At 39.8% G+C, this 62,439-nt stretch overlaps 1 protein-coding gene and 1 pseudogene across 1 annotated transcript; one reads left to right on the top strand and one right to left on the bottom strand.

Moving 5' to 3' along the window:
- The first annotated feature begins 13,496 nt into the window (after positions 1 to 13,496).
- Positions 13,497 to 29,748, top strand: C6H5orf47 (chromosome 6 C5orf47 homolog). The gene is made up of 5 exons (XM_050793310.1): positions 13,497 to 14,029; positions 22,886 to 22,971; positions 24,435 to 24,534; positions 25,940 to 25,975; positions 29,331 to 29,748. Exons 1-4 carry the CDS (start codon positions 13,708 to 13,710, stop codon positions 25,957 to 25,959), a joined length of 528 nt encoding a protein of 175 aa, XP_050649267.1. The 5' UTR covers positions 13,497 to 13,707; the 3' UTR covers positions 25,960 to 25,975; positions 29,331 to 29,748.
- Positions 29,749 to 50,021: 20,273 nt separating this feature from the next.
- On the bottom strand, positions 50,022 to 51,159 carry LOC126956362 (mitochondrial transcription rescue factor 1-like; annotated as a pseudogene).
- Between the last annotated feature and the right edge of the window lie 11,280 nt (positions 51,160 to 62,439).

Raw genomic sequence — 62,439 nt, 5'->3', positions numbered from 1 at the left:
CTGGTTCCATATTTTTGCAATTGCAAATTGTATGGCTATAAACATGCATGTGCAAGTGTCTTTTTTTTTTTTTTTTAAATAAAATGACTTCTTTTCTTTTTGGAAAATATACAGTAGTGGGATTGCTGGATCAAATGGTAGATCTACTTTTGATTCTTTAAGAAATCACCACACTGTTTTCCATAGTGGTTGTACTAGTTCACATTCCCATCAGCAATGTAAAACGGTTTCCTTTTCACCACATCCACAGCAACATTATTTATTTTTAAATTATGGCCATTCTTGCAGGACTACAGTGGTATCGCACTGTGGTTTTGATTTGCAGTTCCCTGATCACTAGTGATGTTGAGCATGTTTTCATGTTTGTTGGCCATTTGTGCATCTTCTTTTGACAACTGTTTCTTCATGTCCTTAGTCCACTTTTTGATGGGATTATTTGTTTATTTTTTCTTGCTGAATTGAGTTGCTTGTAGATTCCGGATATTAGTCCTTTGTTTGAAGTATAGATTGTAAAGATTTTCTCCCACTCTGTGGGTTGTCTGTGTACTCTGCTGATTATTTCTTTCTTTTTAGTTTACTTAAGTACCATCTATTTATCTTTGATGCATTTGTTTTAGGGTTCTTGGTCATGAAGTCTTTGCTTAAGCTAATGTCTAGCAAGGTTTTTTCCCAATGTTATCTTCTAGAATATTTATGGTTTCAGGTCTTAGATTTAAGTCCTTGATCCATCTTGAGTTGATTTTTGCATAAGGTGAGAGATGAGCATCCAGTTTCCTTCTTCTACATGTGGCTTGCCAATTATCCCAGCATCATTTGTTGAATAGGGTGTCCTTTCCCCACTTTATGTTTTTGTTTGCTTTGTCAAAGATCAGCTGGGCTGTATTCGACTTTATTTCTGAGTTCTCTATTCTGTTCTGTTGGTCTATGTACCTTTTTTTTTTTTTTACCAGTACCATATTGTTTTGGTGACTATATGCTTATAGTATAGCTTGAAGTTGGGTAATGTGATGCCTCCAGATTTTTTTTTTTTTTTTTTTGGTCCCATATGAATTTTAGGATTGCTTTTTCTAGTTCTGTGAAGAATGATGATGGTATTTTGATGGGAATTGCATTTAATTTGGCAGTATGGTCATTTTCACAATATTGATTCTACTCATCCATGAGCATGTGATGTGTTTCCATTTGTTTGTGCCATCTATGATTTCTTTCAGTAGCATTTTGTAGTTTTCCTCGTAGAGGTCTTTCGCCTCCTTGGTGTATTCCTAAGTATTTTTTACTTATTTTTTACAGCAATTGTAAAAGGGGTTGAGTTCTTGTTCTGATTCTCAGCTTGGTTGCTGTTGGTGTATAGCGGTGCTATTAATTTGTGTACATTGGTTTTATATCCTTAAACTTTACTGAATTCATTTATCAGATCTAGGTTCTTGTCGGATGAGTCTTTAGGGTTTTCTAGGTATATGATCATATCATTGGCGAACAGTGACAATTTGATTTCTTCTTTACCAATTTGTGTGCCCTTTATTTCTTTCTCTTGTCTGATTGCTCTGGCTAGGACTTCTAGTACTATGTTGAATACAAGTGGTGAAAGTGGGCATCCTTGTCTTGTTCCAGGTCTTAGGGGGAATGCTTTCAACTTCCCCCATTCAGTATAATGTTGGCTGTAAGTTTGTCATAGATGGCTTTTATTACCTTAAGGTATGTCCCTTCTATGTCAGTTTTGCTGAGGGTTTTAATCATAAAGTGATGCTGGATTTTGTCAAATGCTTTTTCTGTGTCTATTGAGATGATGGTGTGATTTTTGTTTTTAATTCTGTTTATGTGGTGCATCACATTTATTGACTTGTGTATGTTAAACTATCCCTGCATCCCTGGTATGAAACCCACTTGATCATGGTGGATTATCGTGTTGATATGTTGTTGGATTTGGTTAGCTAGTATTTTGTTCAGGATTTTTGCATCTATGTTTATCAGGAATATTGGTCTGTAGTTTTCTTTTTTTACTATGTCCTTTTCTGGTCTTGGTATTAGGGTAATACTGGCCTCATAGAATGATTTAGGGAGCATTCCCTCTTTCTCTATGTTTTGGAAGTGTCAATAGCATTGGTACCAATTCTTCTTTGAATGTCTGATAGAATTCAGTTGTGAAACTATCTGCTCCTGGACTTTTTGTTGTTGTTCTTGGCCATTTTTAAATTACCATTTCAATTTTTCTGCTTGTTATTAGTCTGTTCAGTTTTTTTTGTTTGTTTGTTTGTTTTAGACAGTCTCACTCTGCCCCCCGGGCTGCAGTGCAGTGATGCCATCTTGGCTCACTGCAACCTCTGCCTCCCAGGTTCAAGTGATTCTCCTGCCTCAGCCTCCCAAGTAGCTAGGATTACATGCACCTGCCACCATGCCTGGCTATTTTTTGTATTTTTAGTAGAGACAGGGTTTAGCCATGTTGGCCAGGCTGGTCTTGAACTCCTGACCTCAAGTGATCCGCCTGACTTGGCCTCTCAAAGTGCAGGGATTACAGGCATGAGCCAGTGTGCCCGGCCTGTTCAGAGTTTTTATTTCCTCCTGGTTTAATCCAGTAGGGTTGTATATTCCAGGAATTTATCCATCTCCTCTAGGTTTTCTAGTTTGTGCATGTAAAGGTGTTCATAGTAGCCTTGAATGATCTTTTGTATTTCTGTGGTATAGGCTGTAATATCATTTGCTTCTTTTGTAATTGAACTTATCTGGATCTTCTCTCTTCTTTGTTAATGTCACTAATGGTCTATCAATTCTGTTTATCTTTTCAAAGAACCAGCTTTTTGTTTCATTTATCGTTTGTATTTTTTTTGTTTCAATTTCATGTAGTTGTGCTCTGATTTTTGTTATTTCTTTTCTTCTGCTGGGTTTGGGTTTAGTTTGTTCTTGTTTCTATAGTTCCTTGAGGTGACCTTAGATTGTCTATTTGTGCCCTTTCAGACTTTTTGATGTAGGCATTTAATGCTAAGAACTTTCGTCTTAGCACCACTTTTGCTGTAGTCCCAGACAATTTCATAGGTTGTGTCACTATTATCATTCAGTGCAAAAAAATGTTTAATTTCTATCTTCATTTGACTGTTGACTCAGTGATCATTCAGGAGCAGATTATTTAATTTCCATGTATTTGCATGGTTTTGAGGGTTCCCTTTGGAGTTTCTAATTTTATTTCACTGTGGTCTGAGAGAGTACTTGATATAATTTTGACTTTCTTAAATTTATTGAGACTCGTTTTGTGGGCAATCATATGGGCTATTCTGAAGAATGTTCCATGTGCTGATGAATATAATATATATTCTGCAGCTGTTGGAAAGAATGTTCTGTAAATATCTGTTAAGTCCATTTGTTCTAGGGTATAGTTTAAGTCTGTTGTTTCTTTGGTGACTTTTTGTCTTGATGACCTGTCTAGTGCTATCAGTGGAGTATTCAAGTCCCCCACTATTGTTGTGTTGCCATCTGTCTCATTTCTTAGGTCTAGTAGTAATTGTTTATAAATTTGGGAGCTCCAGTGTTAGGTGCATATATATCTAGAATTGTGATATTTTCCTTTTGGACTAGTCCTTTTATTAGTATGTAATTTCCCTCTTTGTCTTTTTTAACTGTTTAAGTCTGTTTTGTCTAAAAGAATAGCTACTCCTGCTGACTTTTGGTGTCCATTTGCATGGAATATCTTTTTCCACTCCTTTACCTTAGGTTTATATGAGTCCTTATGTATTAGGTGAGTCTCTTGAAGACAGAAGATACTTGGTTGGTGAATTCTTACCCATTCTGCCATTTTGTATCTTTTAAGTGGAGCATTTAAGCCATTTACATTCAATGTTAATATGGGGGTGTGAGGTACTATTCTATTCATTATGCTAGTTGTTGCCTGAATACCTTGGTTTTTCTTTGTGTTACTGTTTATAGGCCCTGTAAGATTTATGCTTTAAGTAGGTTCTATTTTGGCATATTTTGAGGTTTTGTTTCAAGATTTATAACTCCTTTTTGTATTTCTTGTACTGCTGGCTTGGTAGTAGCAAATTCTCCCTGCATTTGTTTGTCTGAGAAATACTTTTCCTTCATTTATGAAGCTTAGTTTTGCTGGATACAAAATTCTTGGCTGATATTTGTTTTGTTTAAGGAGGCTAAAGATAGGAAGGACCCCAATCCCGTCTAGCTTGTAGGGTTTCTGCTGAGAAATCTGCTGTTAATCCGATAGGCTTCCCTTTGTAGGCTACCTGATGCTTTTTGCCTCACAACACTTAAGATTGTTTCCTTCATCATGACTTTAGATAACCTGATGATTATGTGCCTATGTGATCTTTTTGTGATGAATTTCCCAAGTGTTCTTTAAGCTTCTTGTATTTGGATGTCTAGATCCCTGGCAAGGCCAGGGAAGTTTTCCTTGATTATTCCCTCAAACATGTTTTCCAAACTTTCAGATTACTCTTCTTCCTTGGAACCACCAATTATTCTTAGATTTGGTCATTTAACATCAGCTCAAACTTCTTGGAGGCTTTGTCCATTTTTTAAAAATTCTTTTTTCTTTGTCTTTGTCAGATTGGGTTAATTTGAAAGCCCTGTCTTCAGGTTCTGAAGTTCTTTCTCCTACTTGTTTGATTCTATGTTGAGACTTTCCAGTGGATTTTGCATTTCTCTGTGTCTTTCATTTCCAGAAGTTGTGATTGTTTTTTATTTATGCTGTTTATTTCTCTGGAGTTTTTAAAATCCATGTCCTGTATTATTTATTAAAAAAAAATTTTAAGTTATTTTTCACCTTTCTTTGGTGCCTCCTTGAGTAGCTCAGTAATTGACTTTCTGAATTCTTTTTCTGGCAATTCAGAGATTTCTTCTTGGTTTGGATCCATTGCAGGTGAGTTAGTGTGATCTTTGGGGGGCATTAAAAAACCTTGTTTTGTCATATGACCAGAATTGTTTTTCTGGTTCCTTCTTACTTGGATAGACTATGTCAGAGGAAAGATATGGGGTTCAAGGACTGCTGTTCAGACTCTTTTGTCCCACGGGCCCTTAATGTGGTATTCTCTCCCCTAGGGATGGGGCTTTCCGAGAGCCACACTGCAGTAATTGTTTTTGCTCTTCTGGGTCTAGCCACTCAGCTGAGCTGCCAGGCTCAGTGTCTGCAAAGAGTCCCGTGATGTGATCCGTCTTCAGGTCTCTCAGCTGTGGATACCAGCTCCTGCTCTGGTGAGGGTCCTTGGTGAGGATCCTTAGCTGTAGTTTCGTTTAGTGTGCTAGCCCTCTTGAATGCTGGTTGTATTAGCAGTGAAGTTGTCACATGGACAGACTCAAGACCTCTGGTTATCCAGTATGTTGCAGACAGTAGAATTAGCTGTTGTCTTCTCCCTTCTTGGAGAAGGGTTTTTATGAGTTGCCATAACAGCATGAGTTGCTTGACTACCAGCCAGGAGGTGGCATAGGGGAATGCAAGCTTGCCCTCAAGTCACCTGGATAAGTATTCGGCTTTCTCAGGCAATGGGCGGGGTCAAAGAGATCCCACAAGTTAAGGTCTTTTGTCTTCAGCTACCAGGGTGAGTAGAGAAAGACGATCAGGTGGGGGCAGGGCCTGCGTGTCTGAGCTCTTCTTGGGCAGGGGCTTGCTGTGGCTGCTGTGGGGATTGGGTGTAGGTCTCAGGCCAATGGAGTTATGTTCCCAGGGGGATTATGGCTGCCTCCACTGCATCATCCAGGTTGCCAGGGAAGTCAGGGGAAGCTGGCCATGACAGGCCTCACTCAGCTCCCATGCAGTCAGCAAGGCCAGTGTCACTCCCTGCCTGCCCCACCAACAACACACAAAGTTTATATCCAGGCAGCCAGTGAGCAGGGCTGAGATCTTACCCCAGACTGCAAGCCTCTCTGCTAAGAAAACAAGCAGGGCTTTGAGGCTTTACCCCTCTCTGCTTGCTGCAGCTTCTGTGCTCATATCTGCACTTCCCATTCGCCCTCCTCCTCCCCGCTTGATTCTGCCCTGGAAGATTCATGTTTGGTCGAAAGTATAACAAAGTTCAGCTGGAAGTTTCCTTCTCCCTGTGGTCCTTCCCCAATTCCACTGGCAGCCCTCCCCAAGGACCCCATGAGAGAAAGTCAGAAATGGCTTCCCGGGGAACCAGGAGTACCTTGAGGGCTCTTTCTGCTGCTGCTTCTACTTTTAAGTTTTGCTCAGCTCCCTAAACTCATTCCAGCTCTAGGTAAGGTTATATCCTTTTCCTGAGATCTGGATTTCCAGGTTTCCCGGTGAGGATGTGTGTCTGGAAGTGGACTTTCCCCCTCTCACACGTTGGGCACTCACAGCTTTTCAGCCGTCTCACAGAGTTTGCAGCAGCTAGCGCTTCTTTCAAAGGATCTGTGAATTCTGTTTTCCTGGTATGTTCCTGCAGTAGTTCTTGGAGCAAAAGTTCATGATGTGAGTCTCCACATGCTGCTCTGTTCATCTAAGTGGGAGCTGCAAGTTAGTTCTGCCTCCTACTTGTCATTTTTTCCCCAGTAGGTCTTCTTCTGTGTGTCCCATAATAGTATTGACAATAACTCTGATCAATATATTCTAGAAAATATTCTGAAGGAATTATGAATAAGAAACTCAGCAAAATGGGCCAGGCGCGGTGGCTCATGCCTGTAATCCCAGCACTTTGGGAGGCTGAGGCAGGCAAATCACAAGGTCAGGAGATTGAGACCATCCTGGCTAACACGGTGAAACCCCATCTCTACTAAAAATACAAAAAAATTAGCCGGGCGTGGTGGCGGGTGCCTGTAGTCCCAGCTGTTGGGGAGGCTGAGACAGGAGAATGGCATGAACCCGGGAGGTGGAGCTTGCAGTGAGCTGAGATCGCACCACCGCACTCCAGCCTGGGCGACACAGTGAGACTCTGTCTCAAAAAAAAAAAAAAAAAAAAAAAAAAAAAAACTTAGCAAAATGGAAATGGAAATTCCAGCAGTGGGACATATAACTGAAATTAAGAACTTAGGCTAGGTGTGGTGGCTTACACCTGTAATCCCAGCACTTTGGGAGGCAAAGGCAGGAGACCACTTGAGCCTAGGAGTTCAAACCTGGCAACAAAGTGAAACCCTGTTTCTACAAAAAATCAAAAATTAAGCCAGGTATGGTGGCACATGCCCGTGGTCCCACTATACAGGAGGCAGGATTGGAGGGTTACTTGAGCCCAGGAGTTCAAGGCTGCAGTGAGCCATGATCGTGCCAGCCTAGGCGACAGAGTGAGACCCTGTCTCAAAAACATAACAAAACAAAAGAACTTAATAGAGGGTTTAATAGCAGATTAGATAGTGCTGAAGAGAAGATTAGTGAACTGGTATATAAGTCAGTAGAAAATAATCAGACAGAAGATTAAGAGAAAGAAGTGTGGAAACTACAGAAGAGCAGAAGACATCTATGAAGCAGAGTAAAAATATTTAACGTATGTGTAGTGGAGTCTCAGAAAAGAAGACAAAGAATAGAACAGAGGCAATAGCTGAAGAAAAATGGCCTAGAATTTACCAAAGCTGACAAGTGCTATCAAGTTGCATATTCAAGAAGCACCAATAAGCCCAAACACAGTAGAGACAAAAACTCCACACCTAGTCACTTCATGGTGAAACTGTTGAAAAGCAATGAAAAAAGAAAATCTGAAAAACATGCAGAGGAAAAAAGACACATTACTTTGAAAAGGGCAGTAATATGACTAATAGCTGACTTCTCAAAAGCAATACTAGAAACAAGAAGACAATAGAATATCTTCAAAGTGCTGAAAGAAAATAGTTGGCAACACGAGTTCAATACCCAGCAGAAATATATATATATATATATATGTGTGTGTGTGTATGTATGTATACACACACACACACACACATATACAGTTTAAAATGAATGAAATGAAAAAAAGAATGAAAAGCAATGGAAAGAGTAAATATATCAGTAAACCTAAATGAAGCCTGACCGCATACAACAATAGTAATACTGATGTCTCATGATGCTTAGAATATGCTATAAAATTACCAAAAACTCTATATGAGCTTACATAAAACATAGGAAGGAAGAAAAGTTGAGAGTCGAGTCACCAAAATGGCAGAGTAGAAGCAATCTGGCTTCCCTCTCCCCCACAGAAAACTAAAACCAATATCAGTGCAAAGGTTATCACCAGCAATATCCTAGAACTTAAATATGAAGCAGAAATGATCCCCAAGGCCACAGAGAAGTGAAAAAACCTCCAACTGGAGGGTAAGAGAAATGGACTTCTTTATCCTTGATGACTGTGCCCCAAGCTGCCAGTCACCACACAGAAAATTGCCCTGAGAATCATTTTGCTGTTTTCTCTTTCAGAATTTCTTCAGAATATTTTGTAGAATATGTTGATCAGAGTTATTGTCAATATTATTATAGGACACATAGAAAAACACCTACTGGGGGAAAATGGCAGATAGAAGGCAGGATTAATTTGCAGCTGCCACTCAGATGAACCGAACAGCATGTGGACACTCACATCATGCACTTTTGCTCCACCGGTGACAGTGAAGTAGATGGCAGCTTTCACATTATCCTGGGTTCCTGTGTCAACCCATAGGAAGTGTCATGAGTGCCTGAAGGGAGAAAAACCCTTGAGGGCAGCTTGAGACTAAGAGGGGAGGATGGCAGTTCAGTGGCTCTCCAGCAGCACCACCCTGTGAGAGGCATGCTCCACAGGTCCCTGGGCACGACCCCCTCCCAGCCTTCCCACATGGCTGGGGTGTTTCATTTGGGACCCATCACCCTCCATCCCAGTCTGGCAGCGCTACTAATGCTTGTGAAAGTGAGGCAAACCTGGGCTTAAGGGGCCATCTAGTGTGGAAAAGGAGGCAGTATCCTAGTGGAAACGGGATTCAACAGGTGGACTACAAAGAATCTCTAAGCAAACATACCCTAGAAAGACAAAAACAAGCTGGATGTGAAGACTGGAAAATATAACCTTCATGCAAAGACATGGATGCACATCCACAACAAACAACAGCAAACAGGGAACCATGACCTTCTCAAACAGACAAAGCAAAGTGCCAGTTACCAACCCTAACGAGACAGTGATGTGTGTTTCTGTGAGGTATTTCTTTTTTCTTAGTGAGATTAACATTTAAGCTAGTAGACTTGGAGTAAAGCAGATTACCCTCCATAATATGTGTGAGCCTCATCCAATCATTGGAAGGCCTGTGTATTAGTCCATTCTCATACTGCTCATAAAGACATATCCAAGACTGCGTAATTTGTAAAAGAAAGAGGTTTAATTGACTCACCGTTTGGCACGGTTGGAGAGGCCTCAGAAAACTTACAATCATGGTGGAAGCAGAAGCAAACATGTCCTTCTTCACATTACAGCAGCAAAGAGAAATGCTGAGCAAAAGGTGGAAGAGCACCTGATAAAACCATCAGAATCTTGTGAGAACTCACTCACTATCATGAGAAAAGCAACATGGGGATAACTTCCCCCACAGTTGAATTACTTCCCACTGGGTCTCTCCCACAACGTGGGGATCATGGGAACAACAATTCAAGACGAGACTGGGTGGGGACACAGCCAAACCATATCAGCCTGGAAGAAACAGACTGGGCTCACTTGAAGAGGGGGGAATTCTGCCAGCAGAGGACCTTTAGACTGGAACTGCAGCATCAATTCTTCCCTAGATCTCTTAGTTTGCTGGTGTACCTTGTAGTTTCTCTCTCTCTCTCACACACAGTCTTTTGCTTCTGCTTCTCTGGAAAACCCTAATACGCATATCCATGAGAATAGCTAAAATGAAGACGACAATGCCAAGTGGGGGTGAACAAGTGGAGCAAGTGGAACCCTCATACTTGGCTGGAGGAGTGTAAATTGGTACAACCATTTTGGATACCTGTTTTGTCAGCAGCACCTATAGCTGGATGTATGAACACCCTAAGCAACCCCACACTAACATATATAGCCTATAACCTGTTTCCACAAAAGGTATGTATGAGATTCTTCTTAGCCACACTAATAATGCACCAAACTGGAAACAACTAAATGTCCATCAATAAGTGGAAAGGATAAAAAATGGTGACATAGTCAAATGATATGCAAACTTCTACAGTTGTTAACTAACCAAGTTCATTCTGCCCTCAGGCAGCAAGCCAATCACTGAGGTGATGATGGGTTTTGCAAGGGAGAAAAGATTTCATTTGCAAGGCTACTGTGTGAGAAGACAGGAGAACAAACCTGAAATCCACCTCCCCAAATACAGGGCTTGAGGGTATTTAAGGAATAGAAAGCAGGGTGGTTTAAAGTGTGGGGAAAGATGATTGGTAGGGAGGAAAGGTTAGGTAATTGGGGTTTCTGCAAGAGTGTAATCAAGCTACATCATTCTTCACACGTGTGCAGAAAATGGCTGCATTGGCATGATCTGAGGGTGAGGTTTTTGGGCCTCTGACTTCAAAAGGTCATTCTTCGGGCATCCATGCAGGCCCAGTTGAAGGGCTGGTGGTCTTAACCTACTGGAAATGACCAAGAGCTACCTTCCAGTTCCTGAAAGACAACCTTTAAGTACCTGTTACTATAGCGACCAACATCCAGAGATGTTATCTATAAGGAAGCTTGTAGGAGTTTAGTTATGTATTGTTTGGCTACATGACTTAATAGTGGGATTTTTTTTTTTCTTTCTCATCCATGGACTCAGGTCATAGCTAGCATTAGTTTTTTTTTGTTTTTCTTTTTTTTGGTTGTTGTTGTTCTTTTTTGAGACAGAGTCTTGCTCTGTCTCTCAGGCTGGAGTGCAGTGGCATGATCTTGGCTCACTGCAACTTCTGCCTCCTGGGTTTAAGCAGTTCTCCCACCTTGGCCTTCCGAGTAGCTTGGATTACAGGTGCCCACTACCACGCCGACTAATTTTTGTATTTTTAGTAGAGACAGGGTTTCACCATGTTGGCCAGTCTGATCTTGAACTCCTGACCTCAAGTGATCTGCCCACCTCGTTTTAAGAACAACCAGAAGCAAGCAATGTAAAGCAAGCAAGGCAGGTTAAGTTTTGTGAGTTTATTCAGGTTAGTTCTCGGTTTCACAATAACATGTATCTCACTGACATAACTTGAGTGAAAGAAGTAAATTAGGGCCAGGCGCGGTGGCTCACGGCTGTAATCCCAGCACTTTGGGAGGCTAAGGCAGGCGGATCATGAGGTCAGGAGATAGGGACCATCCTGGCTATCATGGTGAAACCTGTCTCTACTAAAAAATACAAAAAATTAGCCGGGCGTGGTGGCAGGTGCCTACAGTACCAGCTACTCAGGAGGCTGAGGCAGGAGAATGGCATGAACCTGGGAGGCGGAGGTTGCAGTCAGCCGAGATTGCGCCACTGCACTCCAGCTTGTGCGACAGCGAGACTCCGTCTCAAAAAAAAAAAAAAAAAAAAAAAAAAAACAACTAAATGAAATGGATAAACCTGACGACTTTTTTTTTTTTTTTTTTTTTTTTTTTGAGAAAGGGTCTTGCTGCATTGCCCAGGGGGAGTGATGTGGTGTGATCAGGGCTCACTGCAGCCTTGACCTCTATAGCTGAAGCGCCCTCCTCAGCCTCCCAAAGTCCTGGTATTACTGGCATCTGGCCACTGATGACATCTGAAACCAAAAAAAGGAAAAGGATGGTGACTGGGTGAGGACATGAGGTGTTTCTGTGGTGCACCATTTCTTAACCTTGATGGATCTTACACAAGTATATTCACTGTGTAAAGATTCAGCCATCTCCATAGTGATGATTTGTGCAGCTTTCTGCATATAATTCAATAACAAATGTTTGAGAAAGTATGTTTCTGTCACTGCCTGTTACTTTGGGGAAGTAACTTCACATTTTGGAGTCCCAGTTCCTCTGGCATAAAATGGTACATGATTTAAAGAGATGGTCAGGTGGGCGCAGTGGTTCACACCTCTAATCTCAGCATTTTGGGAGGCCAAGGCTGGCAGATTGCTTGAGCCCAGGAGGTCAAGACCAGCTTGACCAACATAGCAAAACCTTATTTCTACTAAAAATACAAAAATTAGCCAAGCCAAAAATTAGCTGGGTGTGGTGGTGCACACCTGCAGTCTCCGGAGGTTGAGGCAGGTGAGTCGCTTAAACATGGGAGGCAGAGATTGCAATGAGCTAAGATTGCATCACTGGACTCCAGCCCTGGCACTGGATTCCAGCCCTGGCGAAAGAGCAAGACTCTGACAAAGGTGGGGGGGGGGGGCGGGAAGAAAGGGTTAGCGGGAAACCTATTTGTAAAGTTTAAATGTAAAGAAATTACAATATGCACCTCACAGGTTATGTCCTGAATGGACAACTATCTCTCGCTGTGTGCCAGATGCTGAATATACACCTTATTTTGATTCATCCTCACAACTCAGTTCTCCTGAGTTTACATCTGAAGACACTGGAGGCTCAGAAAAGGAAAGCGGCTGGGCGCGGTGGCTCACACCTGTAATCCCAGCACTTTGGGAGGCCAAGGCCGGCGGATCACCTGAAATTAGGAGTTCAAGACCAGCCTGGCCAACATGGTGAAACCTGATCTCTACTAAAAATAGAAAAATAAGTGGGGTGTGGTGGCTCATCCTTGTAATCCCAGCTACTCGGGAGGCTGAGGCAGGAGAACCGCTTGAACCTGGGTCGTGGAGGTTACAGTGAGCCGAGATCGCACCACTGCACTCCAGCCTGGGTGACAGAAGGAGACTCCATCTCAAAAAAAAAAAAAAAAAAAAAAAAAAAAAAAGGAAAAAGGAGAGAGAGAGGGTAAAGGGCTTGCCCAAATAACCCAGCTGGCCAGTGCCTAACGAGGTTGGGCCTCACATCCCTGTCCCCTCAGCCCTTGGGGATCATGGCTCCATCACCACCACCTGCCAGGCCAAGGGCATACTGGAACCTTCCGGCAGCCAAGGGCTCTGTGTTCTCCCCGAGGCTCCCAGATTCACGTGGCTGGTGCTCCAGGCTGCTCAAGTCCTGTGTGGGTTCCTCACTCTGAAATCCTCCTGTACCCAAGCATGGGGGTGTCTCCCTAGTAGTGACCTGGTCCCTTTCTCCCACCCTGTTCTTGGAGTAGCTCATTTCCTCTGAGGGGTCTGTACCTCATCATCGTCCCCAACCCAGCACCCGCCCTCTTTCCATTTCTCTCCATCTCTCCTGTGCCTCTCACTTCCCAGCAGCATGCCCTTCCCCGACTCCTGCAGCCCACACAGTGACCAGCTCCCTCGCTCCTCAAGCCCAGCTTTCTCCCTCCAGCCCCCAGCAGTGGTCCGGCCCTAACCTCCCTGCCCCACCCTGCATGGTGGTCCCCGCCACCCCCATGTGGTGATCTGGCCTTAACCCCGTCACCCCATCCCTAGTGGGTGGTCCTGCCCTAGCGCCATCCCCCCCATCCCTGTGGGATGGTCCAGCCTTAACCTCCTCCCCCGCATCCCCATGCGGTGGTCTGGCCCTAACCCCGTCACAGCATCCCTACGGGGTGGTCCGGCCCTAAACCTGTCCCCCTCATCCCGGCGCCATGGTCTGGCCCTAACCCTGTGCCTCCCCCATCCCCACGGGGTGGTCTGGTCCTAACCCCCTCCCGCATCCTTGCAGGGTGATCCGGCCCTAACTCCCTCCCCGCAATCCCCGCAGGGTGGTCTGGCCCTAACCGCTCCCCGCACCCCTCGACTGCACAGTGGGCCGTCCGGCGCCTGGAGCATCGTGTTTGCTGAGGGCCGGGCAGCCGTTGACTGAGGCTGCGATGGCGGCGGCAGGCCGGGGTCGGGAGCAGGACTCGGCGCGCTTCGTCTATGTGACGCGCTTCGGCTCGCATCAGTGCGGTGGCGTCCTGCAGCTAGGCGGCCGCGGAGCTCAAGGCCTTTCGGGTCAGGGGTCCAGGGCTGGCTGTCGCCAGAAGCCGAGGGCAGCACCGGCGGTGGCGGGAGTCCAGGGTGGCAGTGAGTTGCCCTCTGGTTCCCGGCCCAGGGTTGCCACGACCCTTGGTGTGGAGGCCGCGGCCCCTGCCTCCTCCCAGCTGCGGACGTCGAGCGTGCGAAGCGGCACCAAACCGTCGGCGCGTGCAGGTGGCACGGTGGGACGTGGCGCGGCGGGGCCGGACGGGGCGCGGCGGGACGGGGCGGGACCGGGAGCGGCGGGGCGGGACGGGGCGCGGCGGGACGGGACGCGGCGGGGCGGGGCGGGACCGGGAGTGGCGGGGCGGGGCGCGGCGGGGGGGGGGGGCGGGGGGGACCGGGAGCGGCGGGGCGGGACCGGGAGCGGCGGGGCGGGGCGCGGCGGGGCGCGGCGGGGCGGGGCGGGGCGGGGCGGGACCGGGAGTGGCGGGGCGGGACGGGGCGCGGCGGGACGGGGCGGGGCGCGGCGGGGCGGGGCGGGGCGCGGCGGGGCGGGGCGGGGCGCGGCGGGGGGCGGGGCGGGGGGGGTCACCTGGTGGGCGCCATCTTGCGGCACGTGGGAGGTTGGGGGCCGCTTTCCTGTCAAGGCGTGTTGCGAGCAAGCGCGGGCAAAGTAGAAGCCCAGTAATTCCCTTCAGAGGACTAGCGGTAGCCGGGACGGGCACCTGACATAAGAGGAGAGGCTGTTGAATGGAGCCTTTACGGCCCCCTCACGGAGGCTTTGTCCTGCGTGTTGCCGTTCTGGCGGAGGGAGATTGGTTGACTTCGTGAACCCCCCTCACCTGGAGGACTGACTTCTGGGTGCTGTTGAGTCATCCTAACTAAAAACAGCATGAGCTTTACGTTTAAATCAGGAAATGTCTTAAATTCAAAAATTAGCCTCCCATAGGTTTTGCATATGTCTTGATCAATTTATTCCTAAATATTTAATCTTCTTTGCTGTTGTAAATGGAGTTTCTTTTTACGTAATGTCCTCTAAATGCTTATTGTGTATAGGAAGCCAGTTTAATTTTTTTTTGAGACGGGTTCTTGCTGTGTCACTCAGTCTGGAGTGTGGTGGTCCAATCACAGGCTCACTGAAGCCTTGACCTCAGCCTCCCGGGTAGCTGGGACCACAGGTGGGCACCCCCATGCCCAGCTACTTTTTTATCTTTTGTAGACATGGGGGTCTCCCTATGTTACCCAGGCTGGTCTTGAACTCCTGGGCCCAAGTGATCCTCCTGCCTCAGCCTCCCAGCCCTGGGATTACATGCATGAGCCACTGGGCCAGGCCTCTCTTGGTTTTTCCTTTTCCTTGCTTTTGAGACAGAGTCTTGCCCTCTTGCCCAGGCTAGAGTGCAATGACATGATCTTGGCTCACTGCAACCTCTGCTCTCCTAGTTCAAGTGGTTCTTCTGCCTCAGCCTCCCAAGTAGCTGGGATTACAGGCACCTGCCACCACGCCCAGCTAATTTTTTTTCTATTTTTAGTAGGGATGGAGTTTCACCATGTTGGCCAGGCTGGTCTCAAACTCTTGACCTCAGGCGATCCACCCGCCTCAGCCTCCCCAAGTGTTGGAATTACAGACATGAGCCACCAAGCCCAGCCCTCTCTTGGTTTTTCTAAATCAACTTTACTGAGGATTAATTTACATGTGTTTTGAAGAGGTTTGCCAGATTTATACACACCCTGGTAACTGCCACCATAATCGAGATATAGAACATTTCCATCACCTGTACTCATAAAATAACAACTTTATTAAACTGTAGTTCACAGTGCATGCAGTTCACTCATTTTGCATGCATAGTTGACATATTCATGGTTGTGTAACCATCACCACTATTTTAGAATATTTTTAACCCCAAGAGAACCCCTGTATCCATTAAACATTGCTCACCATTCTCCCTATTTGCCCTCCTTTATGCATAAGCTCAGCCCTAACCAAGTACTAATCTGTTTTCTGTCTCCATAGATTTAACCATTTTGGACATTTCATATATGTTGAGTCATAGAGTATGTGGGCTTTTGTGACTGGCTTCTTTCACTTAGCCTATTGGTTTTTGCATGCTAATTTTAGATCCTATTAACTCACTGGACACTTTTATTATTAGTTTTATCCTTGATTCTCAGGATTTTCCAGGTATCAATATATATTATTTGTAAAGAGATATAATTTTGTTTCTTTTTCAACCATTCTTTGCCTGCAATAGATTTGTCTAATTGCATTTGCTAATACCTCAAGGGCAATGTTGAATACTATTGGAGATAGCGGGCACCTTAGCCTTGTTTCTGACCGTAGGGGAGATGCCTATAGTGTTTCCCCATTAAATAAGGTGCTGGCTATCTGTCTAAGGATTATATATTTCAAATATTACAAAGTATCCCTCAATACTTATTTTTTCAGTTTTTTTTTTTTTTTTTTTTTATCATGAATGGGTGTTGATTTTTGTCAGAGGATTTCTCAGGTCTATGGAGATACTCTTTTTCTTTAGATTTATTTATTAATATGGAATGTAATATAAATAGATTTCTGATTATTGTACCAACCTTGCATTCCTGAAGTAAATTCTACTTGGTTTTAGTGTGTTATTTTCCTAATATAGTGTTGGACTCTGCTAATTTGTTTATAATTTTTGCATCAGTATTCAGGAGGGATAGTGATCTTTAGTTTTTCTTTGTACTCCTTTATCGGGTTTAGGTATCAGAGCTGTGTTTACTTCATAAAAGGAATCAGGAATTTTTCCTTTTCTATGCTCTTGGATAATTTATAGAATGTTGGGATTATCTTGTCTTTGAAGTTTAGGTAGAATTCTTCTGTAACTATTAGGACCTAGTGCTTTTTGTGGGATAATTCCTTAATAACCTTCTCTATATTTTCTATGGAGATTGACCTTTGTAGGCTTCCTAACTCTAATAGGTCAATTTTAGTAACCTGTATTTCCTTAAGGAATTATCTGTTTCATCTGGGTTTCCAAATTCGTTTGCATAGATGTCTGCAAAGTAGTGTCTTATGATGTTTAAACATTTTCTTGTGTTTTAATGGTTATTTCCCTCTTGTCGTTTCTTTTCCTGTATATACATGCACTCTCCCTTTTTTGTGATCAAATTAGCCAACATTTTGTCTGTTTTGTTAATTTTTTTTTAAACTAAGATTTTGGCCAGGTACAGTGCCTCACACCTCTAAGTTTACCACTTTGGGAGGCTGAGATGGGAGGATTGCTTAAGGCCAGCAGTTCAAGGCTTTAGTGAGCTATGATATGGCCTTCAGCCTGGAGAGACAGAATGAGAACCTGTCTCTAAAAAAGAAAAATCAAAGTTCTGATTTATTAATTAGATATTTTGTTTCTCTAGTCTCTTCCTCATTAATTTCTGCTTTTAATATTATTATTTCTTGTTCTTTCTTTGGGTTTACTTTGTTCTTATACTTTTTTTGTGAGCAGGACATTTAATTCATTTATTTTTATTCTTGTTATTAAGTGTTTAGTGCAATGAATTTTCTTCTAACCACTACTTTAAATACATCCCATAGTTTCCAATATGTAGTGTTTTCATTGTTACTATTTTTAAAAGAAATTCTGTAATTTTTAACTCTTTTCCATAGAGTTACTTAATAGATTTAAAATTTTTAAGTTTTCAGAGCGTCTCAGAGTTTTATTTTTAAATTTTGCTAGTAAACGGTGGGTTTATTGTGATCAAGAGTATTGTTTGTGATGCTTTCATTTTATGGATGTTACTGGTGTTTTCTCTGTAACCTAACTTATCATCCTTTTTGCTCTTTTCACCTCAGAAACCATGCCATTGGAAGACTGCTCCTTTAAATCTTGCTTGCCCCTTTAAACTGAGTCTGTCCATTATATTGTATGCTTGGCATTCTGTTTTGTGTCTGTCTCTTTAAATTTCTTCCGTATAGTCTGTACTCTGATTTGCCTAGTTATTTTTTTAGTATTTTCAGATTTAGAATGCATGTAATCTTAATATTGGTCACTTCAGCTCTTCTGAGGCATTTTTGTAGTGTTTCTAGTTTCTCTTCCCTGCTGACCAGAGCCCCTGTAGGTCTAGGGCATATGGGATCATAGAGCAGCAATTTAATGTTTTTCTCTCATTTTACTTACAGTTATTTTGCAGCTTCAACATCCTTTGTCTTAAAGTAATGCTGAGGGTGTGGTTTTTGCTTGCTGTTGTCTTCAGCTACCCAGAAGCCCTGCATTAAAAGATTGTGAATAAGAAAAGTGATAGGAGCCGGGCACGGTGGCTCAAGCCTGTAATCCCAACACTTTGGGAGGCCAAGGCGGGCAGATCACGAGGTCAGGAGTTTGAGACCAGCCTGGCCAACATGGTGAAACCCCGTCTCTACTAAAAATAAAAAATTAGCCAGGTGTGGTGGTACGCGTGTGTTATCCTAGCTACTGAGGAGGCTGAGGCAGGAGAATGGCTTGAACCCAGGAGGCGGAGGTTGCAGTGAGTCGAGATCGTGCCACTGCACTCTAGCCTGGGTGACAAGCAAGACTTTGTCTCAAAAAAAAAAAAAAAGAAAAGAAAAGTGATGGGGTCAGATTTATTAGTCCGTGCTGTACAGGAGACATTGACTTAGAGGCAGGTTAGACTGAAAAAAAATCTCAAATTGAAAACTATGTAAATATTTTGTTTGCTATTCTTTCAGAACTAAATTTACTTTGATAATTTGTTAGGTTGGTGCAAAAGTAATTGTGGTTTTGGACCTTGACTTTTAAGTCATTATAACTAGGCTCAAACACATCTTTATTAATCAAAATAGGAACCATTACAATCAACACATTTTTGCCAACAAGAAATGAGTGTTTATTCTTGTGGTGTGAAAGTCCACACTTTGGGATGTGATGAACACCGGGGAAGCATTTTCTGTGTTCTGCTGGCTGTGGAAGCGTTTTCCCTGCAAAAAGTTGTCCAGATGCCTGAAGCAGTGGTAGTTGGTTGGCAAGAGATCAGGTGAATATGGTGGATGAGGCAAAACTTTGTGGCCCAATTTGTGCAACTTTTGAAGCATTGGTTGTGCAGTGTATGGTCTGTCATCGTTGTGGAGAATTGGGCCTTTACTGTTGACCGGTGCTGCCTCCAGGCATTGCAGGTTTTGGTGCATCTCGTCGATTTGCTGAGCATGCTTCTCAGATGTAATGGTTTTGCCAGGATTCAGAAAGCTATAGTGGATCTGACTGGCAGCGGACCACCAAACAGTAACCATGATCTTTTTTTTGGTGCAAGTTTGGCTTTGGGAAGTGTTTTGGAGCTTCTTCTCAGTCCAGCCTCCTAGTTCTCCTTCCTCTGGATCTGATCATGTTACCCCTGCCACAAAGGAATTGGGGGGTGGGAGAGACTGGAGGCCAGAGAACAGTTACGAGGCAGTTACGGTAGTCCAGTGGAAAGAGTGAAGGCCTGAACTAAGGCATTGGCAGTGGAGGCAGAATGGACAGGATCGCATAGCTTACTGAGAGAGAAGGAAGAATTGTGGTCGAGTCTGAAGTCTCTGTGCTGGGCAACTGGATGGATAATGGAGCTACTAACGTCAGTGACCACCCTGCTGTGCTTGCGAAGTCAAGGATATAGTCAAGGGAAGGGGGTCCTGGGGTAGACTTATATTTAAACCAAGCCAGAAAGTGCTTAAGTGCTTAGGTTTTACTCAGTCTTGGGTGTACTTAATGTTTGTTTTTGTTTTGAGACAGTGTCTGGCACTGTCTCCCAGGATGAAGTGCAGGGGTGTGATCTCAGCTCACTGCAACCTCTGCCTCCCAGGTTCAAGTGATTCTCCTGACTCAGCTTCCCAAGTAGCTGGGACCACAGACATGTGCCACCATGCCCAGCTAATTTTGTATTTTTAGTAGAGACGGGATTTCACCATGTTGGCCAGGCTGGTCTTGAACTCTTGACCTCAGGTGATCTACCCACCTTGGCCTCCCAAAGTGCTGGGATTACAGGTGTGAACCACCACACCCAACCCTTAATGTTAATATTAAGTAGACATTAATTAAATGTGTCACCCTCTATGGGGGAAAAATGAATTATTTTTTCAGTAACATTTACTTAAAACTTATCATGTTGTGGGCCCTAGGTCAGGTGTTAGTGACACAGATGTGTCAGACAAGTAGTCTGCTCTCAAGGGACTTATTAATGAATAATGGGAATATAAACTAGTAGATATGAGTGTTGTAAGAGTGAGCTGAGAATAGCTTTGATAGTCAAGTTCAAGGAAAGAAGAGGCATAGATGCAGAAAATCAGGGGACATGAATAGAGAAATCACTAGTGGGACAGTAGAGGTTATCAAGAGCATTGGCTTTGAAGTCAGAAAGACATAATCCTTGGTTCTGTCATTTGTCAGCAGGATAATATTGGCCAAGTTAGTTAACCACTATTATTCTCAGTGTCCTTATCTGTAAAATGGGGGTAATGGTTCCTACCTTAAAGGGTTGCTGTGAAGGTTAAATGAAGTAATACCTGCAGAGTACCTAGCACAGTGTTTGGCACAGAATAAGTGCCCAGTAAATGCTGGCACATTGAACAGAGATGGCTTGAAGGGAAGATGGTGATTAGCATGTCTAGCACACAGTGGACATGTACTGTTTATTGAATGAATGAAAAGTAAGTTTTGGACCACATTATGGAATACCTTGAAGACTGTCATTTTTATCGTCACTGAAGATTTTTGAATGGTGGGGTGGAGTAAAGTTATCAGAGACAGCTGCACTTTTGGAAGATAAACTATAAGCTGTTTGGAAAATGTACTGAAGTTTAGAGATTCAGGAGTAGGCAAATCAACTCTTCTAACATTTCAAATAAGACTAATAAATCAGGCCAGTTCCCTGTCCTTACAGAACTTGAAAGCTACATTTATAATTTATACATAATGGAAGATGATGAATGCTATTGTGGAAGTACAAATGAATCCTTTGGAAGTGGTGAATAATTTGGGGAATGAGAGAATCAGGGAAGGCTTCATGGTGGTGGAAGCTCCATGAGATTTACACGTGGGGCTAAGATAGGAGAATTAGGTGGGGAAAACATGTGAACAAAGTGCTGAGTATGGATCAGTGATGGACAGCGATTAGGAAGAATGACTGAGTCAGAGTGGGTGGAAAGAGGACTAGAGAAAGATTTGAAACATAAGTCAGGACGAAATCCATGAAATACAATGGAGCTAGTCTCAGTACAATACACAAAATGAGTGAAGAAATATGTCTTTTTTCTTTTTCATATCTTCTGTACTTGTTGTATTTTAGATCCCCAAGTAATTACAGGTAGACTTGATGACTCCTGTGCTTTCTCAAGGAGTATAGGTTTATGTTGGGTAAGGCTTACAAACAAGAAGCATTTGGGAATGATGCAAATATAGTATTCCAAAGGTTGTAGGCATTTAGAGGGAACGATAGATATGGGTACGTGGAGAGCAGAGTTTCCCAAACTTATTTTCCTATGGCATACCTACATATCATCTGTACTGTTATTTACTTAATATATTTATTTAAATAGGTACATTTTCCCTTTTAATTAAATTTCTTTTTAGAACACTTTAAATCATGACTTCAGTGGAAAACCTGTACCATTTGATATAAATAGAAATTAATTAGAAACAAATATAATAAAGGCAAAACAGTATTATTAAATTCTAGCTAAGTAGGTTGTCTGCTGAGAGCTGTCTGTGGTCACAAAGGGAGACGAACAAGTCTTAGAGAAGTCTTAATGACATGCTGGTACCAAACTTAGCCTTCCTCCCAAAGGTAATCAGAAGATTGAAAAACACTGGAAAGGGAATGAGTTTCTCACCACGAGTTAATATTCCTTAGTGCTATGTCTGTATGTCTGTGACCTGCTCCAAATCAGTGGCATGTTTGTCACAAATTCAGAAATGCCATTTTAGAACATATTCTAGTTTATTCAATAAATGGAATACTTGTTGTATAGCTGATATCTATAGAAGTGGATACTGGATCTCCAGTGAAGAATAAAACACTCTCCTCAAGTAAACGGTGTCATAAATCCTATGATACCTGAGCAGAGGGTGCTTTGTCAGATCAGAGAAGGCTCCCTGGAAAGCTAAGTATTGAATGAGTAGAAGCAAGTGAGATATAGAGCAGTGGTAGGGCAGGAACAAGGTGGGGAAGGGTTGAGGTGAGGGAATATTCTAGACAAAATGAGAGCCAATAGAAAGGCTTTCGGGGAACACATGCTCATTATTTTATAATTTTGTCTTTGGAAAAACAAACCCTTGGGTTTTCTTCTAACAGTTAACGTTTGGGAAGGCAGCATGGTTTAGTGAGTATTCAGGAAGCCCGTTCACTCTGGATAACCCTTATTATACTACTGTGTGTGTGGTAGTGTGAGTGGGAAGATGAGTAAGACACACATGACCACTGCCCTCCAGGAGGTCAGAGCCTAGTGGAGGAAACGCGTGATAAAAAGGTGGGCTGAGTGCTGTGAAGAAGGTGTTCTGGGAGCCAGTGCTGGGTGTTGAGCTTCGTGTGCTTGAGGGAAGGCTGTAGAGAAGAGGTACGTGTGAGCTGAGTCTTGAAGAACAGGTAGAAATTTGCCTGGGAGGTGTGTGGGGGTGTGTGTGTGTTTGTGTGTGTGTGTGTGTGTGTGTGTGTGCTGAAAGTCTTAGGAATTAGATACATTTGAGGAACCACAAGGTATTGTGTAGTATTGTGTAGTTGGAAGTGTAGTGTCTGTCTGGAGTTGCACTGAGAAGAATGGAGACTGTAGAGATACACTGGGGCAAGATATGTTATCTGGTATTTGTTCATTCTGTTGTTGGTCTTTTTGGGACTAGCCTTACAAACCAGAAAAGGAAGACTGAACTAGCTGGATGATTTTCTAGGTACTTGCCCGATTATGTCTAGTTTTCTTGGTTGTTTTCAACATGTTGTTAGTGAACTGGTAAACCAGTATTACCTGGTGATCAGCAATATACCAACAAGTATAAAAATCCTCAAAGAGACCTCAGGAAACATTTATATGGCCTCTATTTTCAAATAGTAAATCCTTACATATGTTGACCTTTTCACTTTCTTCTTAAATATTAGGTTTAATCCAGAAGGATGCAGCTAAAAAGTTTGATTTTCCCATACCATTGAATGAAGCTTCCAAAATAATGAAGAAAAAGAAAAAGGTATATTGCTATGAAGGAGAATGAGCAATATCTGAATTTTAGATCATCCTCTCTAAATACAAATGTATAAAGATATTCAAGACAGTGAAAATAGTTCCATCTTTTGAATAATTTAATTTTCTGAAATGAGAAATAGAAGTAATTCAGCAGAAATGGAACTGGGTTTGGAAATATTTATTAACCATAAAGAATTGTCCTTCCAGTGTTATACCAGTGAAGGTATAAAACACATTTTAATCAAAATGTAACCCCATTGGAGGATTTTTCAAAGCATGATATATGTTCCATAGAAGATAATAAACTGTGACAGATAATGTAGTATAAGAAGAAAATCACAGATTTCATAGAAAGTAATAATGTATCTATAGTGGTCTTTTTAAAGACAAGGAATATGTAATAGGTTTCTAGCAGGCAATCTGAGAAGGATGATCCACTGCTGCTGAACTGTTCTCGCTGCTAGTTGTCCAAATGTCATGGTAACTTGAGTGTTTTGAACATATTCAAGATCAGATGCTCTGCAAATCTTTGATTGCCACTGTATGTTTATACTTCACAGCATCATTAATATTCAGTTTAAAGAAATTATTGGTTGATAGTGACACATAACATTGTGTTGTTTCTGAGCTTTGAGTTGTTTGATATCTGTGTATGGTACAAAATAGCATTAGAGGTTACTAACTCTTGTACCAAATATATTTTGAGTGAGCATCTAACTTTCCTACTGTACTAAGAGATGTTTCTTCTGAGAACCAGTTCCTTTTAGGTGAGGAGAAAAGAGCAGTAACCAATACTTCCTTTTAATTAGTGTGTGCCAGATACTGGGGTAAGTGCTTTACATATGTATTAAATATTTTTTCCTTAATTCTTATAATCCAGTGTATGAAGTTATTCCTAGATGAGATTAAAATACTCTCCCATTGTCAGGCAACTGGAAAATGGCAAAGCCAGAATTTGAGCCTAGATGTATTTGTTTGATTCTATAATCCTTGTTCTTTCTCTGCCAGTATATTTACATTCTCTAGTCCTATTGCTTTGGTGTGTCCTAGGAGAAATACTTAGTTCTTAACTGGAATAAAATACATTTAAAAATAAAATCATTGCCCAATGGTTTAATCATGGGAATATAAATTCACAATTTTTAAAAATTGCCTTTCAGAATGGAATGTGTTAGAATCAATTAGGTTGGACTTTATAGTCATTGCCTTTGGAAGGCAACTTCATCCAGGACTGTTAATTTAAATACTACGGGGGGAAATTCTAGGAATTTCAAAGAAGAGAACAGATATTTCAGTGATTGTGGGTAAACAATTACACTTAGGTTTTAGTTCTCTAAATGCTGATATAGGCTTATAATGATGATATCAATTGACATACAACACAATTGAGTCATTCCCGGTTGCCTCCATGAAAATATATTCCTACTTTTCTGCTCAGCATTCTTTTACTGTGCTTATCTTTTTAAGGTTTTAGTATGGAATACAGTATACAAAGTCATTTCAAGAATGCTTGAAGAAAATGAAAAATATAGACACAGGCTGAAATGCCAAAGGTTATCTAGTGAAAGTAAGTTAACATAATTTTTATTGTGTTAAAAAGAGTGGCCTCTGTAACAGTTTAGTTATCCTGGGATCGCATGAGATCAGCAGTTTTCTTAATTGTCACATTCAATATACAGAACTATAGAAATGAGACTAGCATATTATCACTGTTCATCATAATTACAAGTACAGAGTACCTAGAAGCAGTGAGTGCAGAGAGCACAGGTATAGGAGTGAGTGGAGGAATGTAGAAGGAATGACTGGAATTTACTTAGCAAAGGGAACATACTTTTCTGTTAAATGTGAATCTTAATGGCAATTAAAAAATAGAAATTACAAAGCTCATCAGTATTGATGAAGAAAAACATTTTAACTGCAATATAAAATTATACATTGTATCACTTGGTGAAGTCATTTCCTATCCATGGAAACTACACTCCTGCTTAATGCATTTTACAAAATCTGCCCTTGAGTTATGGCCTTGATGTCATTATTTCATTCCTGGAAAACAACTCATGAATTAAACCGTGCTCTAAAGCTGCATCACTATTGAGTTGATATCGTGGTCAGAGCAAAATTAGATGTAGTCTGGTGTGTTTATTAAAATAATTTGTAGTTCTGGATTTTCAAAAAATTAAGTTGGATAAAATTTATGTAACTAATAATGCCATGTGAATTGATAAATCACAAGTTATTTTCTTTCCTTGACATACATTTCTTTCCTTAACATGTCTTTCTTTCCTGCACATGCTATCATGAATGTCTCTGTGAGTTCTTAGTACAGTCATTCTATGGCAACTTCTGTTTCATAGTCAGTAAAACTGCAATATTTAATTTCATGAAGAATATTTTCATAAGATAATCATGAAAACAGAATGCCATTTTGCAAGCAGTGGAAACTTACGGTTCATATAATATTGCATCAGTGGTAGCATGAATTGTTTGCAATAATGGCAGATTAGTGAAAATGTGTTTCACGTTTCTTATCCGGAAAGGAGGAGAATGAGGTGGGGGGTGGATAGGAAAAAGAAAAGTAGTCAGAAATGTCTTAAACGAAAAGGATGTTTGAATAGGCAGAGCAGTGTGCACAAAACCTGGACATGCTTCTGAGTGCTAGTTCAGATCACTGCATAACTTTGAACTTGTTGGATTCTTTTCTGCCTCAGCAAGAAGCCTTCTCTTAAATGTAATCTTGTAAGGATTATTTAACAACTTAAAATGATACGCTGTGGTTTCCATAAATAGCCTCTTCCAAACGAGTTCACTATTTTACATTACAGTGTTAAACTAGATTACAGAACTTCTTTATAAAACTCATAATTATGTTTAAAAATGTATTATAACTTGTATTCCATAATATGTATTTATTAATGGGAAAACCAGTGCTAGAGGCCATCTTAAATTTTCCTTATTCTTTATGTTGTTTGCAGGCTCAAATTATACAAGATGAATCTTCTTATCTTCTGGTAAGACTCTATTTAGGTAATAATTATAGAGTATAGATTTTTTTCCCTTCCCTTCTATATTCTCCCTTCTCCAAACATTAGTGTATAACCAACTGTTGCTAATTCCAGCCAATTTCCTTTCTTAAATCCAATGTTTGGCACATAGTAGGTGCTCGTTAAAATACTTCCTGACCTTTAAAACGTCATATGGGCCCCATGTCCGTCATGCTGTTATGCTCCATGTTTTTCCTTCTTCTTCTTCTTTTTTTCTATTGTACCCTCTGAGGGCAGAATCTTCTTCTTTTTGTTTATACCTCTACTTAGTTCTCTTTTCCTTTGAATATATTGTCGTATTTCATGCTATTTTACTACTGCTCCTTTTTATTTCTTAGTGTCCTGCACTGCAGGCTGTGTTATGGCCCTTGTCCTGCCTCACTTACCATATTTACCTTTGCTACCACCTAATAACAAATGCTGTCCTAGGAGTAATTGTTGTCCCCATTCTCTCTTTACATATTCACTCTGAGATAACTCACAGATTTTTATAGCTTCAACTACTCTTCCTGGGTATATTACCCTTAAATCTCCATCCTACCCTTGACCTCTGGTCATGTACCTCTGATTTTCTTTAGGCTGTCTACTGCTACTTTCTTTTTTGTCACCTCTACTGATCTACTGAAATCTACACACAGTTATCCTTTTTTTAAAATTTTTTTATTTTAAAGAGACAGGGTTTCACTCTGTACCTAGCCTGGAATATAGTCACTCGATCATAGCTCACTACTGCCTCTAACTCCTGGGCTCAAGTGATCCTCCCACTTCAGCATTCCCTCCCAAGTAGATAGGACTGCAAGTATGCACCACCATGCCTGGCCAGTTAAATTTTTATTTTGTATAGTTGGGGATCTAGCTATGTTGCCCAGGTTGGTCTAGAACTCCTAGCCTCAAGTAATCCTGCTTCCTCAGCTTTCCAAAGTGTTGGAATTGCAGACATGAGCCACTGTGTCCAGCTGAGAGTATATTTTAGACATGAACATGAGCAAATTCATGGAGTCAAGAAAACGTTTAGGGAATGTACGTGTAGGGAGTGTACACTTTGATTAAAGATTGTTTGACACAGTAACCTAAGAAAGTTATAAAAGTATACTGAGATAGTATTTCTAAGAGTCTAACTTGAATTTTGGGCAGAGGATTTGTACTTCATTCAGTAGGGAATGAAGAAATGGACCATTTTCTTAATCTTTTATTCTAAATGATTTCGAATCTACAGAAAGATTATTAGGCTAATACAAAGCACTCCAATATACTCTTTACTAAGATATGCTGTTTTTTAACATCTTGCCACATTTGCTTGCTCATTCTTCTTCTCTCTCTGTGTATAAATACTTCAGTGTGTGTAACCTAAGAGCAGGGGTATCTTTTTGTGTAACCACACTACAGTTATCAAATTCAGGAAATTGAACATCAATATGAAACATAATTTATAACCTACATTTCACTTTTTTCCTATTGCCCCTAATAGTGTCTTTAATAGGAATTTTTAAAAAAATTTTGCTACTAGATATACAGTTCAGGATCATGTATTGTGTTTAGTTGTCGTGTCTCTTTGGTCTTCTGTAATCTGTAGCAGTTTTTCAGGCTTTCTTTGTCTTTTTTGATATTGATATTTTTGAAGAATACAGGCCAGTCATTTTTTCAGGCTATTTCTCAAGACTTGCTGATGCCTACTTATGATTTGATTCATGTTATGCATTTTTTGGCTGGAACGTTGTATATGTAATATAACTTTCCAAAGGATCGCATCTTGAGTTACGTGATCTTCACTGATCCCTTATTGATAATGTTAACTTTGAGCTCTTGGTTAAGTTGTTACCCATTTATAGTTACTATTTTTCCTTTTGTAATTAATAAGTATTTCATAGGAAGATAATAAGGGTATGCAAATATCTTGTTTCTTTATGAATATGAAGAACATTTTAAAGCAGTGGAGCTATCAGATTTGCATTTTAGAAAGAATATGATGTCATTTGTGGAAATATTTGGAATGGAGGTGAAATAGGAGGTGAAAAAGAAAATCTGGGGATTGTAATAGCATCCAAGTGAAAAGTAAAATGCACTAAAATGAGGGTTGCAGAGGGTGCAGAGAGAAGACAAATGATCAGGTATGGGGATAAGATGATACTGAGTTTTGAGAGTGAATAAGAAATAAGGAAGTCAGGAGAAAGGACTCATTTCATGAAGGTACTGAGTTTTACTTTTGGCATGTTGAATTTTAGGTAATAGTGAGGTACCCAGGCAAAAATGCTAAGCAAGTTATTGGAAGTGTTGTAAGGGAGGTAGTGTGATATCTGCAGTGCATAAAGGTCATATGTAGTTCTAACAGTAGATGTAGATGAAAACTTTAATGTGAAGATGAAGAGAGAGGAGAGGACTGAGTACAGAGTATCAGGCAATGCTGAGGATAAAGAGGAATTTTCAGTTTTGGAGTCGGGGATTATAGGGATTACAGGGATTATTTGGAGTCAGGAGTAATGAGAGAGATTATTGTGGGGCTGAGAAGGGAGACAAATGAAACTTGCAGAAGATCACGGGATTGGGAGTTCGAAGGAGGGCAGAGACCTTGCTTAGTGAGAGTATAGGGGTCTAAAAAGGTAGGAGCATAAAAATATGTTATCTAGGAACATTTGAAAAGTTTCAGCACCTAGAGGTAAAGCACAGGTTCCAGTGATGACTGTCTAGGCAATGGCCTTGGTTGTGAGTAAGTGGCCTGGAGGTGAAGGCCTGTGATACAATGTTTCTGTGACACATTTCTAGTAAATGGGACTGTTGAAGTCACCAAAGGTATTGGCAGGAGTTGGAGTTGAAAAGAAGAATATGAGTTACACACTGAGTGTGTTGGAAACTTTTTATGTTCAACTAGAGAAAGTAAAAGTCATTAAAACAATTAAGTACAGGGAGTTTCTTTTTTTTTTTTTTGAGACGGAGTCTTGCTCTGTAGCCCAGGCTGGAGTGCAGTGGCCGGATCTCAGCTCACTGCAAGCTCCGCCTCCTGGGTTCACGCCATTCTCCTGCCTCAGCCTCCCGAGTAGCTGGGACTACAGGCGCCCGCCACCGCGCCCGGCTAGTTTTTTGTATTTTTAGTAGAGACGGGGTTTCACCGTGTTAGCCAGGATGGTCTCAATCTCCTGACCTCGTGATCCGCCCGTCTCGGCCTCCCAAAGTGCTGGGATTACAGGCTTGAGCCACCGCGCCCGGCCAAGTACAGGGAGTTTCTAACTGTTGCTTTATAGCCTTAGAAATGCTAAAAAATTTCAGTGACTACTGATGATGATATTTTATATTAACAAGAATTCAATTTTGTCATTTTTTAATTTAGATTAACCTATCTTTGGATGTTTCCCAAAGAAGATTATGAAGAACCTAAAGATGAAACATTAAATGAATCATAATTATTTAATTTATGCTGCATAAAGTTTTGTAGTGAATGTGAATGAGGATTTTAGGTTTGCTTCAATGTATGTTAATTTTGATGTGTTTTATTAGAATTGGGACTTTAGTAGTTGAATAGAAAAACTACCTTCTTTATAAATTAATAGTATTTCTTTGCTATTTAATAATACCTTTAGTTAAATATTGTTACCAATGCATGCAAGTGTTATTGTCAGAATTAATACTTATTCTACATACCTTTAAATTAACTTTATACATAAAATTTAGATTAGCATATCGATGCAATTACATGAATTTTCTAATTACCAGCTTTTCCATTTTATTAATGAGTCTACAACTGCTGCTTTGTACATCTCTTAGATGTAACTTTTAAATTAAACTTGGATTCATTTAAGTTATTTTTGTCTTCCTGTAAACTTCTTTATTATTTTATGGGAAAAAAACCTTAGAATTTACATAGCAACCATTATTTTGGGTGTTAAAACTAAGCGAATGATTATTTAAGCCATCTTTTCATCCTAAGGAAAGTTAGTAAATATATGCATTTATAATATGGATATATTATAATGGACTATATTATAATATGGAGTATTTTAGGAAAATTTTTGGGCAAAGATCAGAGGAGATGCCCTTTACCTTGCCAGACCCCTAAGTAATAGATACATTATTTTTAAGTCAATGAATGAGAGGATTAGAATTCTGAAAATCATTTAGAAGTATTGCTTAATAAGTCCTTATTTTCTGCTCAACGTGAAGTAGTGATCAACTTTCACCTCCGCCAGTTTTTCTGCTTTTTTGCTGGTATGGTCTCTCTTTCTGAATTGAATCAAAGGCCTAGGTGGAACTGGAAACTTAGGAGGGAAAGACAAAATGAGGCTTGTTCATGATCAAATTCTGTGTACTCTGGTTGCTTCTTCCCCCTGGAGTGGCAGGTGCTTTTTTATCCAGGATGATTACAGTGATGACATCCATTCTTTTTGGGGGGCATTGAGAGGGTGGGCTTCCAATTTATTTACAAAGGTATTACAAAGTGTTAATATACAAAATTCTCAGGAAATAGTACAAGTTGTAAGGACTGTAAAATAATTCATAGTTTTGTTTCTTCCTCTAATAGTTATAACTTAATTACTTCAGGAGGCTACAACAGTGTATAATTTGTGGTAACATGATCTTCTAGTGACTATTTATCAAATCCACCTGTTTCCAGATGGAAGGACACATTGCTTGGGGAAATGGCCTAGGTGTTTTTTTGCCATGTGGGCTCTCAAGTTTCCCTGCATGGAGGGTAACACAACTTCTTTATATTATGCTGGGTAAATTTCAGGCTGCTAAATCCTTGGGTGAAGCTTCAAGTTTTACCTTATGCAACTGAAGTCTATTGCAGAATGAGACCTATTTACACTGTTTACACTGTAATTCATGCTGCATAAAGTTTTGTGGTGAATGTGAATGAGGATTTTAGGTTTGCTTCATGTATGTTTACATTTATGTGACTTATACAACTTGGCATAGTAGTCTGTTTTAATTTATTAGGTATATCACTATTTATTAGATTTAAAATAAGAGTCTAGCACTGGATACAAACTCAGTTTATTTTGCTATTCTAGAACCATGGAGGAATGAAGACTGTCACTGAAATGAATGTTCTAAATCTTTTAATTTTTGTTTAAGAATTTCTAGTGAATATGTGTTCAATCTGTTATGTTAAATAGATAATAAACATAAGACTTTACTGATACATCACTGAACATTAGCTGCAATACTGTAACTTATTTCTGTTCTATAATTTCGGTAGGGGCTAATGACCCACCCCCACTACATTAAAGACTTCAGACTACATTGTGGTCCTGCCTTCTCTTCATCTCCAGGCCATAGTGTCATTTGTCTAGTTTTCATGAGTTGAAACATTCACTCACCAAATCTATATCTGACTCCTTCCTCTGTGTAGATGAAAGGCATTTTATTTTAGCCCGGTAGTCTAATATTTGCAACTTATGTTTTGGGTTCTGCCGTGATTGTTTCATGCTTAGTTGTGCAGGGAGGGGAGGGAAGAGATCTTCTCGTGTTTTAAATGAAAAATTGTGGTGAGTGCAGAATAGAGAAGAAACGTCAGTACTTCAAAATATCATTCAGCCATTTATTCCAGGTCACCTGAAAGATTTCAGGTGAACTTTCATGAGAAAAGAAAACAAAACAAAACAAAAAACAGTGGAATCTTTAAGCATAGGAACTAATTAAATTCAGGGTATTTTTACATCCAGTATAAGCTGAGGAAATGTTAAAATTTGGGAAAAGTCTTGGGTAATCTAGGAATCTTATGGGAGTAAATTTATAAAATAGGTAAATAATGGTCTTGAGATGAGGAGTGGGTCTGTGCGAGTAGGATGGCTGGACAGCCTGGGAGTAGAGGGGGAACAGCACCACTAGTGCAGCGTTTTATTTTAGGGAGAATGCCAGGTTAGGTGGTGGTATGCTGCTGCAGTAGTATTCCAGTTCCTGACTCATGGACTGCACCTATGGCAACCATGAAAATGTGCTGCTCAGATTTCCCACCACAGGGGCATAGTTGACTGATAGCCCAGCTGTGCTGTATTGTGAATTCTGCTACATTTGTATGAAGCCATTCTTCCTAACAAGTTGCTCCCAAGCCAGTGATTAAGCATGGTAAGGATTTTAAGGCAGGTATGTTTCTGCAAGACAGGCCTCAAAGGTTCTCCATTTGTCTTCCTGAAAATTTCTTAGATCTGCACCAGAGATAGCCTGAGACTTTTCTTACCCAACCCTCTTTCCTTCTCTTCCCTACTAAGCGTCTAGTTCTTCATCATGGTGTGATGACTCTCCCAGGCTCCCGTGGCTCCCTCTCAGTTTTCCTCACAGACATTTTCCCTGTAAATATGTTGCGCATCTAATTCTTTCTTGGTTTTGGCTTCTGGAGGACCCAAACTAACACAGGCAATGTCAGGAATGGTCTGAGATAATGGGCAGTGAGATGGGACACTGACTTGGCACATTCACCATCCAGCTGTCAGACGCCTTCCTGTGTGGTATGGATAGTACCTGGCACATAGCGGTAGTCCTGTTTTTAAAGGTTTCATCTGACATGATTTGGAAAAACTTCCTAGTTGAGGGCAGTGCTTTTGCAGGTGTGATTATGCAGGCATTTGAAAAATACGGGCGAATAATGCCTTCAAAGATAGTTCACTCACTAGCTACTGCTAAGTTGTATTAACACGCTGCTGAGTGGATGGTAGAAAATATATATCCATTAGCAAGCAGTTACAGCATAAATGGGAGGACCACTCTGCTAGTGAAGCTGCAGTGGGAGATCAGACCTAAGGAGTGGCAAATAGAACATCTTATAGAGCTGCAGAGCTCCAGAGATGTATAAAAGGTCAGTCAAGGCACATCTGCTATGCCAAAATCAGGGCCCAGATTAGGGAAATCTGAGACTGGAATGTGTAGTAAGTAACTTCTGCATGGATTCCCATGAGCTCTTCAAGTTCACAGAGTTGGCCCACTCTTCTCCTGTGTTGGAAGGTACTGTGGAAGCCCTCCCACCTTCAAGGCAACCGTTTCTCTCCTCAGTAGCTTTCCTCACCCCCTTTCCTGGCCAATAGGCATTCAACTAAGATTAAATCCCAGTGTAACCCAACTGGAAAAGTGCCTGGGTCAGATAAGGAAGGAGAGAGAGAATACACAGAAAGAGCTCTAAGAATTAGCATATATTGGCATAAGCAAGGGGGTTGGCCAGTCTGATCAGATATTGGATTTTGAGGTGAGGTGCTTGATCAAAGGGGATAAAATATAAGACTGTAGATCATCAATGATTTCTAGACTTGGGGGCACTTTTTTGGGAAACTTGTGAAAATAGAACACTCAGGATTATTGGACATAGATTCTAAGTTCACATTGATACCTAGAGCACCAAAATATCTAATGGCACCCCTGTTAGAGTGGAAGCTTCTAGGGACCAGGTAATAGATGGAATCCTGGTTAGAGTCTGGCTTACAATGGGCCCACCGGGTTCAGAAACCTACCCAATAGCCATCTCCCCAGGCCCTGGGTATATAATTGGAATTGATATACCTGGCAGTTGGAGTAACTCCTACACAGGATGCTTGTCTGGTGGAGTAAGAGTTATAACAGTGAGGAAGGACAAGTAGAAATGCCTAAAACTGCCTCCTTTCTCCCAGCGAAGATAATAATAATAATAATAATAATAATAAAACAAGATCACATTCTGTGGAATGGGAGGAGGGTGATAGATTATTGCTACCATTAAAGACCCAAAGGACTGTAGACTACTGCAGAGTTAATTGAATAGTAGCCCTGAACACAGCTGCTTTGCTAGACAGATGCCATTGTTAGAGCAGTAGCATGGTATATAGCAATTGATACGGCAAATGCATGCTTTTCCATTTCAATCAGAAAAGGTCAAACAGTTGTATTCACATGGGGCAGACAATATTTACTTAAGGTTTTGCCTCAGGGCTATGTTAACTCTCCTACCTTTTTTTTTTTTTTTTTTTTTGAGACGGAGTCTCGCTCTGTTGCTGAGGCTGGAGTGCAGTGATGCGATCTTGGCTCACTGGAACCTCTGCTCCCTGGGCTCAAGCAATTCTGCTGCCTTAGCCTCCTGAGTAGCTGGTACTACAGACATGTGCCACCATACTCGGCTAATTTTTTTGTATTTTTAGTAGAGACGGAGTTTCACCGTGTTAGCCAGGCTGGTCTCGAACTCTTGACCTCAGGTGATCCTCCTGTCTCAGCCTCCCATAGTGCTGGGATTACAGGCGTGAGCCATCGCACCCAGCCCTCTTCTACCTTTCATAAGAATGTAGTCCAAAGAGATCTGTACTGTTTTTTCATCCCACAGAATTTCATACTGATCATTACATTAGTAACTTTATGCTGATCAGCAGAACAAGCAACAGGTGGCTCATACACTGGAGGCCTTGGTAAAAGACGTGTGTGCTCCCAAGGGTGGAAGATAAATGCTACAAAGATTCAGGGACCTGCCTGGATTTTCGGTGAAGATTTTAGGAGTCCAATGTAGACAGCTTGAGTGATATTTTTAGGGGTCCAATGGCCATGGGTATGCTAGGATATACCCTCCAGAGTAAAAATCATTGCTCACATCTTGAATCCCTCACCACAAAAACTGAAGCACATGCATGGTAGGCCTCTTTGTATTTCTGGAAGTAATATATTGTTCATCTAGGAATATTGATGTGGCGCATATATTACACCTAATATATGACACAGAAGGTGGTTAACTTTGTGTGAGTGTGACACAGTGCAGGAAAGGGCTCTGCAGTAGGTTCAGGCTGTGTTGTAAGCAGTCCTGCTGCTGGAGTCATATGATCTGGAAGACCTTATGATGTTAGAGATGTCAGTAGTGATAAAAGATGTAGTATGTTGCTTATGGAAAGCCTAACATGGGCCCTGTAATGGGATTATGGATCAGGGTCATGCAGTCCATGGCATAGAATTAAATGCCTTTTGAAAAACAGCTTCTGGGCCAGGTGCAGTGGCTCAAGCCTGTAATCCCAGCATTTTGCGAGGCCAAGGTGGGCGGATCACGACGTCAGGAGATGGAGACCATCCTGGCTAACACAGTGAAACCCCATCTCTACTAAAAATACAAAAAATTAGCCGGGCGTAAGTCCCAGCTACTCAGGAGGCTGAGGCAGTAGAATGGCGTGAACCTGGAGGTGGAGCTGGCAGTGAGCCGAGATCGTGCCACTGCACTCCAGCCTGGGTGACTCCGTCTCAAAAAAAAAGAAAACAAGAAAAAGAAAAACAGCTTCTGACATGATTCTGGATTCTGGTAGAGACAGATTGCTTGGCCTTGAGGCACCAAATGACTATGGATCTGAGACTTCACTTTATAAATAGGATTCTATCAGACTTATCAAGTAAAAAAATTGAAGTACTAGCAGTAGACAATCATAAAATGGAAATAGTGCATCTGGGATTGAAGACTGAGCAGGACCAGAGAGCACAAGCAAGTTACTTGAGCAGGTAGTCTAATCCCCATATCATCCACTTCGGTTGCACTAGCTAGAAATGCCCGCTAGAAAGCCTCCAGTGTCCTGGAGGTTGCAGTGAACCGAGATTGCACCACTGTACTCCAGCCTGGGTGGCAGAGCAAGACTTGAATGTCTTAAAAAAAAAAAAAAAAAAAAAGAAATCCTCCAGTGTCCTGGAGAGACACTGGACAATTAAGAAGACAGAATGATGGCCAGATGATGTTGCCATCCTTCATTTACCCAGGAACTCTCATTTTTCTGTTTTCAGTTTCTTTCATTTCTACTTACAATTTCCCTTCTTGTGTTTGCTTTGGTTTTATTTTGTTCTTCTTTTTTATATTCTTGAAAAGAAATGCCTAGATTATTAATTTGAGACTTTTCATCTTTTCTACTATATGCATTTGGTGTGACAAGTTTTTCTATCAGCACTGCTTTAGCTGTATCCCACAGATTTTGATACATTGTGTTTTCTTTTTTTTCCTTCCTGATGGAATAGCTCAGATTCTAAGTGTTTCCATTTTGGTTTACTTAAATGTCTTTTTTGATTTTCCTTGAAATTTCCTCTTTGACTTGTAGGTTATCTAGAAATACATTGTTTACTTTCTAATGATTGAGATTTTCCTGTTATTCTTTATTGATATCTAGCATGATTCCATTGTGCTCAGAGAACACACACTGTATGAATTTGGTTCCTTTACATTTGTTGAGGTTTGTTTGATGGCCAATGATATGGCCTATCTTGGTATAGGTTTCATGGGCACTTGAAAAGAATATATATTCTACTGTTGGTAAGTGTTCAACATGTTCAGCAAATGTCTATTAGATTCTCTTGGTTGATAACTGAGTTCTTCTGTATTCTTGATGATTACCTGTCTAGTTATTCTAACAGTTGTTAAAAGAGGTGTGTTGATGTCTCCAGTTACATGTTTTTCTCTTCTTTAGGTTCTCACAGTTTTTACATCACATATTTTGCAGCTTTATTATTTGGTGCATACATATTTAGGACTGCTAAATCTTCTTGGTAATTGATCCTTTATATAATGCCCTTTTTTGTCTGGTAATTTTCTTTGTTCTTAAGTCTGTTTTATCTGATAATAACATAAATATTCCTGCTTTCATTTTATTATATCTTTTTCCATTCTTTTACTTTCAACCTGCCTATATCATTATATTTGAAATGAGTTTTTTATAGATAACGTATAGCTGGGTCATGTTTGAATCTACTCTGCCAATGTCAGTCTTTTATTGGTATGCATATATTTAGATCATTTACATTTAATGTAGTTAATGTTAGTACTGAAGTTTTCCATTTTATTTTAGTTTTTTTCTGTTTGTTATTTTTTGTCTGTGTTTTTCTGTTTTCTTTTTCCTGCCTTCTGGCTTCTCATGTGGTGTCCACTGACACTGGGTCAGTGGGGAGAGTAGGAGAATGAAGAGGAAAAAGAAGACTCATTACTGGTTAGTGGGGTAAACTTCTGGGCCCTCTAATTTCCCTTTTCTGGCTTCACCCCACTGGGGGTGTTGGGGCACATCGGCACAGCTTCATGAGTGTGAAAGCCTGGGCTTCCTACTAAGCCCTTACTGCTGTTAAGGTGGTTGGGGCCCCAGTTTTTTCTGTGGTATTTGACTAGTTGAGTGGTTATCATCGTAAAGTTTTCTGTCTTGCTCAGCTGTTCCTTTCCTGGTCCTTCACATAGAGAGAGCTGGTTTTTGTTGGGCCTTTTTAAATTGTCTATGCCTTTTGGCATTTCCAGGTTCCTGGCTTCTTAAACTTCGAGTCTGGAATATATGAAAGAAAAAGAAAGCCTAAGAACTCACTCCTGTGTTGTTCCCTGGGCTTTGAGGTTCTTAACTGGTCTGTTCTCTATAGCTTTCAGAGTGTTCTTATGTTTGTTTTATATATAATGTTCCAAGTTTTTAGTTTCTAATACTTGGAGACAGGAATAGGGAAAAGTATGTCTACTGGATTTCCCTGGAAGCATAAGTCTCAGCTGATATTTTATAAAGGAAATGTGCAAATGCAATTCAGTAAAGAAAGGGTAGTCTTTTCAATACATGGTGTTGGAACAATTGGACATCCATGTGCGAAAAAGTAAACGTTTCCTAAACCTCACCTTTTTTTTTTTTTTGAGACAGGGTCTCACTCTGGCCTAGCCTGGAGTGCAGTGGTGTGATGATGGCTCACCGCAGCCTTGACCTCCCAGGCTCAAGCGATCCTTCTACTTTAGCTTGCCGAGTAACTGGGACTGCAGGCATGTGCCACAATGACCAGCCAATTTTTGTATTTTTTTTTTTTTTTTTTTTTGTAGAGAGAAGGTTTCACCATACTGCCCAGGCTGGTCTTGAACTCCTGGGTTCAAGCAATTGCCTGGCTTGGCCTCCTAAAGGGCTGGGATTACAGGTGTTAGCCACTATGCCCAGCTTTCACATCTTATATAAAAGAAATATTCAAAATGGATCATAGATCTAAGGAGGAACAAATGCAAATTCCCTAATTTGCGTTGTTAGGGGAATGCAAATTAAAACCATGATGAAATAACACTACACACTTATTAGAATGGATGAAATAAAAAAATACTGACTATAACAAAAGTTGGTGAGGATACAGAGCAGCTGGAGCTGTCATACATTGCTGGTGGGAATGTAAAATGCTGCAACCACTTTGAGAAATAGTTTGGCAACTTTTGAAAAAATGCAACATTTAACTACTGTACAACCCGACGATTGGGCATTTATCCCAGAGAAATGAATTTATGTTCACACAGAAATCTGTACACGAATATTTATAGTGGTGTTATTTGTAGTAGACAAAAATGGAAAACAACCCAGATGTCCTTTAATGGATGACTGATGAAACAAACTCTGGTATCTCCATAGCATGGAATACTACTCATCAATACAAAGAAACAAACCGTTGATACATCCAACACACTTTAATCTCCAGATAATTATGCAGAGTGAGAAGGCCAATCCAAAAAGGTTATATACTATATGATTCCATTTATGTAACATTCTTGAAATGGCAAAATTATAGAAATGTAGAACAGATGAGTGGTTGCCAGGGGTTAAGGAGAGGGTTGGGGATGGAGAGAAGTGCATGTGGCTATGTAAGTGCAACATGAGAGATCCCTGGTCTATGTCTTGCACATATCAATCACAATATCCTGGATGTGATTTTTCACTGTAGTTTTGTAAGTGACATCTTGCAAAATCACATCTGGGATATTCACTGGGAGAAACTGAGTAAAGAGTACACACGATCTCTCTATTATTCCTTACAATTGCTTGTGAATCTACAGTTATCTAAAAAAAATTAACTGTATCCTAATTCTTAGGCTAAGTTATTACTTATTATAATAATATATAATAAACAAAGATTCCTTTAAAATATCAATTGATCATATGTCTGTGGGTTTATTTCTGGATGCTCTAATACTGTTCCTTTGATCTAGGTATCTGTTCTTTCTCCAATACCACACTGTCTTGAGGCAATAGTAATTTTGGGGTGGTTTGGCCTATGACTGGCTATAGTAATTTTAGAAGTTAAGTATCATGTCTTACAGCGTAAGGTGTTTCCCCAAAATTGTTTTGGCTATTCTAGTTTTTTTGCCTTTCTATATAAATTTCAGAATTAGCTTGTTGATTTCTGCAAGAAACGCTCGGGATTTTTATTTAATTGCATTAAACCTATAGATCAGTTTGGGAAAAATTGTCATTGTAACAATGTTGAATCTTTTGATTCCTGAACATGGGATATGTCTTCATTTATTTAGGTCTCTTTACATTTTGTTAGGTTTTGAATGTGTTGTGTTGTCACTCTACAGATCTTGCACATAGTTTGTAAGATGTATACCAAATATTTTGTGATTTTTGGTTCTATTCTGAATGGCACTTTTAACTTGAATTTTCCATTGTTAATTGCTGGTATACAGAATTTTTTGGGATTTCTACAATCATTTCGTCTATAAATGAGACGTTTATTTCTTCCTTCCAACCTGTAAATACCTTTTACATATTTTCTTTGCTTTACTGCACTGGCTAAGATTTCCAGAATGTCAGGTGTCATGTTGGTCTTTCTCTGACTTTAATGTGTTCTTACTGGACCCCATTATTCTTGGAATCTGATGAAGTTTAGTGAATTTTTTTTTTAACAACTGGGAATAGCCTAGTTTGATTATGGGTGACTTCATTAGTCTCAGTATTTACTATATGCCATATTCTGAACATTTCCTCCCTCTCTCCCTCCTTCCCTCCATCTCTCTTTCCTCTCCTGTCCTCTTTCTTTCATTTCTCTTTCTCTTTTTTCTTTTTTCATTTTTCTTTCTTTTCTGTCTTTTTTTTTTTTTTAATTTTCTCATCTTTCTTTTCTTGCTTTCTTTCAAGACGGGGTCTTGCTGTGTTGCCTAGGCTGGACGTGAATGAGATATTTCCTTTCTGAACCACTTGTCTCCGTCCCCAACCTTCTCCTTAACCCCTGGCAACCACTCATCTGTTCCATAGTTATATAATTTTGCCATTTCAAGAATGCTATATCAATGGAATCAAGCACTATATAACCTTTTTGGATTGGCTTTCTCACTCTGCGTAATTCTCTGGAGATCCAGGCGTGTTGGATGTATCAACGGTTGGTTTCTTTGTATTGATGGGTAGTATTCCATGCTATGGAGATACCACAGTTTGTTTCATCAGTCACCCATTAAAGGACATCTGGGTTGTTTTCCATTGTTGTCTACTACAAATAATGCTGCTATAAATATTCATGTACAGATTTTTGTGTGAACATTTTTCTTTTCTTTTAAACAATTTCTATGAAATTGAATCTTCCAGAGATCAAGAGGCAGAGACCAACTTAAAACTGAAATTACCTCAACTCAACAAAAGACAATGCCAAGTAGTTACAAACATGTACTACCCACTCCTGCCTGAAGGTGGGAGTCTTCAGTTCTGGTCTAGGGGCACAGCTTGTGGAGGAGGGGTGACATCCATGCACAAGGCTCCTACTTATGTGAGTCAGGTTCAAGTGAGACACTTATCCATTCATTCCTTCATTCCTTCATTCATGTAATATTTATTGAGTCTATATCCTGTACCAAATTCTTTTCTAGGTACCAGGGGAGCAAAAGTGAGCAAAACATAAAAAAATCAATCTTTAAGGAAAGACAAGTGATAAACAAAATAACTAAAGTATACAGTATGTTTAAAAAAATAAGCGCTATGGAGAACTAAAGCAATACATGAGAGAAGGAGATGAGGGTGTCAGGGGAGTCAATGTTAAGTAGAATGGCAAAGGAAGGCCTCACATAGAAAGTGATGTTTACATAAAAACCAGAAGTAAGCAAACCAGACACGCAGATAGCTGGGGTCAAGGGCAGGGTCCTGGGGCTGAAGAACAGGAAAAAGAAGGAGGAGAAGGAAGGAAGAAGGAAGGAGGAAGGAAGGAATAAGGAAGGAAGGAAGAAGGAAGGAGAAGGAAGGAGGAGGAGGTGGAAGAAGAAGAAGAAAAAGAAAGAAAGAAAAGAAAAGCAGCAGCAGCAGTCCAGTAGAAGGAGAGGGAAGACAGGAGCGTGAGTGACAGAAATTGGGTTATGTTGGGCTAGTTAGAGGACTTTCCCTTTCTTTAGTTAGATGTAAAAATGGAGAGTTTTAAGCAGTGAATTTACATGAACCAACTAACATGTAACTATTTTGGCGACTGTTAGGCAAGGGCCATCTTACCTTGTATGAGTCAGTGAGGGATTATTGTTTTCCCCTTATTCTTTAATGTAAATATAAAAAAGCATACCTTCTCTACAAAGAGAAACTTTTCATGAGGAATTTGCAAATGCTACATGTTGTCTTTCTTTGGTGGAGATGTATGGTCCATCTTTTGGGAGGCGACACTCATGTTCCTGTTGCACCTGGTTTCAGAGCAATAGATATTTGCATTCTGCAAATCCTCTCTGGTTTATCAGAGACTTTCAGGCCCATAAAAGGAATTTTCCGTGGGCTCTTTCATTACACCCAATAAACTTATACTCAAATATTTGGTTTTATCATGTTGGCTTCCTAGTATGCGATAAACGCATTGTTTTTTAAAAAATTATATTTTCTAGACCTCAGTGGATTTTTTTCTGGCAGAAAATTATTCATGGTTTTCCCATGTTTAAAAATAAGTAGTAGCTGGCATGGTGGCTCATGCCTGTAATCCCAGCGCTTTGGGAGGCCGAAGCGGGTGGATCACTTGAGGTCAGGAGCTTGAGACCCACCTGGGCAACATGGTGAAACCCCGTCTCTACTAAAAATACAAAAATTAGCCAGGTGTGGCAGCACATGCCTGTAGTCCCAGCTACTTGGAAGGCTGAAGTGGAAGAATTGCTTGAACCCTGGAGGCAGAGGTTGCAGTGAGCCAAGGTCACACCACTGTATTCCAGCCTGGGTGACAGAGTGAGACTCTGTCTCAAAAAAAAAAAAAAAAAAAAAAAAGCGTGTATTTGGGGACATGAACAAAAAGTATTTAAAAAATAGTGGAAATCACCTATAACATCATCCAGAAAAAAATCCGATAAATGTTTTTTGTATTTTTTTAATCTTTATTTTTTCTCAAGGTTGAGATTATATAATGTCTATACAACTTTGATTCCTCTTTTTACTCGAAATTATGTCATAATCATTTCCCATGTTATTCCGTATACTATGTCATCATTTTTAATGACTGCATAATATTTCATCATATGCAATGAACCAAGATTTACCCATCTACCCCTGCTTACTGATATTTAGATTGTAAAAACTCAGTCCTCATTCTCATTAAGTCACAATTACACAACTAACTATGTAGTTTTATGTATTATGGTATTTCAACAATGAACAGGGTGCTAAGGAATTGGATTGAGTCCAGGGCCTCAGGGGGCTTCTCTGAGGAAGTAATATTTAAATGGCTCTCAAGAATCACAAGGAATTAATTAAAGGAGTGGGAAAAGTGCTCCCTGAAGAGGAACCATGAAAGGAAGCATCAGGGGAGAGTCTCTGGGCTGGGAGGGAGTGGGTGTTTGGGAGGCCAGGGAAGCTCATGGGGAAGAGAGGAGCAGGAAGAGAACAAGTCATAAAGCACCTTGCGGGCTGAGTTTAGGTTTGAGACTGTGATCTTACAGACTGTGTGGGCTGTAGGATTGGTGGGGAGGAAAGCACAGCTATTCGATCAGGCGACAGAGCAGAGCAGGGTGGAGTTGTGGAGACAGAGGGTGGACTGATTTAAATGACATCTGGGAGGGAGAGTTGCCAGGACTTGGTGATTGGATGTAGGAGGAAGAAGGAGTTGGCAGGAATTCTTCTCAGGTTTCTGGCCAGAACAGTGAATGGGTGGATGATGGGACAGATTCCTGAAGGAGGCATGGCAGGAGGAGCAGCAGGTTGGAGGGCAGAGGCTGCCTCAGTCTGTTCTGGTCACTTCCACAAAGCATCACAGATTGGATGGCTGATAAACAGCATGAATGTATTTTTCACAGCTCTGGAGGTTAGAAGTCAGAGACCAGGGTGCCAGCACGGTCAGGTTCTGGTGCATTCCCTCTTCCAGGTTTTCCAGATGGCTGATTTCTCCTTGTCACGTGGGGGAAAAATGAGGTAGACAGCTCTCCGGGTCCCTTTTATAAGGATACTAGTCCCATTCATGAGGGCCCTACCTCCTAATACCATCACTTTGGGGGTTACATTTCAACATATTAATTTCAGGGATACCCAAACATTTAGTTCGTAACAGAGACCATGAATTCAGTTTTAGACATGCTGAGATTCAGGTGTCTTTCAGTTTTGGACATGCTGAGATTCAGGTGTCTTGAAACATCAAGTGAAGATATCAAGGAAATAGTTGCATATATGGGTCTGGAGTCCTAAAGAAATCTCTGTGCCGAAGGTATACATTTAGGAGCTATCTGTATAGTGATGGTATTTGCAGTCGGGGGTGTGAGTGCTGAGTGAGAGGGTGTGGTATGAGAACAGCCCGGACAGAGCCTGCAGTGAATGCTGAGCAGCCGGGACAGATCTCCCTTTGGGACTGAAAGACTTTTGTCCCTCGGCTGCTAGCTGACAACCCTTAGCTATTAGCCCTCTCTGGGAATTGGCCTTCGCTGAAGACAGCCATATTGCCCAGGGTTATGCCTTCTTGGGGAAGAGGGCCCACCTGCATCTCAACATGAGGCGGCTATAAGAAGGGCCATCCCAGCTTCATAGCTACTTGTGGGGTCAGCTGAGGAGTTCACTGAGGCTGTATCACGCCCCACCATCTTCCTCTGACCAACCCTGCTTCCTTCCCTTCTACTTCCTGGAACTGCACCCTAATCAACATCCTGTATTCAGAGCTTCCCAGAGCTCGCTTTTTGGGGAACCTGTCCTGTAACTGAAAACCTTCCATTCAACTGTGGTTTGTTTTACAGCACAAACTAGGAAGCGTTTTGTTGGAAGAGACAGATGAATAGATCATTTAACAGGAAAATAGTCTCTAAGAATTCTCTTTAAAGATATAACTTTCTAGGCAAAATTCAAAAACTTTTTCAAAAAGCCCTTATTTCTTTCTAAATGGATTCCTAGACCTCAGTTGGAAGGGTTATTTGTAAGTCATCCTGCTTGCATTAAGTTGATGTCAAAGTATCACCCCTAGGGCTGTTCTCCATTATTTGGAGAATCTCCATCTTCATCTATTTCTAGCCAGCTGGAGGAGAAATTTTGACTGTCCTTTCTGCCGCTTCCTTTCTGCCTCTCTATTGTCCTTCTTCCCTTGAAATCAAAAGTAGGCAATGTCTCCTTTTTATAAGAAGAAAGAGAATCTCATGCTTTTCATAGCTTTCTGACTGCAGTTATTTGAAATTTAAATATAGAGCTCCTAGTAATAGTCTTGGTATAACTGTATTTTGTGCTTGTGTCTGCGAGATTCTTAGAACAGATTTCTAAAAACCTTATATTCTTATCAGACCATTACATTTTGAATAACATTCTTAAACTGACAACAGGATTTATAAGGAGACATTTAAAGTGCTTTTATCACGTCTTTCATTGGCGGTATGCTTATACATGGAAAAAAACCACTAAACATAGGATGTAATGAAAACTTATCACATAACATCACAAATCCTTTGAATCCTACGTATGCAAAATAATTATTTTTCAGATAAAGCATTGTTTGAGGCCTTCTGGAAAGAGAAACTTACATTATATCAATTTTTCTCCTACTTCCAATTCTGACGAAAGTGTCTCGGGAAATGGAAATGAAACAGGGAAAAGTATGTATCAGTGAAAATAAAGACTTGAGTTAATCTAAGGTTTGACTGATAAAGGTGGGAGAAAGGAGAAGCAGGAAAAGGAGAAGGCGAAGGAACATGTGTGCTGATGATCTCGTTTTACATGGAGGAAGAACTAAAGTGCGTTCTACTCCCAAGGCTAAGAGATAAGTGTTGTTTCAAATGCTTTGGACTTATTAAGAAATAACTACAGATGCAATTTTAACAAATTATGTGCACCTTCCAAATTACTGGGAGAAAAAAAGTTTGTGTAGAAAACAATGAAGGAAATGAAGAAAATAGCAAAGAAACAAAAAATTGCGACAAGTACATTACAATACATGTTGTCAAAAGAATTACTTTTTTACATGTATTTTTTACAGATGTGGTCTTGCTATTTTGCCCAGGAAGGATTGGAACTCCTGGGCTCAATCTGTCCTCCTGCCTCAGCCTCCTGAGTAGCTGGGACTATAGATAGTGCCACCATGCCTGGCTAAGAGTTAATTTTAAGGGGTTAAATCCTTATATTGAAAAGCTTACCTATAATGTACAATGACCTAGTGAAGAAACAAGTCCAACTGTGAAAAGCTGGGAAGAGCAAATAGAAACCATAGAAAGAAGGGCTTGCAATTGTATTTTAGATAAAGAAGAATTCAAATAATGAAATGCTAAATAGGACTAATAGCTCATTTTACACTTATAAAAGTAAAATTCACAAGAAGATGTGACATCATGAAACAGTGTGCCAAATATCACAGCTTTAATGCAAGGAGAAATTTCTTAACAATAATGTAAGATAGAAACACCCCTCTCTCATATCTTGACAAATCAGGCACGTAAAAAATAAATGAGGGCAGAGAAGATTTAAATGGCATAACTAATGGACATGATGTAACAGTTACGTATACACATCTGTATTTATATATAACATGGCTTCTTTCTTTATGTCCAGATAATTTGAACAGAAGTAGTTCATATGTTAGGCCATTGTGAAAATGTAGTACATTCCCCAAAGCAGAAAAGACCATGGTTTTGGACTACACATAATAAAACCAGAAACTAGTCTCAAAAGATACACATTATAGCAACAATGAAAACCAAGCATTTGGAAGTTAAAACAAACGAAAACCATCTTACTGAACAAGTCGTGAGTCAAAAAGAGAAGTAAATCTTCAGTGATACATGAAAAATTATAACGAAAAAACAACAATCATCAGAGATAAAGTAATGGCATTAACTTCTTTCATGATTAAATAGGAAGAAGGCAATTCAATAAATTAGATATTTGTCCCAGGAAGTTCAAAAGACAAGCTTAAGGAAATCAGACAGTATAAAATAATTTTTAAAAAGTATAAATTAATATATTAGAAAATGAAACCAATACCACCAATTAATGTAAGACTGGTTCTTTGAAAAGTTTATGTAAGAATAGAACAATAACAGTAAGTATTTGTTTTGGACACACATGTATTGTTTTAAGCACTTTATATGTATGAACTCATCTCATCCTTATAATGAGCCAGTATGGTAAGTATTAGTAGTATCTTTACTTTTCAGTGGGAAAATTGAGGCCCAGAGAAGTTAAATAACTGACTGAAGATCATAAATCTAGCAAGTGGCAGAGCTGGAATTTGACACTAACAGTCTGGTTCCAAAGACTGTGTCCTTAATTCCCAACTATACTCACAATTATTAAGGAAGATGCTTACAGACTCATGGAAACAATGTCAATTTAAAAATCTAAGTGAAAACAATGTGTATGATACTATAGTAAAAACATGGATGATTTAAAATATTCTTCATAAGTTATTTATAGTGAAAGCCATCTGGCAATATCAGATAATGTTCAGATGAATAATTATTTCTGTGTTTCATCCATGTCAGTGCCAATGCATTGCCTTAAGGATGTGTTATTAGGCTAAGGGTAAAGTGGTAAAGTTTTCACTTCTCGGCATGGCCCTGTGATAGACACCCGTGGATTGTAGTTCTCAACACTCCTTTCTGCTTTTTAGAAATGCTTCCTTCCTTCCAATAAATGCTTTTGCCCAATTCAACCATGTAGTTTGCATTGAGGTTGTCATCGTATAAGTCTCATTTCCCTTGTCAGATGTGAGTACTGGACTCTAGTTGGGCCAATCAGAGCCTCTCCTCGGAAGTTTTGAACTTTAAATTGGAGAGAGCAAATCTCATGTTCTTCTTTGGTGTGGTGCAGAGGCTTATCTTAGTCATACTTCTGCTGAAAACAACTAAAATTATGGTCAAAACAAAAAACAGGTGTTTGAAACAATAAGCTACCACTATACACGTATTAGAACGGCTAAAACCTAAAACACGATTCTAATGTGGGGCAAAAGAAACTCTCATTCATTGCTGGTGGGAATACAAAATGGTATGAATACTTTGGAAGACAGTTTGGCAGTCTCTTACAAAACTAAACATACTCTTACCATACAATCCGGCAGTTGTCCTCTCTGGTACTTACCCAAATGAGTTGAAAATTTATTTTCACCTAAAAACCTGCACACAAATATTTAAAGTAGCTTTATTCATAATTCCCCAAATTTGGAGGCAACCAAGATGTCTTCAAGAGGTGAACGGATAAACAAAATGTGTATCCAGACAATGGAACAGTATTCAGTGATGAAAGTAAATGAGTTACCAAGTCATGAAAAGACCTGGAGAGACCGCAAAGGCGTACTACTAAATGAAATAACTGATCTGAAAAGGCAACATACTGTATGATTCCAATTAGCTGACATTCTTGAAAAAGAGACGGACAGGCAGATTAGTACAGTGGAAAACAGATCCAATAGAAAAACCTAGATTAAAGCATGGAGAGGGAAAACAATGGACAATGCAGAAAATGCCGTAAGACACACTGGGACAAGGCCTGATGTATATGTGATTGGCACCCCAGAAAAAGAGGGAAAAGAAAATGAGGCCAATAAACACCTGAGGAAAGAAAGTCAGCTAATTTGTCAAACCTGACAAAAGACATCAAACCACTGATCCAAGAAGTTCTATGAACCCAAATCAAGATGAATTCAGGTAAAACCACACTTTGGTACATAACAAAACTGCTGAAAATGAAAGCCAGAGAAAATAATAAAGGGGCCCAGAATAAAAACAAACATTATCTTCAAAGGAGTAACAATAAGATGGACAGTTATTTTTTGAGAGAAATAAAAACTGAAATGGCATCTTTAAAGTGTTGAAAAAGAAAATAAACCGTCAACCTAGGATTTTGTACCTAAAATCTAAAATTTTAAAAATCTAAAATTTTTGTACCTAAAATTTGATACCTAAAATTTTAAATGATAAAAAATATCATTTAAAAATGAAGGACAATGCCAGACAAAAAGCGAGAGTTTGTTGTGAATGAAGCCACAATAAAATAAATACTAAGAGCTATTCTTTTTCGTTTGTTTGTTTTTTGAGACAGTCTTGTTCTTTCACCCAGGTTGGAGTGTGCAGTGGTGCGATCTTGGCTCACTGCAACCTCTACCTCTCAGGTTCAAGCGATTCTCCTGCCTCAGCCTCCCAAGTAGCTGGGATTACAGGTGCGCATCACCATACTTGGCTAATTTTTGTACTTTTTGTAGAGATGGGGTTTCACTGTGTTGGCCAGGCTGGTCTCAAACTCCCGGTCTCAAGTGATCTGCCTACCTCGGCCTCCCAAAGTGCTGGGATTATAGGAGTGAGCCACTGTGCCTGGCTAAGAGCTATTCTTTAGGCAGAATAACATAATCCTAGATTGAAGCCTGGTAATGTACAGAGCAATACAGACTAATGCAAAGGATAAACATTTAGGTAAATCTACATTAATATTATTAAAACTTCATTATAATAAGATGTGGGTTTTATTATATATATGTATAATTACAATTTATGACAATAAGAGCACATAGGTAGGAGAGTGTGAATATAGCTAAATTGTTCTAAGGCCTTGCCTTGTCTGAGAAGTAAAAATTAATTTACATTAGAATATAATAAACCAAAGATGTGCATTATAACCTCTAGAGTAATGGTTGAAGTAATAAAAAAGAAGTAAAAGCAAATGTGGTAAAAATGTAACAAAAATATTTAAATAATCCAAAAGAAGGGAAAAAGGAAGAAGGAAAAATACAAAACAAGTAGAAAATAAGATGGTAGATTAAACCCAAATATATTAATAATTATATAATATAAATGGACCACATAATTCAATCAAATGATAAAGATTTTCGGGCTGGATAAATTCCAATTTTATGCTGCTTGCAAGGAGAAGATCTCACACATAGGGATGCAGAGAGATAAAAGATGAAGTTAAAAGATGAAAAACTGTTGACCATACAAACATTAACCAAAAGAAAGCTAACACAGCTATATTAATACCACATAAAACAGACTTTAAGACAAAAAGCAGTTGTAGAGATAGAGGGACAGTTCATCATGTTAAAAAGGGTTTACCTACCAGAAATAATTCTACATTTGTACCTGCTTAATTATGTAACTTCAAGTATACAAAGTGAAAGCTAACATAAATAAAAGGATAAATTAGTTCACAGTTATAGTGGGAGATTTTAACACATTTACTGTAGTTACTGACAGAATAAATGGACAAAAAATCCATGAGTGAGCAGAACATTTGAGGGGTATGATAAACAAATCTGATCACATTTGCCTTTATTCACCTCTGCATCCCCAAATAAAAGAATGTATATTCTTTTAAAGTCCACATGAAACATTTAGCAAAATTGGTCATATGCTGAACCATAAAGTCAGTCTTAAAAAATTTTAAAGGAATTATACCTTAAGTATAAATACATTCTCTGATCACAGTTCAATAAGTTATTGGATTAACAACAAGAGGCATATCTAGAAGAATCCCGAAATGTTTGGAAATTAAACATTATACTTCAGAGAAAAGAATCTCTGTGGCTACTATGAAAGGCAATCCTGAAGGCGATAATATTAGTGTTAATTTCTGTCTTGTGGAAGAAGGTGGTCTGAGAAAATAAAGCCCACACAGAAAAAACTAGGATAGAGAGGGAGACCAATCTAACTTCATGGTTCCCATAGTCAGGCTACTTGAACCAGTACATTTCTGATTCTCTCTAGGGTAGCTCCACAGACTTGTTTCTTGAAACCACAAGAGTTCTGATGAATACAACACACAGCAAAACTTTTCCTGACCTGACCTCTGGTCTCCTGTCTTGATTTTTCCTCTTATACTCCAATCAGACCAAACTACTCAGAATTCCTGGGAACTGTCCAGGTCTTTGCACATGCCTTTACCTTCTTTGCCTTCTGACTCCTATTTGTTCTCAGGTCTCAGCTAAGACTTCCTTATAGGAAACGTTTTCTTGTTGCTAGGCTAGGACTAGGTAAAGCACTCTTCCTCTGCACTCCCACTGCAGCCTGTGCTTCCCTTGATCATAGTGGTCATGGCAGTGTCAAGATTCAGGAAAGTTTGATTTCCAATGTTGTGGCTTCCTAATTGTTTAACGTTGGGAAGTCACTTCTCCAAGGCTTGATTTTCTCATCTGTGAGACAAGGATACTAGCAGTACCTATCTCACAAGGTAATCACGATAATTAAATGGCATTAGACATGACACATGGTTAGACTAGTGCTTGGCACGTAGCAAGTACGCAGTAAATGCTGAGTATTATTATCGTCACTTCAGAGGTTTGTTATGACGATTAAGGCACAATGTTTACGCAGTCTCTTTATTTCTCACCATAAAGCAATTCATCTATTTAGACATACTCTTCTTAGGCAACTTTTAAGTTTTTTCACCATCGCGTAACACTGCTCTATATTTTTCACTTTCAGTCTTGTCTTCAAACATCTTTTTTTTTTTTTTAAGGAGAATCTGTATCACTGTCTCTGTTCCTGCTTCCTTATGCTCTCCAGTGAGAAGATCCAATGTGTCTCCCACCTTGACCATTTTGCTTTGCTTCTGCAGTTTTCCCCCATTCAGCCTGAGTTCATCTTTGTAGAATCCATCTTCCACATTGTTTCTCCCAACATTGAGGCCTCTGCTCAGGAAAACATTGTACTGAAAAGACTGCACTACTTTTTCCAGGTTTTTATAATCTTTGACCATAGTAGGCTCATCCTCAAGCTCCTCTTCCTGCTCACTCATCTCCTTAACAATCACCTTCTTCATCAGCGTCCTCTTCATCTTCCACTTTTTACAGAGACTTTTCAGTGGATTTTTTTTAGAGCTTATATTACTTTTGAGTCCTATAGAAAATGGAAAAATATGTTCTGGAGATATTATAAGTCCTGGGAGTCTCAGTGAGAAAATATTATGGAAAAGGGTTTTATAATTTGATGCATTTAACTTAGTACTAGAAAAAATATAAGTATTGAGTCCAGGAGTACAGAGTTTGTGTGAATGTGTCCCTTGGAGCACACCCAAGAGTCCAAGCCAGGCATCTGGCTTTCTTAAGACACTGGCAAGCAGTCTGACACTAGACATAGCCATGGCACAACCTGTAGATTAGGGCCTCTTGTCCCCTGTGGCTGTGCTGACTGCAGGCCACCCTCTACCTGTTTACAAACTATCACAATGCCTGGCGCATAGGAAGGCCTATGTAATTATCAATCTGTTAGTGTGTCTGTCTTTTAGTGGACTGTGAGTTCTTCAAGACCTGGAACCGTATTGGAGGTGGATTTAAAATCCCATGTCAACACCATCATCCATGCTTTTCCTACTCTACATTATTGCCTCCTTTGAAGAAGTTGGGAAGCAGATGAGTTTTACTTTCAAAGTATTCCTTCCTTTCTTTTCTTTTAAGTTTAAAATATTTTAAAATTATTATTTTTGTTGGATTTTTGGGAACAGGTTGTGTTTGGTTACATGGATAAGTTCTTTAGTGGTAATTTCTGAGATTTAGAAATCACCCAAGCAAGGAGTTAATTATGGCAAAGTTAAATTAATGTTTTTTTAAAAATTTTACTTTAAGTTCCAGGATACATGTGCAAAACGTGCAGGTTTGTTACATAGGTAAACATATGCCATGGTAGTTTGCTGCACCTATCAGCTCATCACCTAGCTATTAAGCCCTGCATGCATTAAGTATTTATCTTGTTGTTCTCCCTCCCACTGTCCCCCCAACAGGCCCTGGTGTGTGTTGTTCCCCTCCTTGTGTCCATGTGTTCTCATTGTTCAGCTCCCACTTGTGAGTGAGAATATGCATTGTTTGGTTTTCCGTTCCTGTTTTAGTTTGCTGAGGATGATGGCCTCTAGCTTCATCCATGTCCCTGCAAAGGACATAATTTCATTCCTTTTTATAGCTGCATAGTATTCCATGGTGTATATGCACCACATTTTCTTAATCCAGTCTATCATTGGTGGGCATTTGGGTTGATTTCATGTCTTTGCTATTGTGAATAGTGCTGCAATAAACATATGTGTGCATGTATCTTTATAATAGAATGATTTATATTCCTTTGGGTATATATCCAGTAATGGATTGCTGGGTCAAATGGTATTTCTGGTTCTAAATTCTTGAGGAATCATCACACCGTCTTCCACAATGGTTGAACTAATTTACATTCCCACCAACAGTACAAAAGCATTCCATTTCTCCACAGCCTTGCCAGCATCTGTTGTTTCTTGACTTTTTAATAATTGCCATTCTGACTGGCATGAGATGGTATCTTGTTGTGGTTTTCATTTGCATTTCTGTAATGATCAATGATGTTGAGCTTTTTTTCATGTTTGTTGGTGGCATAAATGTCTTCTTTTGAGAAATGTCTATTCATGTCCTTTGCCTACTTTTTGATGGGGTTGTTTTTTTCTTGTAAATTTGTTTAAGTTCCTTGTAAATTCTGGATATTAGACCTTTGTCAGATAGGTAGATTACAAAAATTTTCTCCCATTCTGTAAGTTGTCTCTTCACTCTGATGATAGTTTCTTTTGCTATGCAGAAGTTCTTTAGTTAGATTCCATTTGTCAGTTTTTGCTTTTGTTGCAATCGCTTTTGGTGATTTCATCATAAAATCTTTGCCCATCCCTATGTCCTGAATGGTATTGCCTAGATTTTCTGCTAGGATTTTTATGGTTTTGGGTTTTACATTTAAGTCTTTAATCCATCTTGAGTTAATTTTCATATAAGGTGTAAGGAAGGGGTCCAGTTTTAGTTTTCTGCATATGGCCAGCCAGTTTCCCAGCAGCATTTATTAAAATAGGGAATCCGTTCTCCATTGCTTGTTTTTGTCAAGTTTGTCGAAGATCAGATGGTTGTAGATGTGTAGTCTTATTTCTGAGATCTCCATTCTGTGCTATTGGTCCATATGTCTGTGTTGGTACCAGTACCATGGTGTTTTGGTTACTGTAGCCTTATAGTATAGTTTTAAGTCAGGTATCATGATGTCTCCAGCTTTGTTCTTTTTGGCTAGGATTGTCTTTCTATATGGGTTCTTTTCTTGTTCCACATAAACTTTAAAGTAGTTTTTTTCTAATTCTGTGAAGTATGTCAATGGTAGTTTGATGGGAATAGCATTGAATCTATAAATTACTTTGGGCAGTATGACCATTTTCATGATAATGATTCTTCCTAGCCAAGAGGATGCAATGTTTTTCCATTTGTTTGTGTCTTCTCTTATTTTCTTTAGCAGTGGTTTGTAGTTCTCCTTGAAGAGGTCTTTCACATCCCTTGTTAGCTGTATTCCTAGGTATTTTATTCTCTTTGTAGCAATTGTGAGTAGACATTTATTCATGATTTCACTCTCTGCTTGTCTGTTGTTGGTGTGTAGGAATGCTTGTGATTTTTGCACATTGGTTTTTGTATCCTGAGACTTTGCTGAAGTTGCTTATCAGCTTAAGGAGCTTTTGGGCTGAGACGACAGGGTTCTCTAGATACAGGATCATGTCTTCTGCAAACAGAGACAATGTGACTTCCTCTCTTCCTATTTGAATACGCTTTTTTTCTTTCACTGGCCTGATTACCCTGGCCAGAACTTCCAATACTATGTTGAATAAGAGTGGTGAGAGAGGGTATCCTTTTCTTGTGCTGGTTTTCAAAGGGAATGCTTCCAGCCTTTGCCCATTCAGTATGATGTTGGCTATGGGTTTGTCATACTTACTCTTACTATTTTGAGATATGTTCCACCAATACCTAGTTTATTGAGGGTTTTTAACATGAAGGAATATTGAACTTTATTGTAGGCCTTTTCTGAATATAATGAGATAATCATTTTTTTTTTGTCATTAGTTCTGTTTATGTGATGAATTACGTTTCTTGATTTGTGTGTGTTGAACCAGCCTTGCATCCCAGGGAGGATGCCAGCTTAATCATGGTGGATAAGCTTTTTGATGTGCTGCTGGATTCAGTTTGCTAGTATTTTATCTAGGATTTCTCGTTGATGGTCATCAGAGATATTGGCCTAAAGTTTCTATTTTTTGTTATATCTCTGCCAGATTTTGGTATCAGGATGATTCTGGCCTCATAAAATGAGTTAGGGAGAAGTCTCTCCTTTTTGATTTTTTGAAATAGTTTCAGAAGGAATGATACCGGCTCCTCTTTGTACCTCTGGTAGAATTTGGCTGTGAATCTGTCTGGTCCTAGGCTTTTTTTGGTTGATAGGCTATTTATTACTGCCTCAATTTCAGAACTTGTTATTGGTCTATTCAAGAATTCAACTTCTTCCTGGTTTAGTCTTGGGAGGGTGTATGTGTCCAGGAGTGTATCCGTTCCTTCTAGATGTTCTAGTTTATTTGCATAGAGGTATGCTATTGTATTCTCTGATGGTTTTTTGTATATCTGTGGGGTCAGTGGTGATATCCCCTTTATCATTTTTTGTTGTGTCTATTTGATTCTTTCTTATTAGTCTAGCTAGCGGTCTATTTTATTATTGTTTTCAAAACACAAGCTCCTAGATTCATTGATTTTTTGGAAGGATTTTTTTTGTGTGTGTCTATCTCAGTTCTGCTCAGATCATAGTTATTTCTTGTCTCCTGCTAGCTTTTGGATTTGTTTGCTCTTGCTTCTCTAGTTCTTTGAGTTGTGCTGTTAGGGTATCAATTTGGGATCTTCGTAACTTTCTGATGTGGGCATTTAGTGCTATAAATATCCCTCTTAACATTGCTTTAGCTGCATCCCAGAGATTTCGGTATGTTGTCTCTTTGTTCTCATTGATTTCAAAGCACTTCCTGATTTCTGCTTTAATTTCGTTATTTACCCAGGAGTCATTCAGGAGCAGGTTGTTCAATATCCATATAGTTGTGTGGTTTTGAGTGAGTTTCTTAATCTGGAGTTCTAATTTGATTGCACTGTGGTCTGAGTGACTGCTTGTTGTGATTTCAGTTCTTTTACATTTGCTGAGGAGTGTTTTACTTCCAATTATGTGATCAATTATAGAGTAAGTGCCATGTGGCACTGAGAAGAATGTATACTCTGTTGTTTTGGGATGTAGTGTTCTGTAGATATCTTTTAGGTTTACTTGTCAAGAGCTGAGTTCAAGTCCTGAATATCCTTGTTAATTTTTTGTCTTGATGATCTAATAGTGACAGTGGGGTATTAAAGTCTCCCACTATTACCATGTGGGAGTCTAAGTCTCTGTAGATTTCTAAGAACTTGTTTTATGAATCTGGGTTCTCCTGCATTGGGTGCATATGTATTTAGGATAGTTAGCTCTTCTTGTTGAATTGATTTCTTTACCATTATGTAATGCCCTTCTTTGTCTTTTTTGATCTTTGTTGGTTTAAAGTCTGTTTTGTCAGAAACTAGGATTGCAACTTCTGCATTTTCCTGCTTTTCATTTGCTTGGTAAATTTCTCTCCATCCCTTTATTTTGAGCCTATGTAGGTCTTTGAACATGAGATGGGTCTCTTGAATATAGCACACTGATGGGTCTTGACTCTTTATTCAGTTTGCCAGTCTGTCTTTTAATTGGGGCATTTATCCCATTTTTACTGAAGGTTAGTTAATGTTATGTGTGAATGTGATCCTATCATCATGATACTAGTAGTTATTTTGCACACTAGTTGATGCAGTTTCTTCACTGTGCCATTGGTCTTTGTATTTCAGTGTGTTTTTGCAGTGGCAGGTACCAGTTTTTCCTTTCCATATTTAGTGCTTCCTTCAGGAGGTCTTGCAAAACAGGCCTAGTGGTGACAAATTCACTCAGCATTTGCTTGTCTAAAAAGTATTTTATTTCTCCTTTGCTTATGAAGCTTAGTTTGGCTGGATATGAAATTCAGGGTTGAAATTTTTTTTCTTTAAGAATGTTGAATATCAGCCCTCACTCTCTTCTGGCTTGCAGGGTTTCTTCTGAGAGGTCCGCTGTTGTTAGTCTGATGGGCTTCCCTTTGTAGGTGACCTGGCCTTTCTCTTTTGCTGCCCTTAACATTTTTTCCTGCATTTCAACCTTGGAGAATCTGATAATTATGTATCTTGGGGTTGATCTTCTCATGGAGTATCCTACTGGGGTTCTCTGTATTTCCTGAATTTGAGTGTTCGCTTGTCTTGCTAGGTTGGGAAGGTTTTCCTGGATGATATCATGAAGTGTGTTTTCCAACTTGGTCCCATTCTCCCCGTCTCTTTCAGGTACTCCAATCAGTCATAGGTTTGGTCTTTTTACATAGTCCCATAGTTGTCAGAGGTTTTGTTCATTCCTTTTCATTCTTTTTTCTCTAATCTTGTCTGCCTGCCTTAATTCAGTAAAATAGTCTTCAATATCTGACATTCTTTCTTCCACTTGATTGATTCAGCTTTTGATACTTGTGTTTGCATCACAAAGTTCTCGTGCTGTGTTTTTCAGCTCCATCAGGTCATTTATGTTCCTCTCTGAACTGGCTATTCTAGTTGGCAGTTCCTGTAACCTTTTATCATGGGTTTTTACCTTCTTTGCATTCGGTTAAAACATGTTCCTTTACCTCAGCGAAGTTTGTTATTACCCACCTTCTGAAGTCTACTTCTGTCAATTCATCTATCTCATCCTCCATCCAGTTCTGTGCCCTTGCTGGAGAGATGTTGCAATCATTTGGAGGAGAATGATCTGGCCTTTTGAATTTTCATTGTTTTATCGTTAGTTCTTTCTCATCTTCACGAGTTTGTCTAGTTTTGATCTTTGAGGCTGCTGACCTTTGGATGAGATTTTTGTGGGGATGATTTTTGTTGATGCTGTTGTTGTTGCTTTCTGCTTGTTCGTTTTTCTTTCAGTAGTCAGGTCCCTCTTCTGTAGGGCTGCTGCATTTTGCCGGGAGTTCATTTCAGGCCCTGTTCATCTGGGTATCTCCCACACCTGGAGATGTCACCCAAGGAGGCTGGAGAACAGCAAAGATGGGTGCTTGCCTTTTCTCTGGGATCTCTGATCTTGAGAGGCACCAACCTGATGCCAGTAGGAATGCTCCTCTATAGGGTGTCTGGCAACCCCTCTTATGGGGTCTCACCCAGCTGGGGGGCATGGGAACCAGGACCCATTTAACAAAGCACTTTGGCTGTCCCTTGGTGGAGAGATAGTGCTGCATTAGGGGAGAAACTCACTTATCTGAGCTGCCTGGATTCCTCAGAACTAGCAGAAGGAAAGATTAAGTCTGCTGGTCCACGGAGACCATGGCCGCCTCTCCTTCTAGAGGCTCAGGCCCAGGGAGATCAGAGCTCTGTCCCTAAGACCCTGGCTAGAGTTGCTGGAGTTCCTGGAGTTCCTGCAGGGAGGCCCTGCCCAGTGAGGAGGAATGTGTCAGGGTCTAGCCTGAGGAGGCAGTCTGGTCATGGTCTGCAACAGCCAGTGTGCTGTGCTGTGGGGAATACCTCTTGGGACCAAGCCATCCAGTCTCCTCACCTCCAGCAGGGAAAAATCGCTGGAGCTATAGTGATGGCTACCGCCCTTCTCCCCAACCCTGGGAGTTCAGTGTCTTAGGCAGCTAGCTGCTGCAGCGTTGGCTGCCAACCCTCCCCCAGGGAACTTGGTAGTCTTAGGTAGATTCCAGCTGAGTGGCTGTTGAGAACCTGTGCGGCTCTGTGATTGGGACCCAAGGCCCTGGTGGCATGGGCTCTCAAGTGGGATCTTCTGATTTGGGGTTGCACAGATCTGTGGAAAAAGCACAGTTTCCCAGGCTGGGTAGCATGCTCACTCACCACCTCCCTTGGCTGGGGGTGAGGACTCCCCTTGCCCTGTGTGGCTCTCAGGTGGGCCAACACACCACCTTGCTTTTCATTTTTCTCTGTGGGTCATGCCAACCACTTAGTCAGTCCTGATGATAGAATATGGATACCTCGCTTGCCAGTGCAGGATTCTCATGCTGTTTTGGTTCTTCTCAGTGGGAGCCTCTGACCACTGCTAGTCAGCCATCTTGGCCCTGCCCACCCTTCGTTGTTTTTTTTTAAATTTGTTTCTTCCGTTTAATCATGCTACATTTCCTTCCCTGTGCAAATGAGCTCTTGGGAAGGAATCTAATAGATTCATTCACACAAAGGCTGATTAAATTAATTATGTGATCTCCAGGACTGTAATGCTAATGATTTTGAACATCCTTTAATGTGCTTATTTGCTATCTATTCATACTCTTTGATGAAGTATCCATCCAAGATTTTTGCCCACTTTTTAATAGCTTGTTTTTTTATTGTCAAATTATGAGGGTTCTTTACATATTCTGAATATAGTCTGTTGTCAGGTACATTTGCAAATATTTTCTCCAAGTCTTTAGCTTGTCTTATTATTTTTTCTTGACAGTGTCTTTGGCAAAACAAAAATCTTAAAGTTTGATGAACCCCAATTTATCAATCTTCTCTTTTATAGATTTTGCATTTGGTGTCAAGTGTATGAACTATTTGCCTAACCCTAGGACATGAAATATTTTTTCCAATGATTTATTCCAAACATTTTAGTTTCATATTTCACTTTTAGATGTGTAGTCTATATTTATATAAGATATGAGGTTTAGGTTAAAGCTCATTATTCAACATCATTTTAAAAAGACCATCTTTTCTCCACTGAATTGCATTTGTGCTATTGTCAAAAATCCATTGGCCATTATTTGTGTGGGTCTATTTTTGTGCTCTCTCACCTCTCCCGTTAATTTATATGTCTATCCCATTGCCATTACAGTGCTGTATAAAATACTATAGCTTTATAGTAAGTCTTAAAATTGAATAGTGTGATTCTTTCAATTTTATTTTCTTTTTAAAAATAATTGTTTTGGTTATTATAGTTATTTTGCCTCTCTCTATATATTTTGGAATAACCTTATCTACAAAAATTTCTGCCAGAGGTTAGAATTGAAAATTGACCCGTTTTATGAAAATTGACCTATTTTAATGAAAATTGACCATAAAAATAGGCCAATTTTTATGGATTTGACATCATTACTATGTTGAATGTCCAATTAGTGAACTTGTTATTCTTCAGTTACTTAGGCCTTTAGGATATTTCATAAGCATTTTGTAATTTTCACTATACAGATCCTATATGTATTTTGCTAGATTTATAGCAAGGTTTTTTATTTTGGGGAACTATTGTAAATGGTATTGTAAAAAACATTTTGATTTCTAATTATTCATTTCTGGTAAATAGAAATATGATTGGTTAAATTGTGCATATTCATATATTCATGAATGTTAAACCCACATATTAAATTGATTCAAGATATTTAAAAAATACTTTTTTTTAATGCAAGCAATTATGTTCTCTACAAATAAAGACAGTTTTATTTCTTCCTCTCCAATCTGTATGCCTCTTATTAATTTTTCCTGCTTCATTGCACTGGCTAGTACAGTTCTAAATAAGAGTGGTGAGAGTGTTCCTTTGTTTCAGATATTAGGAGGAAGGTGTTTTGTCTTTTACTATTAAGTATAACATAGTGTTAATTTTAAAATTGTTTGCAGAGATGGGGCTCCCACTATGTTGCTTAGGCTGGTTTCAAACTCCTGGCCTCAAGTGATCCTCCCAACTCTGCCTCCCAAAGTGCTGTGATTACAGGCATGAGCCATTATGCTTGGCCAAGTTTTATTTTATTTTTAAGATGTCCTTTATCAAGCCTAGTTTCCTTTTGTTCCAAGTTTGCTGAGAGTTTTTATTGTGAATGGACATAAATTTTATTAAATGTTTTTCTCTTCATCAATTTTGCTCCTAGGATAAAGCCTATGGTGTATTATTCTTTTTGTCTGTTGCTGGATTTGATTTTCTAATATTTTGTTGAAAAGTTTTGCACGTATGTTCATGAGGCATATTGGCCTGTATTTTTCTTGTCTTGGACTGTCTTTGGTTTTGGTATGAAAGTAATGCTGGCCTCATAGAATAAATTGGGAACTGTTTATCTCTTCTTCTGTTTTCTAGAAGAGATTGTATAGAATTTTTTTTTTTTTTTTTAAACATGTGTTCCCATGGTGAAACTGTCTGGTTTGAAGATTCCTTTTTGGGGGAAGATTTTTACTACAAATTCAATTCCCTTAATAGTTAGGATTATCATTCAGATTACCATTTCGTCTTCAGTAAGTTTTGCTAGTCTATGGGAGAAATTGGCCCATTTAATCTACTTTATCAAATTTATGTACATAGCATTGTTTGTAGTAGTCTCTTACCCTTTTAGTGTCTTCACACTCTGTAGCATTAGTGCCTCTTATCATTCATGAGATTAGTAATTTGTGTGTTCTATCTTTCCTCTTTGTCAGTCTTTCTAGAGTTGTATCAAAGTTACAAATTTTTAAATTTAAATTTAAATTTTTTTGAAATAGAGTTTTGCTCTGTCACTGAGGCTGGAGTGCAGTGACTCTATCATAGCTCACTGCAGCCTTGACTTCTCTGGCTTGAGTGATTCTTCCAAGTGGCTCATGCCTGTAATTGAGTGGCTCATGCCTGTAATTCCAGCCTCCTGAGTAGCTGGGACTACAGGTATGTGCCACTATGCCTGACTAATTTTTAAATTTTTTGTAGAGATGGGGTCTCCTATGGTGCCCAGGCTCATCTGGAACTCCTGGGCTCAAATGATCCTCCTGCTTTGGCCTTCCAAGGTGCTGGGATTACAGGCATGAGCCACTTGGCCTGGCCAAATTTACTAATCTTTTTAAAGAACCAGCTTTTGCCTTTGTTGATTAGCTCCATTGTGTTTCTGTTTTCAGTTATATTGATTTCTGGTGTTTATTATGTCTTTCCTTCTGTTTGCTTTGGGTTTATTTTGCTCTTCTTATTTCTGGGTGAAAGGTTAGATGATTTATTTGAAAGCTTTCTTCTTTTATAATACACACATTTAATGCTGCAAATTTTTCTCTCATTACTACTGAAGGTGCACTCCTCAAATTTTGATATCTTGTATTTTCATTTTTGTTCCGTTCAACATGTGTTCTCATTTTTCTTGAGACTTTCTTTTTGATATATGAATTATTTCGAAGCATGTTGTTTAACTTCTGTTTGGAGACTTTCCTGTTACTATTCTGTCATTGATTTTTGGTCTAATTCCATTATAGTCAGAGAACATTTTTTTTGTATTATCTCAAGTTTAATTTTTTTTCAGGTTTGTTTTATAACTTGGATGTGGTCTATCTTGGTATGTGTTCAATGTGCACTAAAAAAAATGTTTATTCTCCTGTTTTGGGTGAATTATTCCATAAATGTCAGTTAGATCCAGTTAATTGATGATGTTCTGTTCTTCTATAGCAGTGGTTCTCAACTGAGAATGATTTTCCCCCACTTCCCTCAGGGGACATTTGTCAGTATCTGGAGACCTTTTTGATAATCACAGCTTAGGAGGAGATGCTGGTGGCATCTGGTAGTTAGAAACAGAGATGCCGCTAAGCATCCTGCAATACACAGAACAGCCTTACCCCACAGCTCTCACCATAATTATCCAGTCCAAAATGGTAATATTCCTGAATTTTCTGTTTGCCCTATCAGTCAATTAAAGGGAGAGAAGTATTGAAGATTCCAACTATAATTGCAGTTTTGTCTTTTTCTCTTTTTAGTTCTGTCAGGTTTTGGTCCACGCATTTTGAAGCTTTGTTACTAGGTTCGTACGCATTTAGGATTGTTATGTCTTCTTAGTGAATTGACCTTTTATCATGTGTAATGTCCCTCTTTATCTCTCTCTTCTTTGCTCTGGATGGTTTGTTTGATATTAATATAGCTACTCCAGCTTTCTTTTGGTCAATGTTACATTGGTGTATCTTGTTTCATCCCTTTACTGGTTTTTTTTTTTTTTTTGGTTGTCAAATGATCTTTCATTTAAATATTTTCCTTTGTAGTTGTTAACTAGCTGGACATTCCACTATGCCATTGTCGATGTCATCTACGATGCCACGAGGGTGGTAGCCATCAATAGTGCAGTCCACCAGTTGGTGGACAGTCTCCAGGAGCTCTTTAAGGGTTCCAGAGAGTTCTCTAGCTAAATGTCAGTGCTGCATTGGGAAATGCTGACAATTGCAACAAAAATGATATTTCCAACCTGCTTACTTTTATTTATTCATTTTATTTTATTTTATTTTATTTTATTTTATTTTATTTTTTGCTGCTTTCTGTCTCAGAGTGATTCTTGGAGAACTTTGATGTTAGTGCAGAGGCAGAATGTACCACCTCCATCTGAGCCTGCGTGTTCTGAATGGTTCATTTCACTGTAATCCTTAGGGTCTTCCAGTCACTAGCTTTCTTGGCAATGTCATCACCAACATTTATTTGGAGACAGATCCATGGAGTTGATCTCAGGGGTCAGGGCAGGCATGACACTGACTTCCCCACCACTGTACCTGAGGTATACAACTTTCATCTTGGTGTGCTTGAACCTGAACGGCATGGAAGAGGCAGCTGATGTTAGATGAAATCAGATGCT

Source organism: Macaca thibetana, chromosome 6 (assembly GCF_024542745.1).
Source record: "Macaca thibetana thibetana isolate TM-01 chromosome 6, ASM2454274v1, whole genome shotgun sequence".
NCBI classification, from domain to species: Eukaryota; Metazoa; Chordata; class Mammalia; order Primates; family Cercopithecidae; genus Macaca; species Macaca thibetana.
Note: the sequence above shows the minus strand (reverse complement) of the source record. Positions and strands in the feature narration are given on the sequence as shown.

Excerpts from the sequence above, each read along its gene's own strand:
- C6H5orf47 (XM_050793310.1), top strand. The coding sequence starts at position 13,708 with ATGGCGGCGGCAGGCCGGGGTCGGGAGCAGGACTCGGCGCGCTTCGTC. Across the intron at positions 14,030-22,885 it reads CAAACCGTCGGCGCGTGCAG|GTTTAATCCAGAAGGATGCA; the intron begins GTGGCACGGTGG and ends CTTAAATATTAG. Across the intron at positions 24,535-25,939 it reads CCAAAGGTTATCTAGTGAAA|GCTCAAATTATACAAGATGA; the intron begins GTAAGTTAACAT and ends TGTTGTTTGCAG.